This window comes from Phyllobates terribilis, unplaced genomic scaffold (genome assembly GCF_046119375.1).
Source record: "Phyllobates terribilis strain yellow unplaced genomic scaffold, ASM4611937v1 Scaffold_1__5_contigs__length_1240528914, whole genome shotgun sequence".
Lineage (NCBI taxonomy): Eukaryota > Metazoa > Chordata > Amphibia > Anura > Dendrobatidae > Phyllobates > Phyllobates terribilis.
The window spans coordinates 773,608,152-773,680,240 of record NW_027362761.1 but is presented as its reverse complement, the minus strand read 5'-3'; positions in this window follow the sequence as shown (position 1 = coordinate 773,680,240).

The window sequence follows — 72,089 nt, the reverse complement described above, 5'->3', positions numbered from 1 at the left end:
ACTCTTCTGTACTGCTCCTGTCTGGTCGTGTCCCAGTTATCAGTGGTCATATCAGCTTCAGGCTCAACAACACCAAGCTCCAGATCCATGGGCAGCTTTCCTGGCCTTGCCCGCATGAGGTATGCTGGAGTGCAATTGGTGGAACTTACTGGTATATGATTATATAGGTCTACTAAGTCAGGTAGTAGGTCTGGCCACTGGTTTCTCTCCTCAAGTGGTATGGTCTTCAGCAGGTCGATGATGATGTTGTTCATCTTCTCACAGAGACCATTGGTTTGTGGGTGGTACGGTGTAGTTCTTATCTTCTTACACCCGTATAGATGGCGGAACTTCTTGAACAACTCAGCCTCAAAGGCCGGGCCTTGGTCCATCAGCACCTGCTCAGGATAACCATGGGGTCTACAGAAATACGCTTGGAACGTCTTTGCTGCTGTCTCTGCCGTCAGGTCTTTGACGGGGGCGACCACCAGGAAACGTGAGTAGTGATCCACCATGGTCAGATCATAAGAGTACCTGACCTGCTGGGGGACAGCTTGACATGGTCCAGGGCCACGATCTCCAGAGGTCGAGTCATCTTGATGGGTTGCAGGGGTGCCTTCTAGCTGCTGTAGTCCTTCCTTCTAAGGCCACAGGGTCCACAGTCCCGGCACCACCTCTCTATGGAGCTGCGCATTCCTACCCAGAAGAATCGACACTTCAGCAGGGTCTCTAGCTTTTTCCAGCCAAAGTGTCCCGCCTGATCGTGGTAGGCCTCCAACACCATCTGGATGTCAGTCTTGGGGACCACTATCTGCCATACCATCTCATGGGTTCTTGGATTGACGTACCTCCGGCACAGCTTCTCACGGTAGATAAACAGCCGGCTTCTCTCGTTCCACAGCTGCTTTGCTTGGAGAGACGCTTCTTTTGCCAGGGAGGAACCTTCTTGGGTTATCAGTTCCTTAATGCGGCTGACAACCGGGTCACTGTCCTGGGTCTCTTTCCAGCTGTGGTGTGGCAGAGGGTTTAACGTCTTCCCACGCTGCCTCCTGGAGGCTCGTTGCTCGTGGATCATCCCATTCCAGTGAAAGGCAGGTAACTCTATCTCTTCCAGGTCATCCACTTCTTCTTCTGTGTCTGACTGGTGAGGCATCCTGGACAGGGCATCGGCATTGGCGTTCTTGCGGCCCGCCCGGTATTTAATTGTAAATTGGTAATTTGACAGCCGAGCCATCCATCGTTGTTCCAGTGCTCCTAGCTTGGCTGTTTCAAGATGGGTCAAGGGGTTATTGTCAGTGTAGGCAGTGAACTTGCTAGAAGCCAGGTAGTGCTTAAACCTTTCAGTGATGGCCCAGACTAGGGCCAGGAACTCCAACTTGAAGCTGCTATAGTTATCTGGGTTCCTCTCGGTCGGGCGGAGCTTCCTGCTTGCGTATGCGATTACCTTCTCCTGGCCATTCTGCTTCTGACTTAAGACAGCTCCCAGTCCTTCGTTGCTGGCATCTGTATACAGCAGGAACGGTTGGCTGTAGTCAGGGTAGGCTAGGATCTCATCGCCCGTCAGGATCTCCTTCATCTCCTGAAATGACTCGGCTTGCTCCTTTCCCCAGTGGTGGGTTTCTGCCTTGGGGGACTGTCCTACCAGGAGGTCTTGCAGAGGAGCTGCTTTCTTAGTATAGTCTTTTATGAACCTCCGGTAGTATCCTACTAGTCCCAGGAACTGACGCACCTCCTTGAGGTTCTTCGGCTCCGGCCACTTCTGGATGGCAGTGACCTTCTCCGGGTCTGGTGCTACCCCTTCCGGACTGACAATGTGCCCCCGGTACTGTACCTTTTTCTTGAGCAGGTGGCATTTTGAGGGCTTCAGCTTCATCCCGTACCGGGACAGTGACTCAAATACCTCTGCCAGGTGTTTCAAGTGGTCCTCGTACGTTCTGGAGTACACTATCAAGTTATCCAGGTAAAGTAACACAGTCTCGAAGTTGCGGTGTCCCAGGCAGCACTCCATCAATCTCTGGAACATTCCAGGGGCATTGCAGAGTTCAAACGGCATACTGTTGAACTCGCAGAGTCCCATCAGGGTGGTGAAGGCCGTCTTCTCCCGATCCTCCTCAGCCACAGCTACTTGACAGTACCCACTAGTGAGGTCAAGGGTGGAAAAGTAATTTGCAGACTTTAAGGCAGCTAGGGACTCCTCTATGCGTGGTAAAGGGTATGCATCTTTATGTGTAATGCGATTTACTTGTCGGTAATCTACACACATTCTCATGCTCCCGTCCTTTTTCCTAACTAGCACTAGGGGAGCTGCCCAGGGACTACAACTATCCCTTATTACCCCCGCCTTTCTCATGTCGTGCAGCATCTCCTTAGCCTTCTGGTAGTGAGCTGGTGGTATAGGCCTGTAACGTTCTTTGATTGGGGGATGGTCGTCTGTGGGGATATGATGTTGAACCCCCTTAATCCTCCCAAAGTCAAGTGGATGTTTACTGAACACCTGTGAGTATTCCTGAACCACCCGGTGTACACCCTGTTTTTGATGGGCAGGAGTGGTGTCTGTCCCAACATGGAGCTGTTGACACCAATCCTCCACCTGGGTTGCAGGGTCATTATCCTCCACTTCATCTGGTGAGGTTAAGGACTCCGCCTTGTGAATGCAGTTGTTATTTACAGCATGTAATTTGGCAACAGTGGCATAACGTGGTAATCTAACCTCATCTTCCCCAATGTTGAGAAGACGAACGGGCACTCTCCCATTGCGTACATCTACCACTCCTCTGGCGGTTAAGAGCGTGGGTCTGTGCTCAGAGCAAAGGGGTTCTACTTACCGCCTCCTAGCTCTGTCCTCTAAGATCTATAGCAGCTCTACACCAGATGAGCATTTCACTCATTGGGGGGATGACAATGGGTATGGGGTCTGTTACCCGCACATTACCGATTTCACCATCTGTTAACCTTACTTGCTGTTGATACATCAGGACTCGGATCTTCTTCTGCAGCGCCCTCCTCTGTCCTGGTCTGGCAGTGTCAGCTATCTGTTGGAGCAAGAACACAACCTCTCCCAAACAGTTACTAACAATGTTAGTGCCAAGTACCATATACAGATTGGTGTCATCAGGATTAGTCTCTACTACAATTAGCCCCTGGTCCTTCAGCTCCACTCTCCCCACCTTTACAGTCACATTCTTAACCCCGATTAGGTTAAGGGGGAGTCCATTTAAGGCATAAACAGAAAGATTTGGAGCTGGCGGACTTAGGTCGCCCATGGACCAGAACCTCTTGTAGAGGACATCAGGCATGATGGTTACCTGAGATCCTGTGTCCAGCAGAGCATGCATCGTGATCCCATCCAACACAATGGACAGGAAAGGTCTTCCTCCGACGAACCTGTTGTACCAGTCTGATGGGCCTGGGGAATTTACTCCTGGGTGTCGGCCCTCGGCCCCAGGGTTTTCTCGTTTAAAGGACAATTCTGGGCGGTATGCCCGGTCTTACGGCAGCGGTAGCAGGTAGGGTCCTTCTGTGGACGGTGCTGGTCACTGGTCCTCGCAGAGGGTGGTGTTATTCTCCTCCTCCTTCGCATCCAGGGGACATCCTCAGGGCTATCGGCTAGCAGGATTTTCCCTCCTTCCTCGGGTTCCGTCTGCAGCTGCGGGGCACTCAGCACAGTGGTCAGGGTTTTGCTCAACTGACGCACTTCAGAGCGCAAGCTGTCCAGCTCTCTAGGGGACGTTGCTGGAACTTTGGCTTCAGCGGCCACTGGGGAAAAGGTGGGTGTAGCAGGCACTGGGGTAGCCCCACCCTGGTAACATTGGATGGCATTTGTTTCCAGGGGCTGCAGTCCTTTTATAGCCATGTCCTTAAGATTGTCAAAGGTGGCATCTGGACCACCAACGCACAGTCCTGCTCTCCTCTGGAGACTTCAGTCCCTGGACAAACTGTTCCTTCAGCATTTTGTTTTCATTGTCTATGCTGGTTGGACTAACCTGTCCTCCGGCTGTTGAGAACAGTTGTAGAACCTCATCCTGAGGTCCGCCTCAGTATGATCCTCAAAAACAGTCTGTAGCTTTTGAAATATTGCGGACACTGACTCCTGCTCTGCGGCCGACCATGTTTCCACTTCCCGCTCCGCAGCAGCGGTCAGTTGTCCTAATACAACAGCAGCCCTTTGTTTGCCTGTCATAGAGTACATGTCCAGTATGCCGCATATATTCCGTTTGAATCCAGACAGGGTATCTGGTTTGCCGTTGTACTGGGGAAGCCACTTTGCTCCAGGAATATACGGTAGAGTTATGGGGATGACAGGAGTTACAGGTGCTGCTGGTGGAGCGGCCGCCTCGACCTGCTCTGCGGCGGGCGGGGATTGTACATCGGGGCCGATAACCTGCACTCCGGCGTTCTGCTGTTCCACGGACATTCTGGCGCCCCCCTAGCTAACCGTGATCTACCTTCTTTTCTTCCGGTAGGCCGCAGCTCCGCAGGTGACGGTCTTCTTCAGGACCTTGCGTCGCTTGCGTCCTACGTCAGAGCACTCACCGCTGCTCCTTCCAGGACCTGGCGCTTCCTGGTTTGACGTCGAGGCGTAGGGCGTGTCCGGGGCTTCGCACTCTTTTGGCAGGTACGCCCCTTAGTTTCCCGCGGTTATGCCCTTCTTCTCGCTCTGCGGCCCAACAATGGCGGCAATCTTCACCACAGTCAAATATACAGTTCACTTCAATAAAGGCACACAGTACCCGGTGGCAACGGGAATAACACTCCGTCGTTGCAGCGGGCACGTGATCCTGTTCGTGACGCCAGGAAAGGATGACTCGCCCAGGGTTTATGGGGACGACTCGGTACCCGGGCCTTTTTGCCTGACTTTGGGGATGTCGCGGTGGTCAGCTCCCAGGCCCGTACTCTGGGGTCAGCTTTTAAAAAGGGATTGGTTTGTTTATTAGTTTTATTAAAGTTTGTGACGCCACCTGTGGTTTATGGTGAGATTCACCAGCGCTGCGGCAGTCCACTGAGGCCGGTGATAAGGCAGCTCAATGGTATAGCTCCCCACAGGTGGAGCTAGGCCTCAGGGCAGTGTATGAAGAGGGGGATGCAGGACAGACGAGACCCAGCCGGGTCAGAGCAAGAACGGGGACAGACACAATAGTCACTTCAGTACCTTTTACTGATGGAAATTCAGGCACGTCCCGGAGCACTGTAGGGTGAAGGGTGCATATCAGGATCCTTCCCAATGAGCGGGTGTAGGGCCTCCTGTTTCTTGCCTCTGCGTAGTAAGTTTCTGACCTGCCTGGAGCTAGGCCTAACTTTGTCTCTGTCCTGCGCTGGCTGACCTTGTGGTAGGGCCTTCTCTCGGAATACACGCTCCTCAGCTTGCGGGGCCTATGTGTTTCCCGGCTCTGTTACGTATCAGCACTTTAGCGATCCTGGGACCTGTAGTTCTCCAGGGATTCCAGTTATGCCTTTGTGACACCCCAGGGGTCTGGTTGCCACAGTGATAGAGATATTATGTCTGAGAGCAGGTGGGAGGTCCTTTGGTCAGGGATCCTGTGCATGCCACACCTCCTGCCCAGTCTTGGGAGGGGAAGAACTTCCCCTGTATAAACCCGGGGCTGAGGCAGGGTGAGTCAGACAAGGAGAGTGGAGAAGAGAAGCAGCATAGGAAACAGCAGAGTTACAAGGAGTCAGGGGCTGGCAGCTACAGAGCTCGCCCTGACTAAGAAGATTCTTTACCGGACCCGGAGTCCGAGGCTGTGGGGACTAACTCCTACCCAGCAGCAGAATCCGTCGGGCAGGGGATTTCAGGTCCTCTGGCCCAGAAGCCCGAAGGCACGGTCACACGCGTGGGACCAGCACCGCCATCGTGGAGCGGAAGCCATTAGAAGGCCCCGAGTCACCGGCCATACGGGTGAGCACCACACGGTACACTCAGGGACGTGGGCTACTTACATCAGCTTCTAGCAAGGTAGCCAGAAGAGTACAGTCAGTTTGGGAGGCCTACAACTACGCCTGGCCAGGGGAGATCCCATCTGCTCAAAGACTGACCAGGCCCCGTTTGCTAGCAAGTACTCCGGGAGGGTCTGTCGTTGTTACCAGTAAAGACCCTGAACTACACCGTACCGTCTCTGAGTGGTTCCTGCTACCCCCATCATCCACGTCGGCTGCCCTGAGGCCATACCCCTCCCGTTGGGGGTTATACTATCACGCTGCACAATCCTACCACCGGCCTCAGCGGTCTGCCCTGCAGCAGCAGCTTCCTGGCTGCACTCAACGGGTGGCGTAGTCATCAACTATTTACTACTAATAGACTGCCGTCTAGTTTGACTCCCTGGGCACGGACCGGGTCACCGCCACGAGATTACAACCCTCCACGGATCCGGCTCCGGGTAAGCTCCCGCGTGCGCACCGCAGCGCGACACAGGCCCAGGGGCGCGTCAACTTTGGCGTAGTCGGCAGGATTTCGTGCCCGCAACCACCGGGTACTGCGTGCCTGAAAAGCAAAGACTGTTCAAACTTACCAGTGGTGAAGGTTTCCCGCCATCCGGCGCCATCTTCTACCTTCTTCCCGCCATCCGCGAAGTTTTCCCGCCATCCGGCGCCATCTTCGACCTTCTTCCCGCCATCCGTGGAGTTTTCCCGCCATTGGACGCCATCTTGAGGACGCCGCGCGGGAAGAAGAGGGGCGTGGACTCCGAAAGCGCGCGAGAACTGAAGCCCCGCCTCACGTCCGGACGTTGCGTAAGGTCCTGGAAGGAGCCCAGCAGACGCCGACGTCACAGGAGCGCGACGGAAGGTCCTCAACCCTGACGATCCACTGCGGAGCCGCGGCCTACGGAAGAGGATCATCGCAAGGTAGGCCACGGTCCACTAGGGGGGAGGAAGATGTCGGATACGGAGGAGAGCTTCACTGCCTCAACCCCCGCCAGCGCTACCGCTGCTGCAGTTATGCCCTTCACCATGCCCTATATCCCGGGAGCAGCTTGGCTACCCCAGTACTCAGGGGAGTCACATACCCTGCATGACTTTAGAGAAAAGCTGGATAGCCTCTTCCAGGTGTACCCCCTCACAGAAGAGCAAAAAGTGAGCATCCTGGTGGCCCAACTAACAGGGGCAGCCAAAAGGGAAGTAAAATCCTGGCCACCTGGGAGGAAGACTGTCGCAGGGATACTAACCCGGCTGAAGGACACCTTTGATACCCGCACCTCAGCCGAGATTAAGCTTAGATTCTACGGGTGCAAGCAGCGAGCGCATGAGAGTATAAGGGACTATGCACTAAACCTACAAGAGGCCCTGAGGGCCATAAAGCAGACCGACCCTGATGGGGTGGGAAACGAGGACAGGCTGTTGACTGAACAATTTATAGAGGGTTTATATTGCAATACCCACCGAACCCAGTTGCGGGCAATGGCCTTACAGGATCCCCATCTGGACTTTGCACAGTTCAAGGACAGAGCCATCCGGGTGCTCCGAGAACCGGCACCAGGTGGCGTTGTGACCCACAGACGCCCCACTACCACTTACTACCAGGAGGCGGCGCCCTTGTCAGCAGGGCCTGTGGGAGCTGATGCGCAGGCTTTGGACAATGACCCGGCTCCAGACCTACACCATCAGGTCCAAGAGCTAGCTAAGAGCGTTGCTGCGCTAACCCGAACTGTGCAGTCTTTACAGGTTTCCACCCCAGGGAAGATCCAGCTGGCATCCGGACCGGAGGACATCCCGTGGCGTCGACCAAGGAGAACCCCACCGGCCAGAGGAAGACCCAGTGACCGATACAGTGAGGACGGACGACCCATCTGCCGCCGCTGCAATCAACCCGGACATATGGCAAGGTACTGTTCTTTAAACGGGCACAACCTGGGGTAGAGGGCCAACCCCCAGGAAAAAGATCACCAGGCCCATCGAACTGGCGCGACAGATATGTGGGAGGACGTCCAGTCTTGCCTGTGGTACTGGATGGCATTCCCATGAGTGCCCTACTGGACACCGGGTCACAGGTCACCACCATCCCGTACGTGCTCTTCAAGCAGTACTGGAATGACTCGGATATTACCCGCTACCCCGACGACGACTTGAGTATCATCGCCAGCAATGGTCAGCCCGTGCCACAGATCGGATTTAAAGAGGTGACCATCAAAATTGGTAGAGTCGAACTGGCCGCACAGGGACTGATCATTGTAGATATCGATAAACATGAGAGTCACCCAAAAATAACTCTAGGAACTAATGTAATTGAAAATTGTCTTGCAGAGGTGATTTTCCTTTTACAGCAGGTTGCCAAGAATGCCAGCTCCGGCGAGCAGCGGGTGCTCCAGAAAGAGATCCGGGCACTGATGCAACGGCAACAAGTGGAACTCTCCGGCGGTGAGATTGGTAGCGTAAGAATGTGTGACCCTTTTCCTATTGCCATGCCCCCAAAAAGTGAAATGATGATTTGGTGCCGGGCAGCTATTGGTCTGAGAGGTAGAGATTACCAGGCAATGGTAGAACCAGTTTACTCAGACAGTAGGCCCACCATTTTGACAGCACGGGGGGTGGTCAATGTACGCCATGGGAGGGTGCCCATTCGCATAATAAATATCGGGGAGAGGGAAGTGTACCTGCCCCGGTATGCCACGCTAGCCAAATTATATACCACTAATCAAAGTTCTATACAATCTGTGGAACCCTTGCCTCCATCTCACCCGGAGGAAGGTAACGGCTCTAAGAAAGACATGGAGGACTGGTGTCAGCAACTACATTTGGGTACTGACTCCACTCCCTCACATCAGAAACAAGGAGTCTATCGGGTGGTTCAAGAGTATGAGAGAGTGTTTAGTAAACACCCGTTAGACTTCGGGCGAGTCAAGGGGGTAGAACACCGCATCCCCACGGGAGATCATCCTCCCATAAAAGAGAGGTATCGACCCGTACCCCCTGCACATTACCAACACGCCAAGGGGATGCTTAGAGACATGAAGGAGGCTGGGGTAATCCGGGATAGCTGTAGCCCCTGGGCAGCCCCACTAGTTTTAGTCAAAAAGAAAGACAACACCATGAGGATGTGTGTAGATTACCGGAAAATCAACCGGATCACACACAAGGATGCGTACCCCTTACCAAGGATAGAGGAGTCATTGGCTGCTTTAAGATCTGCTAACTTCTTCTCTACCTTGGATCTCACTAGCGGGTACTGGCAGGTTCCTGTAGCAGAGGCGGACCGGGAGAAGACCGCATTCACCACCCCGATGGGACTTAGCGAGTTCACCTGCATGCCGTTCGGACTCTGCAACGCACCAGGAACCTTCCAACGCCTAATGGAGTGTTGTCTGGGCCACAGAAACTTCGAGACGGTCCTGTTGTACCTGGACGATGTCATCGTATATTCCAAGACGTATGAGGACCACCTGAAACACCTGGCGGAAGTGTTCGAGGCTCTGGCGAGTTACGGCCTAAAGGTGAAACCCTCCAAGTGTCACCTCCTGAAACCAAAGGTGCAGTACCTGGGACACGTGGTGAGCGCTGACGGAGTGGCTCCCGACCCCGATAAGATCACCGCAATTAAGGGATGGCCAAGCCCCTCCAGCGTAAAAGAAGTGCGGCAGTTCCTCGGGTTGGTAGGCTACTACCGAAGGTTTATTCCCGGTTTCACCAAAAAGGCAGCACCTATGCAGGACCTCCTGATAGGCCAGTCCCGGAAGGCCAAGAACCAGAAGCCGCCCTTCAAATGGGAAGAGCTGGAAGAAGAGTCCTTCCGCCAGCTGAAGATGGCCCTCACGGGGGACGAAATCCTGGCGTACCCGGATTATAGCCAGCCCTTTATCCTCTACACCGACGCCAGTAACATCGGGCTAGGAGCCGTACTGTCCCAGATCCAGCAGGGGAAGGAACGAGTAATCGCCTACGCCAGCCGAAAACTGCGACCCACCGAAAGGAACCCCGAGAATTACAGCTCATTTAAGTTAGAGTTCCTGGCCGTAGTATGGGCAATCACTGAGCGCTTTAAGCATTACCTCGCTTCTTCCCGGTTCACCGTGTACACGGATAACAACCCGCTGACACACCTGGACACGGCAAGACTCGGTGCCCTGGAGCAGAGGTGGATGGCCCGTCTGTCCAACTACGAGTTCACAATTAAATACCGGGCAGGACGCTCCAATACCAACGCGGACGCCCTGTCCAGGATGCCCAACCTGCCGGACGGAGGAGAAGATCCGGAGGGACTGGAAGAAGTTGAACTCCCTGCGTTCCACCGTCATGGGACTATTCAGTATTCCCACCGGGTAAGGAGTAAGCAGGCTGCTACGTTGAACCCCTTACCCCACTACAACTGGGCGGAAACGCAAGACAGCGACCCTGCCGTCCGACTGGTGAAGGAGATGCTGACTCGGCCGGAGGCTCGCCTTGAACCAGACGCTCCGGAGGAAGCCAAACAACTATGGGCAGAGAAGAGTCGACTGTTCCTTTACAAAGGGAAGTTGTGCCGCAGAATGGTTAACTCCCGGACGCATGAATTACTCTGGCAAGTAGTGGTGCCACGAAGAGACGCAGCCATGGTGATGGAGGCATACCACGACGGAGCTGGACACTTTGGGTGGAAAAAGCTGGAGTTCCTGCTGCGCGAGCGGTTCCACTGGGTAGGCATGAGGGGAACCATCGAGAAGTGGTGCAGAGATTGTGGCCCGTGCAACCTGAGAAGGAAGGACCGAGCCAGCCAGAAGACTCCCCTGCAGTCCATCGTCACCCGGCAACCGTTGGAACTGGTAGCCTTGGATCATGTAAAACTGACCCCAAGCAGAAGTGGCTACGTCTACGCGTTAACCATCGTGGATCATTACTCCCGGTTCTTGGTTGTCGTCCCCGTCAAGGACTTAACGGCTCAAACAGCAGCTATAGCCTTCCAGCAGCACTTCTGCCGTCCACACGGGTACCCGGACCAAGTGCTGACGGACCAGGGACCTGCCTTTGAAGCGGAGGTCTTTCAGGAATTCTGCAATCTGTATGGCTGCCGGAAGATAAGGACGACACCCTACCATCCGCAGACTAATGGACTTTGTGAAAAAATGAACCAGGTGGTAATGGATCTTCTAAAAACGTTGCCCCTGGAAGAACGCAGTCTGTGGCCTGAAAAGTTGCCCGATCTGGTGGACCTATACAACCACATCCCGGTAGGTTCCACCAACTGTACCCCGGCTTACCTAATGAGGGCAAGACCTGGTAAGTTACCTGTTGACCTGGAAATGGGAGTCCTGACCCCCGAGGACACTTCACCAGAAACAGACTGGGACACAGAGAGGCAGCAGCAGTACCGGAGAGTACAGGAGAGTGTGGAGCGAAGTCTCTGTCAGGCTAGGGAAAGACAAGAGAAAACTTACAACCAGTATGCTCCCGCTGTTCCCCTGGTACCCGGAGAGCAGGTCTTGAAGAGGAAGAGACGGCTCCACAAGTTGGACGACCAGTGGGAGAAGGACCCGTACACCGTACTGCCCTCAAGCCACGAGAACCCGAAGGTCTGTACCATCAGTAAAGACGGAGGGGAAACCACAGCCATTGTATCCCGGGACCACCTGAAGAAGTGTCCCGAACAACTGAGGAACCCTGAAGAGGAACAAGAAGACCATCGACCCGTGGAAGAAAGGGAAGATATGGTTAGTACCGTGCTCGGGGACTTTCCTCAGTCTTGGACTCAAGTCAATGGTGCAGTTGTGGTACCCGTACTCACCTTCCTCCAACCATCATCCCAAGAACCTACGGAGCAACGGGTAGAGCTGGAAGAACAGCCGGTCCAGGAGGCAGAAGACTCCACACAAGCAGAACAGGAGAATCAACCCTCTGCTTATAGTGAGCCTGCCGTACCCCTAGTGAGACAAAGAGCCGGTAGACAGCTGCCCAGTTTACCCTTGACAGCTCCTACACCCTGTAGTTCAGGGCCAGACAGTCAGCTCCGTAGGTCCACTCGGGCCACTAGAGGCCAGTTACCCGCACGCTGGAGAATTTAAAGTGTATAAATTGTTTTATCTATGTTTTTCTGTGTCTTGTTGCTTGTGTATAATTTTGTGTTTCTAGCTATTTTTAGGAAACCTTGGTGGATTTACCGGGAATCCTTGTATATAGTTGGAGCGTAACCCAGGATGGACTAGAGACTGTTAAGGACTCGGGGTAGGACAGACCCCTACCTGGTTACGTCTCCCTGTGTTGGTGAAATGGACACCTTTGCTTTTCTTTAAAGACTGCATCCGGTTGCGGACACGCCGTAACCATCTTATGTGTTTTTCTTATAGTATTGTTATTGTTATACTTTGTTATGTTTTTCTAAATGTGTTTAGTCCCGGAGTACTAAATTTCACTAGGGGGGAATGTGACACCCCAGGGGTCTGGTTGCCACAGTGATAGAGATATTATGTCTGAGAGCAGGTGGGAGGTCCTTTGGTCAGGGATCCTGTGCATGCCACACCTCCTGCCCAGTCTTGGGAGGGGAAGAACTTCCCCTGTATAAACCCGGGGCTGAGGCAGGGTGAGTCAGACAAGGAGAGTGGAGAAGAGAAGCAGCATAGGAAACAGCAGAGTTACAAGGAGTCAGGGGCTGGCAGCTACAGAGCTCGCCCTGACTAAGAAGATTCTTTACCGGACCCGGAGTCCGAGGCTGTGGGGACTAACTCCTACCCAGCAGCAGAATCCGTCGGGCAGGGGATTTCAGGTCCTCTGGCCCAGAAGCCCGAAGGCACGGTCACACGCGTGGGACCAGCACCGCCATCGTGGAGCGGAAGCCATTAGAAGGCCCCGAGTCACCGGCCATACGGGTGAGCACCACACGGTACACTCAGGGACGTGGGCTACTTACATCAGCTTCTAGCAAGGTAGCCAGAAGAGTACAGTCAGTTTGGGAGGCCTACAACTACGCCTGGCCAGGGGAGATCCCATCTGCTCAAAGACTGACCAGGCCCCGTTTGCTAGCAAGTACTCCGGGAGGGTCTGTCGTTGTTACCAGTAAAGACCCTGAACTACACCGTACCGTCTCTGAGTGGTTCCTGCTACCCCCATCATCCACGTCGGCTGCCCTGAGGCCATACCCCTCCCGTTGGGGGTTATACTATCACGCTGCACAATCCTACCACCGGCCTCAGCGGTCTGCCCTGCAGCAGCAGCTTCCTGGCTGCACTCAACGGGTGGCGTAGTCATCAACTATTTACTACTAATAGACTGCCGTCTAGTTTGACTCCCTGGGCACGGACCGGGTCACCGCCACGAGATTACAACCCTCCACGGATCCGGCTCCGGGTAAGCTCCCGCGTGCGCACCGCAGCGCGACACAGGCCCAGGGGCGCGTCACCTTACTGGGTCATAGAGATCCCGGTAAGCTCGGACCCGGTGTCCGGTAACTGCTTCGGGGTGAGCCAGTTAAGCTCCTCTGCCCCCTATGTACTAACTTCTCCACTCGCCTTCGGCCTACTCGGGCCCTCACTAGGCTATACACACTAACGGCAGCTTGCCGCGCTTCACTGATCTTATGGCGCCGGCACACCTAAAGCTCACTATTCTGAGCTACAACTCAACTGAGCTCTACTCTGTATTCAGATGTATACTAACTGAACTCTCCAGAGGAACTGCTGAATCACTGAGCTCCACTGCAGACTGACCTCTCTTTGGCTCATCTCCTGCAGGAACTCTCTCAACAGACTCAACTGCCTGGCTCCACCTTCCCTATTTATATCCCTAACGGGCTCCCCCTGCTGGTCTGAGGTGGAAGGTGGAGATGTGTGAATGGTTCTGGGGGCCTCTTGTGGAGGAATCCATCAATGCACTCTTCTAGGATCTGTGATACCAAGCGCAGCTGGGCGTCACAAAGGTCTTTGACTGGCACTGCCACAGCAAATTTTGAATAGTGGTCGATTATAGTCAGGGCATAGGAGACTCCAGTTGCATTAGACTGTAGTTTCACATGATCCAATGCAACCAACTCCAATCGCTTATGAGTGACTATTCGGTGCAGCGATGCTTTCTGGTCAGAGCTTTCTCCACCTCTGAAGGTACAAGCAATACATTCACTGCACCATTTTTCTATGTTATTTCTCACCAAATCAATAGAATCTCTTTCGGATGTTGGCCTCAGTTCTGTGGCAACCAAAATGTCCGGATTGGTCATGATTCCAAGACAATGTTGACATCTTGCCTTGGTATGACAATCTGGATTACTTGCTCATGGGTAGTTTAATCAATGGTTCTCCAAACCGGCAGGTCTTTTTTAAAGAAAAGCCATTTCTACTGTTTCAAGAGCCTTTTCAGCTTCCTGTAGTTACAGTTCCTGTAGTTCCCCTGATTTCTATTGAGTCAGTTTTTTTGTAGTTAGATGTTCCTTTGTTTATTCAGCACTAGTGATGAGCAAGCACTAAAATGCTCAGGTACTCGTTGCTCGAGTCGAGCAAATTGGAATGCTCGAGTGCTCGGTCCGAGTAACGAGCCCAATGTTAAACAATGGGAAACTAGAACATTTTTCCGGCAGCTCCCCCGGCGGTTTGTAGAGGGCCTAAAAATTGCCCAAATCGACGGGAACAGTGCTCAGATAACATGGGAACAGCATGGAGAAGACCCCTGGAAGCATTTCTGACTCCAAGGTCACTCCTGTCAACAACATTGTCAGAGGTATTATGCCACTTTTACGGACTCACAATAAAACTTGCAAAAACTATACTAAAATGAATTTTCCTGGGAAATATATTAAAGAACATCCTTTCCAGGGTAGTGACCTGTATATAAGGCAAAATAAATAACCAAAAACAAAAGTGCCCCTCTACACCTTGGGCTATGTTCACACGTTGCGTTTTTGAAGCGTTTTTGCACTTTTGCATTGCTTTCAACCAACACAAATGCATTCACTGGGAAATGTCATTTTACCATTTTACAACCTTATCTGGTCATGTGGTGTGTGACACATCATCAGACACATGCATACAGTGCTGAAAAGACACGGGAACAGCATGGGGAAGACCTCTGGAAGCATCTCTGACTCACAAGTCACTGCCTAAGTGTGCCCATCATAAGTGATCCTTGGTGCATGAGAAGATGCCTCCCGCCATGCACCTGTCATTGCAGACTTGCAATAATCACCGTCCACGTCCTTGTCCCAGCGCAGCGTTCAGTTGTTCCTACCTCATTCTTGGGAATGCAAGCGCAAGTAAGCAGCTATCCACCCACCCACCACAGGCGGCAATACTATACTCCCAAATTTTTGACAGCTGCTTGCACTTGAAATGTGGCCTTTTAGGCTCATGGAGGCGGAAGCTGTCCACAACCTCATGGCGGTGGCGGCCGGGTGTCCATACTCGGTCCCCAGCCGCCACTATTTCTCCTGGTGTCATCTCCGTCTTCCACAAGCACGGGTCCCACAACATTACCCGTGCCCTCCCCAGTGCATTTACTGGGAAGGACTGCTTAACCACAAACACATGGACAGGCGAATGTGGCCAGGGATGGTACGGAGCCAGTCCACATTAAAAATGCAGCCATAGAGTGTCCGAGAACCTTCCCACCCACTTTTCTTAGCCAGGGCTGCTTCTCGGCAGAGTTGGATGGGCCCACCAGAGAACCGGAGACTCCTCTGGTGGGCCCTGGCTTCTCCTTCAGGAGAGTTCATAGTGCCGAGGTGAGGCTGTGATGATGATAGAATAGTGAATGTGGCCAGGGATGGTACAGAGCCAGTCCACAGCTTGTCGATGAGTTGTATTTCACCACAGCCATATTTTTTAGCTCGGTGAAAGGACTAACTTTTGGGAAACCGTATCTATTCCGGCTGTCATTTCTCCGTCACCAGGTTCTGCCCATTGTCACACACGACCATGCTTGGCTGTATGATCAGCGGTGAGAGCCACAGATCAGGCTGCTGTGTTACAGCTTTCAACAACTCTGCAGCAGTGGGCGGTTTGTCACCAGCCCTTGTTCATTAAGCATGCTATCTTCAGCACAGCCTGTTGCCGCTTGGCCAAGGCATTGCTGCAGTGCTTTCAGCTTGTGACTGATGTGGTCTTTCGGAGATGGAGGCCGAACTGGAGGAGGAGGTGCAGGAGCTGAACAATGTGATTACATTGAGGTTACATTGGTGACTCTGGTTTTTATACTAAAGAAAGATCCTACTGTGTTTTTTTTTTTTTTACGTTATCTTTTAAGACAAATGCATTCACCGGGAAATGTCATTTTACTATTTTACAACCTTATCAGGCCATGTGGTGTGTGACACATCATCAGACACATCCTGTGTCATTTATGATGGAGGGACTTTGAAAGTCACAAACCTATTTTTATAGGGCCATCAGGCGGCCCTTACTACTCTTAAAGGGCAAGCAGTCGGTCCTCGCTGTTGTTAGAGTGCCATCAGCCGGCTATGCTTTGTTGTTCCCATTATTAACGAGTGGGTCTCCTATACTGTTATTGCGTATGCAGTGACTTCAAGGGCTGCCAAAAATTTGGAGGCACTCCAATGCCCCTTGCAAGAGAAGTAGAGGTCAGAGAGCCTCCTAAAAACACTGTTCCCATTATTAGGAAGTGGGTCTCCCATAGTGTTTGCCTATGCAGTGAAGCAACGGCTGCCAAAAAATTTGAGGAACTCCAATGCCCCTTGCAAGAGACATAGAGGTCAGAGAGCCTCCTAAAAACACTGTTCCCATTATTAGGAAGTGGGTCTCCCATAGTGTTTGCCTATGTAGTGAAGCAACGGCTGCCCAAAAAATTGGAGGAACTCCATTGCCCCTTGCAGGAGACGTAGAGGTCAGAGAGCCTCCTAAAAACAATGTTCCCATTATTAGTAAGTGGGTCTCCCATAGTGTTTGCCTATGCAATGAAGTAATGGCTGCCAAAAATTTGGAGGAACTCCAATGCCCCTTGCAAGAGACGTACAGGTCAGAGAGCCTCCTAAAAACAATGTTCCCATTATTAGGAAGTGGGTCTCCCACAGTGTTTGCCTATGCAGTGAAGCAACAGTGGGCAAAAATTTGGAGGAACTCCAATGCCCCTTGCAAGAGACGTAGATATGTTGATATGGTACAAATGGTGGTGATATGGTGGTGGAGGATGAGGATGCGGAGAAGGAGGAGGACATGAGAAAATAGACAAAATCAAGAAGCGTATACCCATGTCTGGGTGTGAAGACAGAGGTGCATGGGAATAGAGTTAGACTTCCCCAAAAAAAGACACTGTATTTGAGTTTATGTTACGCTGCTATAATTCGGTGGTGTTGAGAAGTCTGGCCCAATCCAGCCCTTGTTCATTTTTATAAGAGTCAGCCTGTCAGCATTTTCAGTTGACAGGCAGATGCGCCTATGGGTTATAATTCCACCGGTGGCACTAAAAACCCGCTCTGACAAAACGCTAGTGGCAGTGCAGGCCAGGACCTCCAAGGCGTAGAGAGCAAGTTCATGCCACGTGTCTAGCTTGGATACCCAATAATTATAAGGCTCAGAGGAATCACAGAGGACCTTGGTACGGTCGACAAGGTACTCCCTCACCATCTTCCGAAACTTTGCACTTCTTGTGAGAGTACCTCAGGGCCTGTGCGAGTACCTCAAGGCCTGTGCGATGGGAGTGTCTGAGAAAACTGTCCCAGAACTTTGACAATGTTCCCTTGCCTCTGCTGGATTACATTTATGGCTCTCTTGTCTGTACTCCTTGTTTGTCTAATGAACTGTGACCTCTGCCGCCAGCGTTTTCAGATGAGAATTTTTTCACTAATTCCGCAACAAGGACCTTCTCGTACTGCCCCATTTTATTAGTCCTGTCCTGCAAAAGAATAAGAGACATAAAGTTCTCCCTGTAGCATGGGTCTAGAAGTGTCACCAACCAGTAATGACTGTCACCCAAAATTTGGACAACGTGAGGGTCACGGGAAAGGCAGTGTAACATAAACTCAGCCATTTGTGCCAGACTGCAAAGAGGCAAGACTTCCGTGTCCTCACCAAGAGGACGACTGACCATGAAATCAACAGTTTTAAATAGCTGACCTGTAGGTTACTATTTTTCACAGCGACCTCGTGTCAATAACTTCACTGACTCACTGCAACAAAATTTAAATGGAGGCCAATATTTTCCACGTTCACTACAAATCTCTGGATTTTTATTGCTGTAATATGAAAAGAGTCTGGCTGTATTCTGCTGTCGCAACAAGCAAATGGAGGAGAAAAATGGTGTTCCCTGGATTGTTTATTAACCAAATAATCAGGATTAAGATCAAAAAAATAATTATCCCAGGCCCCTGATACCTGGGGCTATTTTAGAAATATCTGTAACAGAAGCAGCAGACAGAACTGGAATAGATACTCTTGTGATGTATTATACACTGCAGTCTGCCACATACACTGCCTGCCTGCCTAGCTCTGATATATTTATATATACAATGGGTACAGAAAGTATTCAGACCCCTTTAAATTTTTCACTCTTTGTTTCATTGCACCCATTTGGTAAATTCTAAAAAGTTAATTTTTATTCTCATTAAAGTACACTCTGCACCCCATCTTGACTGAAAAAAAAAGAAATGTAGAAATTTTTGCAAATTTATTACAGAAGAAAAACTGAAATATCACATGGTCATAAATATTCAGACCCTTTGCTCAGTATTGAGTAGCAGCACCCTTTTGAGCTAGTACAGCCATGAGTCTTCTTGGGAATGATTCAACAAGTTTTTCACTGTGTATTTTAGCTGTGTGCTTAGGGTCATTGTCTTGTTGGAAGGTCAAAGTTCGGCCAAGTCTGAGGTCCAGAGCACTCTGGAAGAGGTTTTCATCCAGGATATCTCTGTACTTGGCCATATTCATGTTTCCTTCAATTGCAACCAGTCGTGCTGTCCCTGCAGCTGAAAAACACCCACATAGCATGGTGTTTCACTGTTGAGATTGTATTTGGTGATGATCAGTGCCTGGTTTTCTCCACACATACCGCTAAGAATTATCACCAAAAAGTTCTATCTTCGTTTCATCAGACCAGAGAATCTTATTTCTCATAGTCTGAGAGTCCTTCATGTGTTTTTGAGCAAACTCTATGAGGGCTTTCATATGTCTTGCACTGAGGAGAGGCTTCCGTCGGGCCACTCTGCCATAAAGGCCCAACTGGTGGAGAGCTGCAGTGATAGTTGACTTTGTGGAACTTTCTCCCGTCTCCCTACAGCATCTCTGGAGCTCAGCCACAGTGATCTTGGGGTTCTTCTTTACCTCTCTCACCAAGGCTCTTCTCCCACGATTGCTCAGTTTGGCTGGACGGCCAGGTCTAGGAAGACTTCTGGTGGTCCCAAACTTCTTCCATTTAAGGATTATGGAGGCCATTGTGTTCTTAGGAACCTTGAGTAATGCAGAAATTCTTTTGTAACCTTGGCCAGATCTGTGCCTTGCCACAATTCTGTCTCTGAGCTCCTTGGGCAGCTCCTTTGAGCTCATGATTCTCATTTAGTCTGACATGCACTGTGAGCTGTGAGGTCTTATATAGACAGGTGTGTGCCTTTCCAAATCAAGTCCTATCAGTTTAATTAAACACAGCTGGACTCCAGTGAAGGAGTAGAACCATCTCAAGGAAGATCACAAGGAAATGGACAGCATGTGACTTAAATATGAGTGTCTGAGCAAAGGGTCTGAATATTTATGACCATGTAATATTTTAGTTTTTCTTTTTTAATAAATTTGCAAAAATTTCTACATTTCTGTTTTTTTTCGAGACATATGAAAGCCCGCATAGAGTTTGCTCAAAAACACATGAAGGACTCCCAGACTTTGAGAAATTAGATTCTCGGGTCTGATGAGACGAAGATAGAGCATTTTGGTGATAATTCTAAGTGGCGTGTGTGGAGAAAACCAGGCACTGCTCATCACCTGCCCAATACCATCCCAACAGTGAAACACGGTGGTAGCAGCATCATGCTATGGGGGTGTTTTTCAGCTGCAGGGACAGGACGACTGGTTGCATTTGAAGGAAACATAAATGCGGTCAAGTACAGAGGTATCCTGGATGAAAACTTCCTCCAGAGTGCTCTTGACCTCAGACTTGGCAAAAGGTTCACCTTCCAACAAGACAATGACCCTAAGCACACAGCTAAAATAACAAAGGAGTGACTTCAGAGCAACTCTGTGACCATTTTTGACTGGCCCAGCCAGAGCCCTGACCTAAACCCAATTGAGCATCTCTGGAGAGACCTGAAAATGGCTGTCCACCAACGTTCACCATCCAACCTGACGTAACTGGTGAGGATCTGCAAGGAAGAATGGCACAGAGGATCCCCAAATCCAGGTGTGAAAAACTTGTTGCATCATTCCCAAGAAGACTCATGGTTGTACTAGCTCAAAAGGGTGCTTCTACTCAATACTGAGCAAAGGGTCTGAATACTTATGACCATGTGATATTTCAGTTTTTCTTTTTTAATAAATTTGCAAAAATTTTTACATTTCTGTTTTTTTTTTCAGTCAGGATGGGGTGCAGAGTGTACTTTAATGAGAAAAAAAAATAACTTTTTTGAATTTACCAAATGGCTGCAATGAAACAGTGAAAATTTAAAGGGGTCTGAATACTTTCTGTACTCACTGTATAGTCAGGGTATGCCAAGATAGGAGCCTCTGTCAACCTTTTCTTCAGTTGGTTGAAGAGTTCCTCAGTCAAGGTGATCAATTGACTCTTTCTAGTCTGGTGTGCAGAATGACCTTTCAACAGCTCTTGCAGGGGTGCAGCAATCTGGGTGAAATTTTTGATGAAGCGGCGGTAGTATCCTGCAAATAAAAATAAACTTCTGACTTCGCGGACAGTAGTAGAGACAGGCAACTTCTGGACAATGGCGATTTTTTCAGGATCAGGAACCACTCCTTCAGCACTCACTATGTGGCCTGTGCTCTAGATTTCAATAGGTGGCACTTAGAGGGTTTGACTTTCAGACCATAGCTTGTGAGAGTCTTGAAGACATCTGACAGGTGCTCAAGGTTTCTCATATGTTCTGGAAAGCACGATCACATTATCCAGATAAATCAGGACCGTGTCAAAGTTCCTGTGACCTAGGCAGTATTACATTAGCCTTTGGAAAGTTCCTGGGGCATTGCACAGCCCAAATGGCATAACATTGAATTAAAACAGGCCCATAGGTGTTGCGAGGAGTAATGTAGAGACTTGAAACTCAGAGGCAGCAAGGACAGTGACAATGTTGATAGTTCCATTTTAGTTGCTGTTTTGTTTTCTGTGTGGAGAGGGGCAGAGTGGAGAAGCAACAGCATGAGGAGACCACAATGTTGGTAAGGACAGCGAGGAGAGAATAAGAGTGGATGGGAGGCAATGTTCTGAGGGAACAGTATGGAGAGACAGAGTGAAGATGGTATGGCATGGGAGTGTATGTCATTGTGTATGCCATATTCATAAGTGGGACAGCGTAGAGGCCATAGTTCATAAGGTAGGATAATGTGAATATCATAGTTCATAAAGGACTTCAGTGTGGCAGTTAAAGCTCATAAAGAAAGCCAGTGTAGAGGGAAAAGGACAGTGTGGAGGCAACATATCACAACAGGGACACTGTGAGGGTCATATTTTGTGAAGGAAAGACAGCGAGGGGCAATTAAAAGAGGGACACAGCATGGGCAGATACTTTTATTTAGGATGCACCATGATGACAATTTTATTTTTAAGGGCACCATGTTAGGATGTGTTGCAGAAGGCTAAAGAGGGAAGTTTTCAGAAATGAACTGTGGATGTGAAAAGTCATGGCCTGTGGGCCAAATGTAGAAAAAAGAAAGAAAATGATTTCAATCAGAGAAAACATCACCTATAAGATACCTAGATCAAAATTTTATTTTGTGATACTGGCAACATCTATTCAGTTATTTGGCTCTTGTATGGTTTGCAGTCTGATGATGCTGGAAACAATAACTCTCAACATCTCTTACCATTGTTAAGGTTATATTGGAAGTTGTAAGTTCATGTGACATAAATTTATAAATGTACATGGTGGGGTGCTGATCTTGCATTGCAATTGATTTCTGTACTAAGCTTTGTGCTGTAGTCATGTTCTGATAATGATTTTGGTGCTATATCTTGTAGCATCGGCGTCTCTGCCTCCTGCAGGGCAGAGACGCCGTTCCCCTCAGCGCCACGGCCCTGGTCCGGCGTCTTCCGGCTCCCGTCCTGCGCGCAGCTTCTCGGGCACTGTGCTTAGGGTGCACACGCGCGCGCGCCCTCCCTCTTAAAGGCTCCTCCTCCAATATGGAGGTGCCTGTGCAAGGTTGTTGTTCTGTGTGCTAACACTTGCTTCAGCCCTCTGGTCATGCTGCCTGTCAGTCTTGCCCACCAGTCTGCCTGTCAGTCCTGCTCGCCAGTCTGCCTGCCAGTTACCTGCCGTGCTCACCAGCCTGCCTACCTGGAAGCACCTACCAGTTACCTGCCGTGCCCGCCAGCCTGCTTACCTGGAAGCACCTGCCTGTTACCTGTAGTGCATGCCAGCCTGCCTACCTGGAGTACCTGCCTGTTACCTGTCATGCTTGCCCGCCAGCCTACCTGGAGCACCTACCTGTTACCTGTCGTGCCCGCCAGCTTGCCTACCCGGAGCACCCGTCTGGCTATCTGCCGAACCAGCCTGCTTATCTATCCGGACCATCCGTCAGCCTTCCTGCCGTGCTCATCCGCTGTACCGGTCAGTTCCTGCCATCTGACCCGTGGGAGTCACCTGCTTTTGACCCGCCCCCTGGGCCTTGGGGCACTCGGATCCGGGCAGTAGGGGAACGATGGGAGTAGTAGTGGCAACCCGGTTCCGTGGCTCAGGGTGGTCAGGCCAGTGGTAGTCCGTTATGTGCTGTTGATTATGTCCGACTACACCACCCGTGGATTTGCGGTCATTAGGAACCGCCGCTGCAAGGCAGACCGCTGGGGCTGATGATGTATGCAGCTGGGATGGTGTGACTCCCCACGGGAAGAGTGCGGCCCCAGGGCAGTGTAGTGGATGGTGGGAGTGATGGTGGTGAGACTCCCAGTGCTGATAGTGCTGGAGGAGCAAGGAGCACACAGACGACAGGTTGCAGTCCAGGGTCTTTACTAGAACAGGTAAACTGACCCACAAACAGTCCCGGCTAGGAGGGGACCTGGATGTCTGAGAGCAATTGGCCCTGGTCAGGGTGAGGGTGTAGGCCTACCGTGCTTTCTGTGCTCCTTCTGGCTATCTCCTCCTTATAGGGTAACAGCCCACGTTTCCGAGCTTTCCGTGTACTCTCGCCTGTATGGCCTGCGACGTGGGTTCCTTTCTGCTCCCGGCCTGGTACGGCTGTGCTGGTCCCTTCTGTTGTGGCAGAGCCTCCAGGCTTCTTAGGCCAAGGAATATACAGTCCCCTGCGGACTGGTTATCTGCTGTAGGATGTGGAATCCTCCCAGCCTCAGACACCAAAGTCTGGTAAATTAAGTCCTTTATCTGCCAAGACAGGCTCACTTCGCCTCTTGTCTCTGGCTTGTGGCTCTCCTCCTGCCACACTTCCTCTTAGGTGCAATACAACTTTCTGTCCCTGCTCTGCTCTGGGACAAGTCTCAGTCCTGAGACAGGTCGTCCAGTTCTCCCTAGCCCTGCCCCCAGCACCAGCTTTTATAGGGGCAGCCTGCTCCCCCTACTGGCCTGAGGCAGGAGGTACTGCATGCTAATGTTCCCCTGACTAGAGAACCTCCCCCTTTCTCTCAGACACAGCTTTATTACACTTGTGGCATCCAGGCCAGGGTGACACACTTTCACACAAGGTCGGTCGCAGAGTGGCACCTGGTCCCCCTGCTCAGTCCCTCCCTGGTTCACGGAGTCGATTGAGCCACCGTGCGACCTTGGTCAGGCCGAGTAGCAGGGCCGGCGTCAGCACCCAGCGCACCCGGGCAAGTGCCGGGGCCCTGAGCAGGCGGAGGGGCCCACTCACTGTCGGAGACCCCTGCGTGCTATGGGACCCGTGAGCGGTGTGGTGCCAGCGCCCGCTCCCCCCCCATACTTTCTCAGGGCCCCGGCACAATACTACAATACTTACCTCTCCCTGTGCCTCTGCAGCAGCTCCGGTCTCTTCCGTGGCTGCTGCACTGTGACGTCACAGGTCAGAGGGTGCGGTGACGTCTTTACAAGAAGTTCTTCCTGGAGGTTGATGCATCCTCCTCCGGAGCCGGAGCGGTGCTCACCCAGAAATCCCCGTCCGGGAGAATGGTGACCTGCAGCTTCTTCTCCAAGCTCTTCTCGTCCGAGGGCAACTACTCCATAGGAGATCGTGAGCTGCTAGCCATCAAATTGGCGCTGGATGAGTGACGTTACCTGCTGGAGGGGGCTCTGCATCCGGTGGTCATCTACACTGACCACAAAAACCTTGCCTATTTACAAAACACCCAAAGACTTAATTCGCGTCAGACCAGGTGGTCTCTATTCTTTGCCCGATTCTACTTCACTCTACATTACCGCCCGGCGGACAAGAACATTAAGGCTGATGCTTTATCCCACTCGTTCCTGTCCACTGACCAAGATGAGGAGCCTCTACATATCATCGACCCCTCCAAAGTAATGACTGTGGCTCTGTTTGATCTGTCTCTTCTTCCACCCGGTAAGACCTTTGTGGCGGTTCCCAATCGTAAGAAGGTTCTACTCTGGGGCCATTCATCCAAACTAGCCAGTCATGCTGGTCAGAGGAAGACCTTTCTGCTCATCGCCCGAGATTACTGATGGCCTTCTCTGCGCAAGGATGTTGCGGACTTCGTCGCGGCTTGTTCCTCCTGTGCCTGTAACAAGGTTCCTCGGCACCTTCCATCTGGCCATCTCCTTCCTCTTCCCGTGCCTTCCGCTCCGTGGCAACACATAGCTATAGACGTCATTACAGATCTCCCTGTCTCTGGCGGTTGTACAGTCATTTGGGTGGTCGCTGACCGCTTCTCTAAAATGGCCCACTTCATTCCTCTGCCTGGTCTTCCATCTGCATCTGTGCTGGCTAAGGACTTCATCCATCACATCTTCCATCTTCACGGCCTACCCCTCCACATTGTGTCTGATCACGGGGTTCAGTTTACTTCGCGCTTCTGGAGAGCTACGTGCAAGCTGCTGGATGTCTCCTTGGATTTTTCCTCTGCTTATCACCCTCAATCCAATGGTCAAGTGGAACGTATCAACCAGGTCCTTACCAGCTTTCTCCGGCACTTCGTCAATGCCCACCATAACGATTGGGTTGAGCTGCCCTGGGCCGAGTTCTCCTATAACAACCATGAGAGCGAGTCTTCTACTAAATCCCCATTCTTTGTGGTCTATGGTCAATACCCCTGGATTCCGTTTCCCTTCTCCTCTTCAGTGGACAATCCTGCCGCGGAGTCTCTTGTCAGCGAATTTTCATCTATTTGGGAAGACACTAAATCTGCACTTCTTCAGTCCTCCGAGCGGATGAAGAGACATGCCGATAAGAGACGTCTGGATCCGCCTCAGTTCCGTCCGGGTGACAAGGTCTGGCTTTCCTCCAAATATGTCCGTCTCAAGATACCTTCCTATAAGTTGGGTCCGTGGTTCATCGGTCCGTTCGAGGTTCTGAACCAAATCAATCTCGTGGCCTACAAGCTGAAACTCCCGGTCACGTTACGGATTCCTAACTCCTTTCATGTATCCCTCCTCAAACCTGTTGTCCTTAATTCCTTCTCTGATGATCCAGGTACCTCTCCAGCTCCAGTCTCCACTGAGGACGTCTTTGAGGTAGATAACATTTTGGCCACCAAGAGGGTAAGAGGAAAGACTTTCTTTCTTGTGGATTGGAAGGGGTTTGGCCCGAAGGAGAGGTCTTGGGAACCCAGGGAGAACATTCATGCCCCTCATCTTCTTCAAAAATTTGTCTCAGGCTTAAAGAAGGGGGGGCGTAAAGGGGGGTACTGTAGCATCGGCGTCTCTGCCTCCTGCCGGAGAAAGACGCAGTTCCCCTCACCGCCATGGCCCTGGTCCGGTGTCTTCCGGTTTCCTTTCCTGCAGCTACTGTGGCGCGTAGTGCGTGCAGCTTCTCGGGCACTGTGCTTAGGGCGCACCCGTGCTCCCTCCCTCTTAAAGGGGCCGCGCCAGCCGTCCTAAAAAGTCCCTGGCCAATGGGCGGAGGACTTCCCCTATTTAAAGCACCTCCTCCAATATGGAGGTGCCTGTGCAAGGTTGTTGTTCTGTGTGCTAACACTTGCTTCAGCCCTCAGGTCCCGCTGCCTGTCAGTCCTGCCTGCCAGTCTGCCTGTCAGTCCTGCTCGCCAGTCTGCCCGCCAGTTACCTGCCGTGCTCACCAGCCTGCCTACCTGGAAGCACCTGCCAATTACCTGCCGTGCCCACCAGCCTGCTTACCTGGAAGCACCTGCCTGTTACCTGTAGTGCATGCTAGCCTGCCTACCTGGAGCTCCTGCCTGTTACCTGTCGTGCCTGCCCGCCAGCCTACCTGGAGCGCCTACCTGGAGCACCTACCTGTTACCTGTCGTGCCTGCCAGCTTGCCTACCCAGAGCACCCGTCTGGCTATCTGCCGAACCAGCCTGCTTATCTATCTGGACCACGCGTCAGCCTTCCTGCCATGCTCATCCGCTGTACCGGTCTGTTCCTGCCATCTGACCCGTGGGAGTCACCTGCTCTCACACAAGGTCAGTCCCAGAGTGGCACCTGGTCCCCCTGCTCGGTCCCTCCCTGGTTCACGGAGCCGATTGAGCCGCCGTGCAACCTTGGTCAGGCCAAGTAGGCACTTAGTCACGCCTCTCTGGTCCCCCCTTGCACCAAAGCACAGAGATTCCACCACCCGGACCCGTAACATATCTGCATACTAATGGTGATTCTGTTGATGTTTTCATGTAGTGATGATGGTTCTACTGCTGTATGCATGTACTAATGATGTCTATGGTGCAGTATTCATGTACTGATATTGGTTCTGGTATTCAATCCATGTACTAATTTTGGTTCTGGTGTTGTATTCATGTACTGATCATGGTTCTGGTGCTGTATTCATGTACTGATCGTGGTTCTGGTTCTGTATTCATGTATTAATGGTGGTTCTGGTGCTGTATTCATGTACTAATGATAGTTCTGGTGCTGTATTCTTGTACTGGTAATGGTTCTGGTGCTGTATTCATATACTGACAATGGTTCTGGAGCTATATTCATGTACTGATGGTGGTTCTGATGGATGCTGTATTGATATATTGATGGTAGTTCTGGTGCTGTATTCACGTACTGATGGTGGGTCTGAAGCTATATTCATATATTGATGGTAGTTCTGGTGTTGTAGTCATGCACTGTTAGGGGTTCTAGTCATGTACTGATGGTGATGTGTTTATGTACTGATGGTGGTTTGTGTGCTGTATTCATGTACTTATGTGGGTTCTGATGTTCTATCCATGTACTTATGGCTCTGGTGCTGTATTCTTGTACTGATAGAGGTTCTGGTGCTGTACTCATGTACTGACAATGGTTCTGGTGCTGTATTCTTGCACCTATGGTGGTTATTTTGCTGTATTCATATATTGGTGGTAGTTATAGTTTTGTATTCATGTACTGATGGTGATTCTGGTGCCATGCTTTCATGAAACACATAATGGTGTATAGTCATGAAACACATGATGGATCTGCTGCTGTATTCATGTGCTGATTAGGGTTCTAGTGATTATTCATGTATTGATGGTGGTTCTGATATTGTATCAATGTACTGATAGTTCTGGTGTTTTATCCAATCTATGTACAGATAGTGCTTCTGGTGATGTAGTTATGTACTGATGATGGTTCTGGTGCTGTATTAACTTACTGATAATGGCTCTTGCACCAAATTCAGGTACTGATGGTGGTTTTGGTACTTTATTAATGTACTGATTATGGTTCTGGTGATTTATTCATGTACTAATAGTCATTCTGGTGATGTATTTATATACTGATGATGTGATGGCTCATTCATATACTGATATCAGTTCCGGTCACATATTGATGTTCTGAGCATGGTTCTAGTGATGTATTAATTTACTGATGATTGTTCTGGAGCTGTATGCATGTACTGAAGGTGGTCCCAGTGCTGTATTCATATATTGATGGTAGTTTTGGTGTAGTATTCATGTACTGATGATGGTTCTGGTGCTGTATCATGTCCTGATGTTTGTCTAGTGATGTATTCATGTACTGATGGTGGTTCTGGTTATGCATTTATATACTGATGTTGGTTCCTGGTCTGCATTCATGTACTGATCGTGGTTTGGGTGTTGTAAACATGTAATGATGGTCCTGGTGTTGTATTAATGTACTAATGTTCCTGCTGCTGTATTCTTGTATTGATGATGGTTCTGGTGCTGTATTCATGTACAGACAATGGCTCTGATTATACATTTATATTCTGATATCAGTACCAGTGATGTATTTATGGTCTGAACATGGTTTAGTGAAGTGCTATATTCATGTACTGCTGATGGCTCTGGTGATGTATTAATGCACTGATCGTGTAAATTCACTGACTAATCCAATTGGATTAATTTTTAATAAAATATAACTTTTATTAATTTTATATATAAAAATCTTAAAAAGCTACATGAAAGTGCTACAAATGTGCTGGAAATAAATTAAAATCATCTCTCTCAGTAATATCGGGCTATTTATTTTTAAATTATTCTTATTAATTTTTATAGTGCTATTTGTTTTGAAATTATGTGGATTTTGCACTGAATGCTTTCCTATTCAACAGTAATCACTATCTCCTGTTTTGAGATGCCTTACGTGGTTTTAAATGTTATTGGTTTACTTTAAATAGCATTAATCTTTTAAGGATCACAGCATCTCTCTATATCCAGATTCAGACAGCATTCATTCTTTGGTAACATCTCCCTAAATCCAATATGTTGAATGATATATACAGGGTGGTCCAAAAGTAGGTGGCCAGAAAATAATAACATTTATTTTGATTTATATATAAAATTATATTTAATAACACAAGCATAACATTGACAATTAAATTTTATTCTGAAAAATAATACAAAAGCCCTTAAATTTTATCAACGCCGGTGCTCAAATTGTTTTCCATTACAATTTGCACAGCTTTGAAGTCCGCTTACAAACTTTTTTGCACCAGTCTCTTTGGGTATTAATTTCTTGAAATGCATCTCTTATATAATTTTTCAAATCACTGACACTTTTTGGTTTTCGACTATAAACTTTGTCCTTGAGTACTCCCCAAAAGAAAAAATCCATTGTGGTCAAGTCTGGTGAACGTGCCGGCCAATCAAGTGGGCCTGTTCGGCCAATCCATTTATTAGGAAATGTTTCATCAAGATACTCGCGGACTACTCTTAAATAATGTGGAGGGGCCCCATCTTGTTGGAAATAAAGGTCATTTGAATTAGGCTGTTGCTGTAACTGGGAAACAACTTGATTCATTGGAATTTCGAGATACTTATCTCCTTTGACTGTTCCATCAAAAAATATTGGTCCTAAAACACCAAAACTTGAAATACCACCCCAAACATTGACACCAGGCTCATTTAGTTGTTGCTCTAATGTTAAATGCATGTTCTCATTATATCAGTAAATACAATTATGTCTGTTAATATGGCCAGATAATTTGAAAAAAGCTTTATCACTCCACATATTGTTATCTAAAATTACTGGATTTTCTTCAATTTCGTTAAGCATAATCTCAATAAATTGCAGCCGCCTGTCTGGATCATCCTCCAATAAACCATGAATTAGACGTGGACGATAAGCTTTCCACCCAATAGATTTCAGGATTCGCATGATAGAAGCTCGTGAAATTCCCAATTCCAAAGAGGCTCTTCTGGTGGACTTTTTTGGACTCTGAACAAATGTTTCAGCAACAAGTTGTTTATTATCTTCTGTACAGACTGTTTTGGGTCGACCAGTTTTTGGAGCATTAAGGATTGATCCAGTGGCATTGAATTTGTCACGAATACAGTAAATGGTTTGTCTCTTTAGGGCTTGAGTACCAAATGTTTCAACACAATTTGCTCTAACGGTTTCAGCATTTTGAGATTTCCAATACTCTGTTAAAATCCATTTTCTTTGATCTGTATTTAAATTATTTGCCATTATGTGTTATCTGAATTATCTGAAAAGAAAGCAGATTTTGGGGAGATCTATCTGTGAAAACTACATAGTTTTTAAGGTTGAAGGAAGACTAAGTCCATCTAGTTCAACCCATAGCCTAACATGTTGATCCAGAGGAAGGCAAAAAAAAACCACGTGGCAAACACTAAGCTCCACATTGGGGAAAAAAATTCCTTCCCTTCCTGGGTTATCAGTTCTTTGATACGGCTGACAATCGGGTCGCTGTCCTGAGTCCCCTTCCAACTGTGATGAGGTAAAGGGTTTAATGTCTTACCACGATACCTCCTGGAGGTGCGCTGCTCGTGGACCATCCCATTTCTGTGGAAGGCAGGTAGCTCAGTCTCCTCCAGGTCATCCACTTCTTCTTCAGTGTCCGACTGGTGAGGCATTCTGGATAGGGCATTGGCGTTGGCGTTCTTGTGGCCTGCCCGGTACTTGATGGTGAACTGATAGTTTGACCGCCGGGCCATCCAACGCTGTTCCATGGCTCCCAACTTGGCTGTCTCTAGATGTGTCAAGGGGTTGTTGTCAATGTAAGCCGTGAACTTTCTGGAGGCCAAGTAGTGCTTGAATCGTTCAGTGATGGCCCAGACCAAGGCCAGGAGCTCCAACTTGAAGGAGCTATAGTTTTCTGGATTCCTCTCAGTAGGACGAAGCTTCCTGCTGGCATAGGCGATCACCTTCTCCTTGCCATACTGCTTCTGGCTTAACACAGCTCCTAGTCCCTCGTTGCTGGCATCAGTGTACAGCAGGAAAGGTTGGCTGTAGTCAGGGTAAGCCAGGATCTTTTCGCCAGTCAGGATCTCTTTCATCACTGCAAAGGACTCAGCCTGCTCTTTACCCCACTGGAAGGGGGGGGTTTGCCTCTGTGGGACTGTCCTACCAGGAGATCTTGCAAAGGCGCTGATTTCTTGGTGTAGTCCTTTACAAATCTCCGGTAATACCCGACCAGTCCCAGGAACTGACGTACCTCCTTGAGATTCTTCGGTTACGGCCATTTCTGGATGGCAGTGACCTTCTCTGGGTCTGGTGCTACTCCTTCTGGACTGACGATCTGCCCCAGGTACTGAACCTTCTGTTTGAGCAGGTGACACTTAGAAGGTTTCAATTTCATCCCATACCGGGACAACGACTAAATACCTCCGCCAGGTGCTTCAAATCGTCCTCATATGTCTTGGAGTACACTATCACGTCATCCAGGTATAGCAGCACGGTCTCGAAGTTACGGTGTCCCAAACAGCACTCCATCAATCTCTGGAACGTTCCAGGGGCGTTGCAGAGCCCGAACGGCATACTGTTGAACTCGCAGAGTCCCATCGGGGTAATGAAGGCCGTCTTCTCCCGGTCCTCCTCAGCAACTGCTACTTGCCAGTACCCACTAGTGAGGTCAAGGGTAGAGAAGTAATTTGCAGACTTTAATGCAGCCAGGGATTTCTCTATATGGGGCAAAGGGTATGCATCTTTATGTATTATGCGATTTACCTGTCTGTAATCTACGCACATCCTCATGCTTCAATCCTTTTTCCTGACCAGGACCAGGGGAGCTGCCCAGGGGCTTCAGCTACTGTATCTCTTATTACCCCTGCTTTCTTCGTGTCATGCAACATTTCCTTCGCTTTCTGGTAGTGTGCTGGTGGTATGGGCCTGTAACGTTCTTTGATGGGTGGATGGTCACCTGTGGGTATATGGTGTTGTACCCCTTTAATCCTCCCAAAATCAAGTGGGTGTTTGCTGAATACCTGTTCGTATTCCTGGACAACCCTGTATTCACCTTGTTTTTGATGGACAGGAGTGGCGTCAGTCCCAACATGGAGCTGTTGACACCAATCCTCCAGCTGAGCTTCGGAGTCATTGTCCTCCACTGTATCTGGTGCAGACAGGGATTCCACCATGTGTATGGCATCATCATTCACGGTATACAACCTGGCAACAGTGGCGTATCTTGGTAATTTAACTTCATCCTCCCCACAATTTAGGAGACGTACGGGTACCCTCCCATTGCATACATCAACCACCCCTCTAGCAGTTAAGAGTGTAGGTCTGTGCTCTGAGCTAATGGGCTCAACTACCGCCTGGTAGTTCTGTCCCTTGAGACCTATTGCTACCCTACACCAAATCAGCATCTCACTCATTGGGGGAATCACAATGGGTATCGGGTCTGTCACCCGTACATTACCAATCTCACCACCTCTTAGCTTTACCTGTTGCTGGTACAGGAGGGCTCATATCTCTCTCTGGAGCACCTTCCTCTGCCCTGATTTGGCAGTGTCAGCAATCTGTTGGAGCAAAAAGAACACTTCTCCCAAACAGTTACCAACAATATTTGTACCAAGTATCATGTACAAGTCTGTATCACCAGGGTTAGATTCCACTACAATCAGTCCTTGGTCCTTTAGTTCCGCTCTCCCCACCTTCACTGTCACGTTCTTAACCCCTACTAGGTTAAGAGGAAGGCCGTTAGAGGCATACACGGAGAGGTTCGGGGCTGGCGGCTGGAGTTCATCTACGGACCAGTACCTTTTGTAGAGGACATCAGGTATGATGGTTACCTGCGACACGGTGTCCAGTAACGCAGGTGTAGCAATGCCGTCCAGCACGATGGACAGGAAAGGCCTTCCTCCCACGAGCCGGTGATACCAGCTGGATGGGCCTGCTTGATTTACTCCTGGGTGTTGGCCCTCGGCCCCAGGGTTTGCTCGTTTAAAGGACAGTTCCGCGCTGTGTGGCCTGCCTTGTGGCAGCGGTAGCAGATGAAGTCTCCTGGAGGGCAACGTTGGTCGTTGGTCCTCCCACGGGGTGGCGTTGTCCTCTTCCAGGGTGGCGTTGTCCTCCTACGGGGTGGCGTTGTCCTCCTTCTTCTCCTCATCCAGGGGACATCCTCAGGGCTGTCGGCGAGTAGGATCCTTCCTTCCGGCTCAGGCTCCGTCTGTAGCTGCAGGGTGCTCAGGACAGTGGCCAGGGTTTTACTTAGCTGGTGCACTTCTGAGCACTGGCTGTCCAGCTCGCTAGGGGGCACTGTTTGCATCTTTCTTTCAGCCGTCAATGAAGGAGCAGTGCGTGCTGCGGGCACTGGGGTGGCCCCACCCTGGTACTGTTGGATAGCAGTATCTGTTGTTTCCCGGGGCAGCAGACCCTTTATAGCCATGTCCTTAAGGGTGTCAAAGGTGCCATCCGGAAGGTCTAAGGCCCACCACCGTACAGTCCAGCTCTCCTCCTGAGACCTCAACCCCCGGATGAACTGTTCCATCAGCATTTTATTTTCATTTTGTATGCTGGCTGGACTAACCTGTTTCAGGGCCCGCAGGGCTTCCTGTACGCGCCAGGCATAGTCCGGGATACTGTCCTCAGGTTTCTGGACACAGTGGTAGAACCTCATCCGGAGATCTGTCTCAGTGCGGTTTTCAAACACAGTTTGCAGTCTCTTAAAGATGATGGATACTGATTCCTGGTCTGCGGCTGGCCAGGTTTCAACTTCCCGCTCTGCGGCACCAGTCAATTGTCCCAGCACCACAGCAGCTCTCTGCTTACCAGTCATAGAATACATGTCTAGCACACTGCATATCTTTCTCTTGAATCCAGACAGGGTGTCTGGTCTGCCATCATACTGGGGGAGCCACTTTGCTCCAGGGATATACGGCAGGGCCATGGGTATCAACGGGGTCATGACCCCTGCTGGTGGAGCAGCAGCTCCCGCCTGTACAGGTTGGGCATCAGGAGCATTAACCGGTGCTCCGGCGGCTTGCTGGTCGTTGGCCATGGTTGCGTCCCCCTAGTAAACCGGAGCCTGCCTTCTTCGCTTCTTATCAGGTAGGCCGCAGCTCCGCGGGCGACGGTCTTCTTCCAGGACCTTACGTCGCTCGCGTCTGACGTCAGAGCGTCCTCTGGACTCCTTCCAGGACCTGACGCTTCCTGGTGCTGCGTCAGGGGCGGGGCGTGTCCTAGGCTTCGCGCGCTTCCAGCGGTTACGCCTCTCCGATTCCCGCGCTTCCGCCCCTCTTATTCCCGCGCGGCGACAGGAAAATGGCGGACAATGGCGGGAAACAGCGGCAATTGGAGGGAAAACTTCCCAACAGTGAGTATTACAGTCTTTTAAGGCGCACAGTACCCGGTGGCAACGGGCACGGAATCCTGTTCGTGACGCCAAGTTTTGACGCGCCCCCAGGGCCGTGGGGTACTCGCCAGCTGGGCCTATGGATGCCGCTATGGGGAATATCACGGTGGCTGGCCCGGTCCGTGACCCAGGGCGGTCAATAAAAGAGGGGGATTAATTATAGAGGATTTGGAAAGTTCGTGACGCCACCTGTGGAATGCGGCCAAAGGGTGCCGCCGCTGCAGAGCAGTCCTCTGGAGCTGGTGTTACGGCAGCAAGGATGGTGTGGCTCTCCACAGGTAGAGCTAGCTCCAGGGCAGTGTAGGAGTGAATGGTGGATGCTGGTGAGAGACGGCAGGACGGTCCCAGAGGAAAGACGGACACTCACACGGGGGTAAGCTTCAGTACCTTTACTGGTGATGATGCAGGCACGGTCCAGGGTATTCAGACGAAGGGCGCACTTTTGGACTCTCCCCAGTGAGCGAGTATAGGCCTCCTGATCCGCGGCTTTACTGGCTAAGCTTCTGACCTGCCTGGAGCTAGGCCTAGCTTGGTTACTGTCTCTCTCCCTTGCACCTGCTGACCTGGTTGTAGGGCCTTCTCCTGGAGATCACTCTCCCTGGTCGCTGGGGCCTCCGTGACTCCTAGCCCTGGTACTGTAGTCAGCGTTTGGTAAACCTGGGACCTGTAGTCCTTCAGGAGTTCCGGTGGTCCCTACTGGGTGTGAAGGTCCCTGTAGGCGCAGACCCGGTGTCCGGTATGTAGTTCGGGGTGAGCCTGGTATGCTCCTCTGCCCCCTCAACTCCTCTCTCCTCTCCTCTTCTCTCCTCTCGCCTTCGGCCACACTCAGGGCCCTCACTAGGCTTCAGTGCGTGCTGTAGGCCTCAACTTGCCTCACACAGCAGCCTGCGTGCTGCTCTCTCACTGAGCACACTAAACTCTAAACTAAAACTGAGCTGCCTGGCTCCACCCTCCATATATATATATATATATATATCCCTAACGGGCTCCCTCTGCTGGTCTGAGGTGGTAGGGTGGAGGTGTGTGAATGTGTGAGGGCCTCTTGTGGAGAAGTCCATCCATGCACCCTTCTGGGTTCTGTGGCACCGTGCGCAGCAGGGCGCCACACTGTAGATTCAGTGTAGCGTGTGCTGCATTCAACAACTACTGATCTACTCCTGGTTGTACCTGCTGCTATTAGGACACTGTAATATGGCAGCCAGGATCCTCTTGTTTTAGACATCTTAGTCTTGGTTCACATTATTGTTTGACATTCTGTTTTTTTGCTCTGTTATAGGAGCAAAGAAACCGAGCCACCGGGGAAAAAATGCATTTAACGCATTCTATGACATACTCAGGCCAATGGTTCTGAGTGTGGTCCTTTGGGTTTCATCATGGTATCTATCATTTTGATGGAGAAACAGCATTGCAAGCTGAGCCGTTTTCTCTGTATAATGTTGCAAAATCTGCAATGAAGTTACCAAAAGCGGATATGAGTAAATCCTATTTGGCGGGTGGAAATGTGCCTTTAATGAGGCATAGATAGACTTAGTGCCTAGTGCACCATCAGCTGTAAATAGAACCCTGATTTCAGCATGAATATTTCGTAACATTAGATTGAATATTCATGTTGAAATTCATGCTGACTGTATTTTAATTTCAATGATTGTTCCCAGTAGTACCCTGAAAATGCCACAAGGTGGAGCCAATTCTCCTGGATATAAGAGGGAAGGTTAACTGCTTTATAATACAGAAATTTCGTTAATCTGACATATTTTAGTCCAGATCTTAGGCATCAATATACAGTGCCTTGAAAAAGTATTCACACTACGTGACCTTTTCTACATTTTTCACGTTACACCCACAAACTTAAATGTATTTCATTGGAATTTTATGTGATATACTAACACAGAGTAGCAAGTAGTTGTGAAGTGTAAAGAAAATGATATATAATTTTCTATATATTTAAAAAATATAAATCTGAAAATAGTGACTTGCTTTTATATTCAGCCCCTTGTAGTCTGATACTTTGCAGGACCACCTTTCACTGCAATTACTTAACATGGATAAAACTGAATTCATCATCTTTCCACCATCTCACTCAACCCCCCTCAACTGACCTGTCCATCAAAGTCAATAGCTGCCCACCAGGGTGGGCTCCAGGTTTTCGTGGGCCCCGTGCGAAAAAGTCTCACATGTCTTACATGACTATAAGAAGTTGGTCAGAATAACTATATGATGCTAATTATAAGATAAAATTGCTGTATGTGTCTAATTAGGGGACACAAAAATGAAATAAAAATCGTTAAAATGTAAAAAAAAATTCAAATTGAAGTATGAATTTTTTTTTTTAATTAAAAATGCTATTTCATGTATCAACTAAAGTAAACAAAAAATCCAGCATAGTTTGCCAAACTTTATCTTAAGTGCTAAAGTTATACCCAAAAGTTTTGAGACGTATTTTAGTTTTCACAAAGTTTGCTGCTTTCGTTTTTTTAGTAATTTACTGTAACCCTAAATTGTTATGAAGAGTTGTCAGGTGATTTGCAAAAAAAAATCAGTCACTCTTTGCCTTGATTTCCAACTCAATTTCAGCCCTGCCACAAAATGACCTGCTTACATCATCTCAGTGATCTTGTCCTCGTTAACACTTTCTCCTGAGCTAACGACAAGGCAGCTGATATCACTCTGTCATGCTGATGCTGCAGCTGGGAAATCATTGTCTTCTATTAACCATGGTTATCTCTAAGGAAACACGAGCAGTCATCATTGCATTGCATAAAAGGGGCTTTGAAGGCAAGGACATTGCAGCTTGGAAGATTGCCCCTAAATCAATTATTTATCAGATCATCAAGAATGTCAAAGTAAGGTTCAATTGCTATGAAGACGATTTCAGTGCACCCAAGAAAGTCCAGTATGGGCCAAGACCAAGTGCTAAAAAGGATTCAGTTACACGATTGGTTCAGTAGCAATGCAGAGCTTACTTTCTCAGGAATGGAAGCAGGCAAGTGTCAGTGCATCTGCATGCACAATGAGGTGAAGGCTTTTGGAGACCGTCCTGGTGTGTAGAAGGGCAGCTAAGAGTCACTTCTCTCCAAGAAAAACATTAAAAACAAACGGACATTCAGCATGAAGTACCAGGATTGGATTTCAGAGGACTGGGGTAATTGTTTTGTCTGATGAAACCCCCTTCAGACCGTTTGAGACATCTGGAAGAATGATAGTCTGGAGAAGAAAAATTGAGCGCTACTATGAGTCCTGTGTCATGCCAACAGTAAAGCATCCTGAGACCATTCATCTATAGGGTTGGCTTTCATTCAAGGCAGTGGACTTACTCACAATTTTGCCTATAAACACGGTCATGAATAAAGAATGCTATCTAATCATCCTCCAAGAGAAACTTCTCCCAATGATCCAATTTGGTAATGAACTATGCTTTTTCCAGCAGGTTTTTGATGCCTCATCTGAGAGCAGGATGATGAAGGCAAAGAGACCCTAATTCCAACGATATATCACTTAGTTTACTGGGTGAAGCATTTGTGACACAATCAGAGTTCTTAGATGTAGGATGAACTAGACCTGGGAAAGCTAATCTCGCCCACACCAGGCTTTCTATGTACATTAGCTAAACCAACCGAGTTTCCTCAAGCACATAAGAGTGATCCCTTCTAAATACTAGATGAGCAGAAAAGGAGAGGACAATGAAGGAGCGTAAGATCAAGAGTAAGAAAAAATATTATCAAAATTTATTAATTACAAAATTCTATGTACATTGTCTATAGACAGTGAGCTGCTTATTACAGGAAGGGAACATGGTCGGACCAGGGCTCACATCCTGCTGTAGCCCGGACAGTAATAATCACCAGGTGATAAAACCTTCATTGTAAGTAAATTGAAATCTGTGTTATAACCTCTACCTTATGCTGGCCTCAGATTACATAACAAAAACCTGCTGACAGCTTAGATTTAGAGTGTAGACTTTAAGATTTAATTAAAGGGGTTGAACAAAAATATCCCGTGAAACGTTTAGGAATTCCAACCATTTTTCTACAAAGTCTCATTTCAGTGGCTCAAAAGTAATTGGACAAATCAACTTTACCTTTAACCCACTAACCCCCAGGCGATTTTCCATTTTTTTCCCCCACTTCTTCCAAGAGCCATAACTTTTTTATTTTTCCAGCCATATAGCTGTATGAGGGCTTGTTTTTCGCAGGACGTGTTGGACTTTTGAATGACACCATTCATTCTGCCATATAATGTACTGGGAAACAGTAAAAAAAAATTCTAAGTGCAGTGACATGGCAAAAAAAAGTGCAATTCAACAATGATTTGGGGTTTTTTTTATTTACCATGTTCACTATATGGTAAAACTGACCTAGCAATATGATTTCCCAGGTCAGTATGAGTATGCAGATACCAAACATGTATAGTTTTTTTTTTTATTTAAATGGTGAAAAAAAACTTCTGAAATTTGTCAAAATAAACATTTTGCTTTTGTTGCCATTTTCCAAGACCTATAAGATTCTAATTTTTGGAATCTGGTACTGTGTTAGGGCTTATTTTTTTGCAGCTGATGTTCTTACTGATACCATTTTGGGTTATGTTTTGATTGCCTTTTATTGCATTTTATTGCAATTCTGAGGCGACCAAAAATACCTAATTCTGGAGTTTTGATTTTTTTTTCATGACGCCGTTTACCAATCAGATTCATTTATTTTATATTTTGATAGATTGGACATGTATACATTTTTTTTTTACTTTTTGTTCCCTGAGAAGACTTGAAGCTGTGATCGTCTGATTGCCTGTGCTATACATGTATAGCAAAAATCGCGATCATTATGAACCTCTGCCATGTGCCAGCATTCACAGGAGGCTCGTGATGACAGGTACGGGGGTCTTCAGCAGACCCCCGGCTGTCATGACAACCCCTTGGCGATCCACATTGAACCAGCCATCAAGTGTAGGAAAAGATGTGGGCTCAGCATGTGACTGCCTGAAGACTGGAAGCCATGAACATCTCTAAAAGCTGGGTTTCCTCCTTTGTGATGCTTTGCTAGGCCTTTACTGCCGCTGACTTCAGTTGCTGCTTGTTAAATACATGCTCGATGGGGTTGAGATCTGATGATTGACTCGGCCATTGCAGAATATTCCACTTCTTTGCATTAGAAAACTCCGGGGTTGCTTTCACAGTATGTTTTGAGTCATTGTCCATCTGTACTGTAAAGTGCCATCCAATCCATTTTGCTGCATTTGGTTGAATCTGAGAAGAAAGTATAACCCTGTACACTTCAGTATTCATCCGGCTGCTTCTGTCTACAATCAGATCATCAATAAACACTAGTGATGATCGAGCGTGCTCATCACTGCTGGTAACTCCCTTGAGCATCAGTGTGCTCGAGATGCTCATTACTCGGCGAGTATTTTTTTAAAGCTCGGCAGAAGCTCAAGTCCCTGCCCCACATGTTTGGCGCTTTTTTAGACAGCCAATAAACATGCGGGGATTGCCTGCTAGTCACTATAATTCCATAGCCATGTTGGTAGTGGCATTACTGTGATTGGCTGGCCGCATAGTCTCATCTGATCTATATAAGACCCAAGACCCTATGCTCATCACAGTCTACCCTGGAAACAGGCAAAGTAGGGAGATGTGCTGCAGAACGAGGGATAGAGTTTTAGCTGCAGATAGGCAGGGATTCTACACCAATTTTATTTCTTTCATCTGTAACAATAGCCCTTATTAGGGCTCATTATAATCAATATTAATACTGCTGTTAGCAGTAGTTAGGGAGAGATTGTGCTGGAAGCAGAGTGTAGGACAGGGTAGGGTTAATTGCACATCCTTTCTGCTGATGGATCTCATATCAATAGCTCTTCTCAGGGCTACTAATATTCTTTTTGCTCTTAATCCTGCAAAGTGTTGTGAAAATAGATATTATATGACATTTAAACTGCTCAAGTTGTGAGTTAAAAGCATACAACCAGACTTAGTTGATTGGAATAGCAGCACTACATAGTGCAAGAAGTGGAAAAGTCCATCTGAGGTGTGCTAAATTTGCTGCGATACAAATACTGCAAAGTTTTCTCAGCCTCAAAATATTTTACGCCATTTAAACTGCTCAAGTTGTGCATTAAAAGCATATAGCCAGACTTGGCCAGTAACCAATAGCATCGCTATATTGCTACTGCACTGTAACAAGGCTATCTGAGGTGGACAAATTTTACTGCGATAAAAATCATGCAAATTGTTTGAAGCAGCAAAATATTATACACCATTTAAACTGCGCCAGTTGTGCGTTGAAAACATACATCCAGACTTGGCCAGTAACCAATAGCATCGCTATATTGCTACTGCAGTGTAACAAATCCATATGAGGTGGGCAAATTTTACTGTGCTAATAATCCTGCAAATATTTTGAAGCAGTGAAATATCATACATAATTTAAAATGGGCAAGGCGCATGGTAAGGGACGGGGAAGTGGACATGATGCTGATGGTGAGTGCAGAGGTCGAGGCCTTGAGTAAAGTGAAACTGTGCCTGCTGTGGGAGCACAACAAACACACACATCATGTCGACCTAGCTTCCTGTCACACTTTTTAGGGGGGGCGCGGAACACCACTCTTGAAGCCAGACCAGTGTGAAAAGGATGTTGGTTGGATAGCAGATAATGCTTCCAGTCAGTTTGCCAGCACCACCCTGTCATCCACATGGTCCAGTCTCAGTAGTCTTGATTCTGGACCACATAATCCTCACCCTGATCCTCCTTCCACCCACCATGTCAAGTGCCCGGAGATAAGTAAACCCACACTTGGACACTCCGAAGAGCTGTTCACATTTCCATTTATAGATTCTGGCCTCTCGCCCTGCCCGTTTCAAGCAGGACATGAGAAGATCGCAGGCAGCGATGCCCAAATATTTGAGCAGCCAGGGTCACCAGAAGGCGACGGTGGGAAACTGCAATTACTGTCGCAAAAGGTGGATGATGATGAGACACAATTGCCAACAAGTGATGTTGTTAAGTCAGCAAGTCAGGAGGAGGACCAGGGCGCAGAAGTGAAAGTCGAGGTGATGGACGATGAAGTCACTGACTCATCCTGGGAAGGTGAAATACAGTGCAAGGACAGCAACACAGAGGAGGAGGGATCTGTAGCACCAAAACAGGCTGAAGAGGCAGTAGGGTGGCCATAGACACAAGGAGGGCAACTGTTCCCCAGAACACCAACACGAGAGAAGTTGCCAGTCCAATGGTTAGTTTTTCCCAAGTCTAACGGTCTTATAAAGACTGTCCAGTTGACCCGAAAAAGGCCATTTGCACATGATAGCAAAGCATCTGGGCCGAAAGCCAGGATCCAGAAACCATGTCTGTTGGTGACACTACTGCCTCTTCCCCTGTTCTATGTGCATGTCAATTCCCTGTCCATGACACAGGCGAAGATGCCTCCCCCCCTGCACCTGTCGTTGCACACTTGCAACCACCGTCAGCAGCCACATCCACGTCCTTGTCCCAGTGCAGCGTTCAGTTGTCCCTACCCCAGTCCTTGGAATGCAAGAGTAAATATGCAGCCACCCACCCTCAGGCCACAATACTAAACGGCCACAATTCCAGACTGCTTGCACTGGAAATGTTACCGTTTAGGCTTGTAGATACAGAAGCTTTCCACAACCTCATGGCGGCTGTCCCTCAGTACTCGGTCCCCAGCCAAAACTATTTCTCCCAATGTACCGTTCCCTCCTTAGATAAGCACGTGTCCCATAAAATTAGCTGTGCCCTGAACAACGCTGTTACTGGGAAGGCCACTTAACCACGGACACGTGGACAAGTGCTTGTGGCCAGGGACGCTACATTTCCCTGACGGCACACTGGGTGAATATTGTTGAAGCCAGGACCCAGTCTAACCCTGGGACGGAACACGTGCTACCGAAGCTGAGGATTGCAGGCCCTGTTTCAATCAGGGTTGCCCTCATCTTCTACAGCAGTAACTGCACCTCCTCCTCCTCCTCAGCCTTCATCTCTGAAATGTCAACCTCAGTAGCAAGCTGGAACCCCTGCAGAACTGCCTTGGCCAAGCGGCAACAGGCTCTGCTGAAGCTAATCTGCTTAGGTGACAAACCACAAACTGCCGCAGAGTTGTTGAAAGGTCTAACAGACCAGAATGATCTGTGGCTCTCACCCCTGAACCTACAGCCAGGCATGGTCGTGTGTGACAATGGCCGTAACCTGGTGGCGGCCCTAAAGCTTGGAAACCTCGCATACGTACCATGCCAGGCCCACGTGCTCAACTTAGTGGTTCAGCGGTTTCTCAAAACCTACGCAGATCTGCCTGAGCTGCTAGTGAAAGTTTGCTGTGTGTGCCCATTTCCGCAAGTCAGCTACAGCTTTCGCCAACCTGGCCGTGCTGCAGCAGCATTTGCAACTTCCAGCTCACCGACTGGTGTGCGATGTCACCACGCGTTGGAACTCAACGTTAGATATGTTGGCAAGGCTTTGCTAGCAGCAGAGGGCAGTAGTACAATACCAGCTACAACATGCCCGTCGGTATTCTGGTCAGCCTATGCACATAAGAGCTGATGAGTGGGCATGAATGTCTGACATCTGTGCAGTTCTCCAAAACTTTGAGGACTCGACCAAGATGTGTGACGCCATAATCAGTGTAATCATCACACTTCGCTGTCTACTGAAACGCTCGCTGCTCACAATTAAAGAGGAAGCTTTGCAGGCAGAGCAAGTTGATATGGAGCAAGAATATATACAGGCTGATTCTACACAGCAGGGGTTTACATAGAAATCATAGGGTCTCATAGCAGAAGTTCTAATTGGGTCCCCCCTCCATACAGCATAATGCATCCTCATGATCCTCAATACAGCATAATGCACCCCCATGGTCCTCCATACAGCATAATGCACCTTCATGGTCCTCCATACAGCATAATGCACCCCTATGGTCCTCCACACAATATAATGCCCCCCCATGGTCCTCCACACAATATAATGCACCCCCATGGTCCTCCTTACAGTATAATGCACCCCCATGATCCTCCATACAGTATTATGCACCCCCATGGTCCTCCATACAGTATAATGCACCTCCATGGTCCTCCATACAGTATAATGAACTCCACTGGTCCTCCATACAGTAAAATGCACCCCCATTGTCCTCCATACAGTGTAATGCACCCCAATGGTCCTCCATACAATATAATGCACCCTCATGGTCCTTCATATTGCACAATGCACCCCCATGGTACTCCATAAAGCATAATGCACCCCAATGGTCCTCTATACAGTATGATGCACCCCAATGGTCCTCCATACTGCATAATGCACCCCCATGGTACTCCATACATCATAATGTACCCCCATGGTCCTCCATACAGTATAATGCACCCCAATGGTCCTCCATACAGCATAATGCACCCCCATGGTCCTTCATACGGTGTAATGCACCCCCATGGTCCTCCATACAGCGTAATGCACCCAAATGGTCCTCCATGCAGTATAATGCTCCTCCATACAGTATAATGCACTCCCCCCATGGTCCTCCACACAATATAATGCACCCCCCATACTGTATTATGGTCACCGATCACTGATTTAAAAAAAAAATAAACACAGTACTCACTTCTCCTGGTTCCACCCGATATTCCAGTCTCCTCAGCGTGTGGTGTGAAGCGCCAGACATCTCAGAGCAGGGGGCACCCTGTAATGATGTCATCGTGCCCGCTGCTCTGACACGTCAGACGCAGAGAGGGAATGATGGGGGTGGAAGCGTCTGCTGATGCTCCCTCCTCCATCATCATTGCACTGGGCCCCCCCTCTGGCCATCAGTGTGAGCAATGATGATGGAGGAGGGAGCATCAGCAGACGCTTCCACCCCCGTTATTCTGTGCGAGCGGCCGGGGCGGTGTGGATGCTAACAGGTGGAGTTGGGGCCCGGTGTAGGGAGGACACAGTGAGGGCCCATTGTGGTGAGGGTCCGCTGTGCTGTGGGCCCTCCCTGCTCATGGGCCCCATAGCAGTGGCGTGGCCTGCCGCCATTGGCAGTATGCCACTGCTACACGGCCCAGCCTCATCTCATCTTCTCAATGCGGATTGGGTGATAATGAGAGGAGGAACAGGAGCTGGTTGCCTGCACTACAGATGGTACTATCCACTTCACCTTCATCCCATCTGTTCAGCGTGGAAGAAGAGGAGGAGAGGGAGGACGAGGAGGAGGAGATGGACAGTCATCCTCTTGGTGGGGACAGAGAAGTCTTGTCTGTTGGCAGTCTGGCACATATTGATGAGTTTATGTTCCGCTGCCCTTCTCGTGACTCTTGCGTTGTACACATTTTGGCCAACACTAATTACTGGTTGGTCACCCTTCTAGACACACGCTACAAGGAGAAGTTTCCAATCCTCCTTCCTGTGGTGGAGTCTACAGAAATGTTGCCGTAACAGAAGGCCCTAGTTGAAGATTTATTAAAAAAATTCCCATCTGACGATGCTGGCGGATGAGGTCACAGTTCCTTGGACAAACAAGGAGTAGACACGAGTGAGACACAACTATTGGGTATCCAAGCTAGACACATGGCATGAACTGTCTCTCTATGCCTTGGAGGTCCTGGCCTTCCCAGCTGCTAGCGTTTTGTCAGAGCGTTTTTTTAGTGCCGACGGGGGTATTATAACTGATAGGTGTAGCTGCCTGTCAACTGAAAATGCTGACAGGTTGACTCTTAACAAAATGAACAAGGCCCAGACTTCTCAATACCACTGGATGACAGCAGAGGAACATAAACTCAAATCCAGTGTTTTTTTTGTTTGTTTTTTTTTGGTCTGTTCACATGCATCATTTCTCACCCAAACATGGGTATATGCTTCAGGATTTTGTCTTTTTTATGTTGTCCCTTTCCTTTTCCTCCTCCTCCACCACCATATCAACAGGGTGATCATCATGCTGTAGCAGTGTCCAAAGAACACCGCAAGGCAGGATTCAAGTATGGCACAGCAGACGAGAAGACTGAAACAAAACTCCGGCTTTATTATGTACAAAGGGATTATATGCCGGGCAGTGAGAATAACAGTATTTGCAATAACAATATCAATAACATGAATACAGGAAGAAATAGCTGAAGCAAGTCACAAAGCTATGCTCCAGCTATGGCAATGAAAGCTCAATACAACAGTACACATCAAGTTTCACATACTACTCTAGGCTAGTCCCCTATCTGGCCTTCCGTTAATCGGGCCAAGCTGCTATCTAAAGAAAACTACACTAAACCGTAGCAAAGTTCACCACCGGTAAGTCACTCATTGTTGCGCAGATCAGACACCCTGGCGGCCACCTTGTTCGTGGTGTAACCGAGCAGTATCACGTCACTTGATACCTTTCCTTTGTATATTGGATCTCTTTCTTCTGCAGGCAGGCAAACCTTGCTTCACTTTCACTGAGGTAAGATGGCTGTTACTCTGTGTTGTGTGTTACCTCAGGTCAGCAGCCTTCAGGGAAAGCGTTCTTCAAAAAAGGATGGATTTCTCTACTCTTGACCCAGTCCTGACAAAAAATCTTGATAAAGTCCACGCTCTTATCTTTCCAGAGATTTGCGGTTTCTTACTATAGTCTCTCTTTATCAGGAACAGGCAGGAGCCTCTCTGCTTCTTCAGACACACACACACCAGGTCCCTCTGCTTCCTGGTTCATCTCCCTCTCTCAGCACAGACCAAGTGTTATGATCTGGAGCATGTACTAAAGAAAGATAGGGGAAAGCTGTCCCTATCGTAAGACTAAGCTGAATCCCTACGATGTAGCGGGCTGCCTGTTCCTAGTGAACAGACCCGCCTTAGTCCTCAGCTAGTCTGTACGAAGACCTATTGAATTAAGGGAGGGGTCCCTAAAAGAACTAAGGACTGGGACAAAAATGGGACACCTCCTAAACAAAGAAGTTGTTGCAGAACACAAAAAACAAACTGACAAAAATGTACTAGAGGTCCCAGAAGGAACAAGCGAACTGACAGAGAAAGGCACCGAAGCACCAGTCTAGAGAAACAGTCAAACACTGTAGTCCAGCACAGCCACAAGGGCGGAGCTGGAATAAATAGGCAGATGGTCACGTGACCGCAAAACACAAGATGGAAAAAACAAACAGGGGGGTTCTAACAGTACCCCCTCTTTTATGAGGATCCTCCGGATCCTCCAGGCCCAGGCCTATCCGGAAACCTCCCGTGGAAAGCTTTAATAAGCCTAGGAGCAGAGACATCATCCGTCCTCACCCAGGAGTTGTCCTCGGGACCGAAACCCCTCCAGGAGACAAGACACTGCAATCTTCCTCTACGCCATCTAGAATTCAAGACACGAGAAACTCCACACTCGCCGTCCTCCACCACAGGAGGAACTGTGACAGTGGCATCCCCACCAGACACATCAGCCTTTTTCAACAAGGAAACATGAAACACAGGATTAATCTTCCAGGAAGTAGGGACATCCAACCTAACAGCAGACGGGTTAACAACCTGAAGCACTTTAAATGGACCCACAAACTTAGGACCCAGTTTTTTAGAGGGAATCCTCAACCGCAGGTTCTTCGAGGACAACCAAACCATGTCACCCACAGTAAACAAAACCTCCTTACGATTCCTGTCAAAATACTTCCTAGACTTCTTGTTAGCCTCTTGAAGGTTGCAACGTACATTAGTCAAAACTCTCTCCAAATCACCGGAAAAATTCTCCTCCTCCGGCACCGCCGACCCCAATTTGGAGAACGAACCAAAAGACGGATGTCTCCCAGTACAACAAAAAAAGGAGAAGACCCAGTAGAGGAGGATGTATGATTGTTAAGAACAAATTCTGCGAGAGGCAGAAACTCAGACCACACCTCTTGATTGTCCGCCACAAAACAACGCAAAAACTGTTCAACATCCTGGTTCTTTCTTTCAGTCTGTCCATTAGACTCAGGATGATAACCAGACGAAAATGACAAATGGACTCCCAACCTGTCACAAAAAGCACACCAAAAGCGAGCCACAAACTGAGGTCCTCTATCAGAAACAATATCCGTGGGAACGCCATGGAGCTTGACAATCTCTTAACAAACGTCTTAGCGAGTGTCTTGGCACAGGGTAACTTAATGAATGGAACCAAATGACACATCTTACTAAAACGGTCCATGACCACCCAGATGACAGTAAAACCCTCGGACACAGGAAGATCAGTAATAAAATCCATTGTGAGATGCGTCCAAGGCACACTAGGAACCTCCAGAGGGCAAAGCAACCCCGCAGCAGGAGTATGTGAAGCCTTTGACCTAGCACACACAGTACACTGACGCACCCACTTGATGACTTCCTTCTGCCATCCAGGCCACCAAAAACTGCGACTGATAAGTCTCTTAGTCTCCGAAATTCCTGGATGACCTGCCAACCGAGACTCATGACACTCCACAAAGAAATCTCTCCTAAAGGCTCTAGGCACGAACAACCTCCCATGGGGAGTGCTAGATGGAGCATCATCTTAAGCTTTCAGAATCCCATTCTCCAAAACGGAGTCCAAAGCCGCCACCACAACTCCTTTCTGTAAAATGCTCTCCTCCTCCTCGGCACCGACCGTAGGAGAGAAGCTGCGAGATAAAGCATCAGCTTTAACATTCTTAGTACCACGGATATAGGTAACAGAAAAATGAAACCGAGAAAAAAAAGTGCCCACCTAGCTTGACGGGCATTCAAGTGCTTGGCAGCATCCAGATAGATCAAATTCTTATGATCTGTGAAAACCTGAATAGGAAATCTAGCGCCTTCCAAAAAATGACGCCAATGTTCAAACGCAACTTTAATAGCCAGCAACTTCCGATTTCCAACATCATAATTCAGTTCGGTTTCCGAAATTTTTTTCGAAAAGAAGGCACAAGGATGTACTCCACCCTTGTTGTCCTGAGACAAAACTGCTCCGCCCCCCCACCGATGAAGCATCGACCTCGACCAAAAAAGGCTTGGTCTCATCAGGCTGCATAAGGATAGGGGCAGAACTGAACCTCTCTTTGAAATACTCAAATGCTTCAATGGCCTCAGTAGTCCACTGGGCCGTATTCGCACCTTTCCTGGTGAGATCGGTTAGAGGTTTAACAATTACAGAAAAATTCTTAATGAATTTCCTGTAATAATTGGCAAAACCCAAAAATCTCTGTATAGATTTCAAACCAATAGGCCTAGGCCATTCGTGCACAGCCTGAACCTTCACAGGGTCCATCTCAAAGCCCTCGCTGGAGACAATGTAGCCCAAAAAACTAATTTTCTGCACAGTGAATTCACATTTCTCCAGCTTAGCAAAGAGTGAATTATCACTCAATAACTGCGAAACTTCACGTACACTCTGCCAATGGGACTCTAGATCTGGTGAATAAATCAAAATGTCATCCAAATACGCAACCACATTCTTACCAAACAAAAGTCTCAGGATGTCATTAATAAGGTTCTGAAAAAATGCAGGTGCATTGGTAAGACCAAAAGGCATCACCAGATTCTCAAAATGACCTACCGGAGTGTTAAAAGCAGTTTTCCATTCATTACCCTCCTTCACTCGTAACAAATTGTATGCCCCCCAGAGATCAATTTTGGAGAACCACTTGGCTCCCACTAACTGTTTAAACAAGTCAGGAATTAATGGCAATGGGTAGGAATTGCGTACGGTAATCTTATTAATTTCACGAAAATCCAGACATGGACGTAAACCGCCGTCCTTTTTTTTAACAAAGAAGAATCCAACTGCCACAGGCGACTTAGAAGGTCTAATTTGACCAGCAGCCAGGCTAGTCTGTATGTACTCCTCCAAGGCCTTTCTTTCAGGGATAGTCAGATTAAACAAGCGACTTTTGGGAAGAGTAGCACCCGGAACAAACTCAATGGCGCAATCATAATCCCTATGAGGAGGTAAAACTTGCGACTCCTCCTCTGAAAAAACCCTCCAAAAATCTTGAATAGGTACCGGTAATTCCCCTTTTTCCACAGCCGCAATGCGACCATTACAACATTTATCATAGCACTTCGGACTCCAAGACTTAATCACGTTAGTAGACCAGTCCAATAAAGGATTGTGCAGCTTTAACCAAGGCAATCCTAGAATAACTGGAGAGGGTAAATTATCTAAAACAACCAAGTCCAAAATTTCTTGGTGAACTCCATTGATAGTGAGAGGAAATGCAGCAGTCTTGTGAGTAATACATTTCAAAGGAGTGTTATCAATTGCAATCACAGAAATAGGTGATGACAAAGGTTTGGATTTCAATTTAAGGTTTTCCAAAAAACCCTTTATCAATCACATTAAGTGTTGAACCACAATCCACAAATACCTGAAATTAAATCAAATCTCCCTGCAAAGTAGTACTCCCAGAAAGAAATACTCCTGCAGAGCGTAAACAAGCTATACGGGCGTAACTGACCTTTTTTTTTCTTTACTTAAACGTCGCTCACAATACTTAATCAAATGGTCAGCTTTACCACAATAAAGACACAATCCCTCGGTAAACCTCCGGTCTCTTTACTGAGAGCGGAATGACATCCCCCCAACCTCCATCGGTTCTCCGCCATCAGAGCATCATTAAGCCTGCACCTCAGTCTCCTGTCTATATGAACAGCTAACTGCATAGCACCCTGCAGAGTCTCAGGTGCAGGGAATGCAATTAGCAAATCCTTAACCCTTTCACTCAGACCAGCAAGAAATAAACATTTCAGCGCAGGATCATTCCATTTAACTTCTGAGGCCCATCTCCTGAAGTGTGTGCAATAATTTTCAACATCATCTGACCCCTGATTCAAACGCCTGAGTTCTGATTCAGCAGATGAGATTCGATCAGGATCATCATTTAATAGCCCCATAGCAGAAATAAATTCTTCAACAGATCTTAAACACGGATCATTAGGCTGGAGAGAAAAGGCCCACCCCTGTGGTTCATTGCTCAAAAGTGACATAATAAAACCAATGCGTTGTGATTCATTCCCAGAGGACCTTGGTCTCAAACTAAAATATAACAAACAAGCATTTTTAAAGGAAAAAAAATCTTGCTGTTTACCATAAAAAACATCAGGCAGTGCTACCTTGGGTTCGACAAAATGCGCTCCAGAACAGCTACTCACATGTTTCTGAAGCTCGGCCACCTCCGGAGACAATCCCTGCAGGCGTTGAGCCAATCCTGGACGGAAACCATACTGATCCCCGAATTTCTTTCCTTTTAGTTTTTTGGGCTGGACTTACTGTTATGATCTGCAACATGTACTAAGGAAAGGGGAAAGCTGTCCCTACAGTAAGACTAAGCTGAATCCCTACGATGTAGCGGGCTGCCTGTTCCTAGAGAACAGACCCGCCTTAGTCCTCGGCTAGTCTGAACGAAGACCTATAGAATTAAGGGAGGGGTCCCTAAAAGAACTAAGGACTGGGACAAAAATGGGACACCTCCTAAACAGAGAAGTTGTTGCAGAACAAAAAGACAAACTGACAAAAATGTACTAGACGTCCCAGAGGACCAAGCGAGCTGACAGAGAAAGGCACCGAAGCACCAGGCTAGAGAAACAGTTAAACACTGTAGTCCAGCACAGCCACAAGGGCGGAGCTGGAATATAAAGGCAGATGGTCACATGACCGCAAAACACAAGATGGAAAAAACAAACAGGAGGGTTCTAACACCAAGAAGCAGGGGGTCGACTAGTCCACAAGCAGAAAACCCAGAGGGGAGCATGGTTTCTTAAAGCCAAAGTATATTCAATGTCCGGTAAGGGCTGATCCCCTACACTGCAACCCGCCATTTTTTCTTAAGGGTGATTACAATGCCCGCATTAATATTTTTTAGAGGCCTACCTCTAACATTCTTTCATATATATGTATACCCTCCAGGGGTAAATGTTTTCTAGCCCATGTACTTAGTGCATGCGCATTACTTGTCTAGGATACTCACTCCTTAATAATGGGAAAAAAATGTTTTGTGAGGCCCTCCAAAGGTCTCTTCAAAGGAGTATTGGAGTGCCTCCTTCTAATTTTTGGCATACCTTAGTGCATGCACTTTACCAGTCTAGGAGACCCACTCCTTAGTATTGGGAAAAAATGCTTTTCTGAGGCTCCAGGGAAAATTTTTGGAAACCAGAAGAGCCAGTAAGTTCTATTAGTATATGATCCAGTGCCTTGTTGTGCAGTTGCTAAAACTCACAATGGCACAAAATTATTTACATATACAGCCAAACCTAGATACTAATTTTATAATTTTGCAGAAAATATTGAAAATCCTGGTCTCCTCCAAATCAGGCTGAGTAGATGCGAAACACTTCACTATATTCCTCAGCAGGGTTCATGAAATAACAGTCCTTGGTGCTGCAACTGAGAAAAAAAAAAGTCTATTCTATTCTATTCCCTATTAATACCACTGTTAGCTGCATTTAGCATAGGGATAGGTGCTAGGTATCATTTGCTGGTAATGAGTGTTCTTTGGGGTCACACACATCTCTTCCATTGTCTATAACTTCATTGCTTTTTTCAAAACACTCATTGACAGATTCATAATTTCTACTGTGATCTGTACTCAGAAATTCATCACAGCGTGCAGGGTTGCTTGCGTTTCTCCACAGACTCTTTTCAGGGCTGATTCAAATTGATTTTATTTTCTACAATATTACTATATTACCTCTCTTATCTGCAATTCGTGTAAGGTGAGCTATCGCACTAGGGATAGCGGATTACAAGCATCTAGTCAGGGATTATTGCCTTGTAGTTCTTGATGCTGCAACAGAAAAAAAAAAAAAACTTCTATTCTATTCCCTATTAAACCCTTTCTGACGTGGTGCGTACTAACACGTATCTGTGCCCTGGGCCTATTGGACCAGATACGTATTAGTACACTCCGGCAATTGTGCCCACACAGAATCCCGCACTGCTCCCAGCACATTAACCCCGAAATGCTGCAATTGAAGTCGATCGCAGCATTCCGGGAGCAAGAGGAGGTAAGCGCCGCTTACGGATTTGCTCACCAGCATCCCCCGCTGTCTGTGCCGGATCTCGGTGGTTGTCATGGTGATCCGAGTCACCAAACACCAGGAAATTACTTTGATCATGCGTTGTGCGGGATCAAAGTAAATTCTGCATGCAGGCTGAGAGCCTGTATAGCATAGAGATGCTCTATGCTATACAAGTGATCAGCCTGCAAAGTGGGACAGAGTGTAAAAGTTAATAAAGTGTCAGAAAGTGAAAAAAAAATTGTAAAAATATTTTTTAAAAAATGATCCCAAGAAAATGAAAATATACTGTACTCATGAATAAATATTATTATGAAAAAAAACAAACAATAAAAGTACATATATTTGGTATTGCTGCGTCCGGAAGGACCTGACCTATAACACTGTCCCACTAGTTAACCCCTTTAGTGAACACGGTAAAAAAAAAAAAAGAAGCAAAAAACGATGCTTATCATTATACCTCCAAAAAAAAATGGAATAAAACGCGATCAAAAAAACGAATCTAATTAAAAATTGTACCGCTGAAAACGTCATCTAGTCCCGCAAAAAACAAGCCATGATACAGCTCCATCATCAGCTCAAGAATAAAAAAGTTATTGCTCTCAGAATAAAGTGATCTAAAAAAAATAATTTTTCTTTAAAATAGTTTTTATTGTGTAAAAGCGCCAAAAAATAAAAAAACAATATAAATGTGGTACCATTGTAAACGTACTGACCCGAAGAATAAAGCGACCTTATAAATTTTACCACAAGCGGAACAGCATAAAAAAAAATTCCTGAATTGTTGTTTTTTTCTATTCTGCCTCCCAAAAATCGGAATAGAAAGTGATCAAAAAATGTCACATGCCCGAAAATGGTACCAATAAAAATGTCAACTCGACCCACAAAAAACAAGCTGTCACATGACTCTGGCGGCCGAAATATGGAAAAATTATAGTTCTCAAAATACGGCGATACAAAAACTGGCAAAAAAAGCGTCTTTTAGTGTGTGACAGCTGTCAATCATAAAAACCCGATATGAATCTGGCATCGCTGTAAACTCACCGACCCGAAGAATAAAGTAATGTAATCACTTATACCGCATGAGGAACGGCGTAAAAAATAAACTCTAGGGTTGTGCTAGGGTTAGGGTTGTCCTAGGGTTAGGGTTAGGGTACTGCTAGGGTTAGGGCTGTGCTAGAGTTAGGATTGTGCTAGGGTCAGGGCTGTACTAGGGTTAGGGTTGTGCTAGGGTTAGGGTTGTGCTAGGGTTAGGGTAGTGCTAGGGTTAGGGTTGTGCTAGGGTTAGGGTTGTGCTAGGGTTAAGGTTGTGCTAGGGTCAGGGATGTGCTAGGATTAGGGTTGTGCTAGGGTTAGGGTTAGGTTTGTGCTATGGTTAGGGTTGTGCTAGGATTAGGGTTGTGCTAGGGTTAAAGTTGTGTTAGGGTTGTATTAGGGTTGTGTTACGGGTAGGGTTGTGCTGGGGTTAGGGTTAGGGTTCTGCTACAGATAGGGTTTTGCTAGGGCTGGGGTTGTGCTAGGGTTGGGGTTAGGGTTGTGTTGGGGTTAGGATTTTTTCAAAAGTAAGGAAAAAAAATGATGACGATATGGCGACTAGTGTTGAGCGCAAGTGCTCACTACTGGAGTTTGCATCGGGTGCTCGGGTATGCACCGAGTATCGCGGGTGCTCGAGTGACATGCTCGAGTCTCCACCTCATATGTTTCGCGGCTGTTTTTCAGCCAAAAAAATCTTGCAGGGATTGCCTGCCGTGCTCGAGCGATCCCCGCATGTTTTTTTTTGGGATGTCTAATAACCATGAGACTTGCAGGGCGGGGACTCGAACATCCGCGATATATGGTGCATACCCGAGTACCCGATGCAAACTCAAGTAGCGAGCACTTGCGCTCAAGACTAATGACAACTTATTCAATATGATGACCTAATGTTATCAAATTCTGTGTCGTACCTCTGGGTTTAAAGTGGTCACTATACCCTTTGATAAAATCCTTGAGGGGTCTAGTTTCCAAAATGGGGTTACTTGTGGGGGGTTTCCACTGTTTAGGCACATCAGGGGCTCTCCAAATGCAACATGGCGTCCGCTCTCAATTCCAGCGAATTTTGAGTTCAAAAAGTCACACAGTGCTCCTTCCTTTCTGAACCCTGCCGAGTGCCCAAACAGTGCATTTTCCCCACATATGGAGTATTGGCGCACTCTGGAGAAATTGCACAACAGTTTTTGGGGTCCATTTTCTCCTCATAACCTTGTGAAAATAAAAAATTTGATACTAAAAGATAATTTTTGTGGAAAAAGTTAGATTTTATTATTTTCACGGCTGTACGTTATAAACTTGTGTGAAGCACCTGGGGGTTCAGGGTGCTCGCCACACATCTAGAGAAGGTCCTTGAGGGGTCTAGTTTCCAAAATGGTGTCAATTTTGGGGGGTTTCCACTGTTTAGGCACATCAGGGGCTCCCCAAACGCGACATGGCATCCGCTAGTTATACAAGCAAATTTTACTTTCAAAAAGTCAAATGGCGCTCCTTCCCTTCCGAACCATGCCTTGCGCCCAAACATTGGTTTTCCCCAACATATGGAGTATCGGCTTACTCAGGAGAAGTCGCACAGCAAATGGTATGGTGCAATTTCTCCTGGTAACCTTATGAAAATGCAAAATTTTAGGCTGAAAAACATTTTTGTGGGAAAAATGTGAGAATTTTATTTTTAGGGCTCAATGTTATAAACTTCTGTGAAGCACCTGGGGGTTCAAGGTGCTCATCACACACCTAGATAAGTTCCCTGAGCGGTCTAGTTTCCAAAATGGTGTCACTTGTGGTGGGGTTTCCACTGTTTAGGCGCATCAGGGGCTCCCCAAACGCAACATGGCATCCGCTAATTATTTAAGCAAATTTTACAGTCAAATGGCACTCCTTCCCTTCCGAACCCTGCCGTATGCCCAAACAGTGATTTTCCCCCACATATAGGGTATCGGCGTGCTCAGAAGGAGCTGCACAACAAATTTTGGGGTCCATTTTTTCCTGTTACCCTTGCAAAATAAAAAAATTTGGGTCTAAAGTAGTGTTGAGCGAACATGCTCGACACTGCTCGGTACTCGCCCGAGCATCACGCTACTCGGGATGTTCGGCGAGCACCGAGCATTTCCGGGTTACTCGGGCGGGAGCTCGGGTCTCCGCCCAGCATGTTTGGTGCTCTTTACAGAGCCAATGAACATGCAGGGATTGCCAGCCAGTCACTGTAATGCCGCAGCCATGTTGGTTGTGGGCATTACAGTGATTGGCTGGCCGCACAGCGTCACCTCGAGTATTTAAAATCGGGCGCCGCCATCTTGGACACAGTCGCTCCGGATCAGACAGTGTAGGGACAGCGCTGCTGATTTAGGGAGAGATATAAACTGCAAAATAGTTAGTGTAGGGTCTGTAAAGGCTGCCAGATCAAACGAACAGTCCTTCTCAGGACTAATATCCATCCCAGATATCAGGCCGGCAGGCTGTATAGGAGACGCAGTGGTTATACCAGCAAACGCTGCATTACAGTCCTGTGTGCTGCTCCTGTTGCTGAAATTGCTGGACTTAGCTCCAGGTCTCAGGGGACAGGAAAAATCCTTTTTTTTTCATCTTCACACTGTACAAATACCCGTCTTATTAACCTTTTGGTGTCCTCCCCCCCCCCCCCCCAAAAAAAAGCATGTCTCTGATTTTTCAGACACAAATATATCTGTTCAAACCTCTGTATTATCCACTTTTGGGCCATTTGTATCTAAAAAAAAACAGTTTGAGAGTGTAGCTCACTGTTCAGCCGCAATTATATCTATTTAAAAAAGTCTGGTATACCCCAGTAAACAATAACTATGGTTTTGCAATCCCACGGTAAAAAATCTCTATTATTCAGGTTTTGGTATTTTTTACGTAAAGAAAAACAGTAGTGTCTCCTGACTGTTGTGACACAAAAATATATCTGTTGAAAATAGTCTGGTGTAGGCCCAACAAATCCCAGTGTGGTTTTGCAGTTCCACGGGTCAAATCTCTATACTATCCAGTTTTGGGCCTCTGGTATCTAAAAAAACACAGTTTGAGTGTGTCGCTCACTGTTCAGCCACAATTATATCTATTTAAAAAGTCTGGTATACCCCAGTAAACAATAACTGTGGTTTTGCCATCCCACGGTAAAAAATCTCTATTATTCAGGCTTTGGTATATTTCCCGTAAAGAAAAACAGTAGTGTCTCCTGACTGTTGTGACACAAAATATATCTGTTGAAAATAGTCTGGTGTAGGCCCGACAAATCCCAGTGTGGTTTTGCAGTTCCACGGGTCAAATCTCTGTACTATCCAGTTTTGGGCCTTTGGTATCTAAAAAAACACAGTGTGAGTGTGTCGCTCACTGTTCAGCCGCAATTATATCTCTTTAAAAAAGTCTGGTATACCCCAGTAAACAATAACTGTGGTTTTGCCATCCCACGGTAAAAAATCTCTATTATTCAGGTTTTGGTATATTTTCCGTTAAGAAAAACAGTAGTGTCTCCTGACTGTTGTGACACAAAAATATATCTGTTGAAAATAGTCTGGTGTAGGCCCGACAAATCCCAGTGTGGTTTTGCAGTTCCACGGGTCAAATCTCTGTACTATCCAGTTTTGGGCCTTTGGTATCTAAAAAACACAGTTTGAGTATGTCACTCACTGTTCAGCCGCAATTATATTTATTTTAAAAAGTCTGGTATACCCCAGTAAACAATAACTGTAGTTTTGCCATCCCACAGTAAAAAATCTCTATTATTCAGGTTTTGGTATATTTTCCGTAAAGAAAAACAGTAGTGTCTCCTGACTGTTGTGACACAAAAATATATCTGTTGAAAATAGTCTGGTGTAGGCCCGACAAATCCCAGTGTGGTTTTGTAGTTCCACGGGTCAAATCTCTGTACTATCCAGTTTTGGGCCTTTGGTATCTAAAAAAACACAGTTTGAGTGTGTCGCTCACTGTTCAGCCGCAGTTATATCTATTTAAAAAAGTCTGGTATACCCCAGTAAACAATAACTGTGGTTTTGCCATCCCACGGTAAAAAATCTCTATTATTCAGGTTTTGGTATTTTTTACGTAAAGAAAAACAGTAATAGTTTCTCCCTGATTGTTCAGATTGTTTAAAAGAGTCGGGTGTAGGCCAGAGAAATAGAACTGTGGTTTTCCTCTTCCACGGTTCTAATCTCCTTTTTATTACCCTTTTTCCATTGATAGTGCAAGTGTAAGCTATTTTACTTCCTTTACAATGGGCAAGGCGCGTGGCAAGGGACGTGGAAGTGGACTTTCTCGTGATGGTTCGTGCAGAGGACGGGGCCGTGGCCAAGGTGAAAATGTGCCACAGCCAACAGCCACATCTTCTCGCTCCCATTTCTTGACCGAATTACTAGGGAAGCACAGAACAACACCAGTATTGAGAACTGATCAGTGTGAACAGGTTATTAATTGGATAGCAGATAATACTTCCAGTTACCTGGGCACCACCACCTCCAGTCTGTCTTCCACACGGTCAACTCTTAGTAGCCATGAGTCTCGACCGCATACTCCTCCTCACCCTGATGCTCCTTCCTCCCACCATGCCGAGTGTCGTCAGACAGCAATTGATCCCACACTTGGACACTCTGAAGAGCTGTTCACTGGTCCATTTCCATATTTGTGCCCCTCGTCTGATGCGCTTGAAGTGGTGGAAGAGGAGATCCCATGTAGCGATGCCCAAATATTTGAACAGCCACGGCTACAGGAAGTCGACGCTGGCAATTTGTCACAAGAGGTGGACGATGACGAGACACAATTGCCAGGAAGTGAGGAGGAGCATCGTGGTGCGCAAGTGGAAGAGGAGGAGGTGGTGGATGATCTAGTAACTGACCCAACGTGGCAGGAGGACATGCAGAGTGAGGCCAGCAGCACACAGGGGGAGGGAGGCAGAGTACCCCAACAGGCAGGAAGAAGCAGTGTGGTGGCCGCAGACAGAAGGCGGGGAACCGTTCCCCGTAACACCAACACGAGGGACGTTGCCAGTACAAGCGGTAGGTCTTCCAGAGTCTGGAATTTTTTTAAAGACTCTGCTGATAACCCCAAAAAGGCCATATGTTCCACCTGCCATGCCAGCATCAGCAGGGGTGACAAAACTACCAGCCTGACCACCACCAGCATGATCAGGCACATGGCAGCAAAGCACCCGACTTTGTGGGGCGAAACCCAGGGTCCACAACCAGTGTCAGCGGGTGTCACCACTGCTTCTTCCACTGTTGTGCATGCAATAGATGTTATGATCTGCTACAGGGACTAAGGAAAGACAGGAGAACTGTCCCTACAATAGAACTAAACTAGATCCCTACGATGTAACGGGGAACCTGATCCTGCGATCAGACCCGCTACAGTCCTCGGCTAGTCTGTACGAAGACCTATAGATGTGAGGGAGGGATCCCTACAAGAACTAGGGACTGGGATCAGTTGGACACCTCCTAGCAGAAATAGTAGCAGTCAAAGACAAACACACAACAAAAAGCATAGAGGTCAGAAGACCTAGCAAAACTAACAGAGAGCGGCAACAGAGCACCAAGCTAGCTCAAGAGTAGTAAATACAATGAAGTCCAGCAAGACCAGGAGGGCGGAGCCGGATTAAATAGGCAAAAATGGTCATGTGACCAGCAAACTAAAAAAAAACTAACAGGAGAGTTCTAACAGTACCCCCTCTTCTAAGAGGATCCTCCGGATCCCCTAGGCCCAGGCTTACCAGGAAACCTCCTGTGAAATGCTCTGACCAGTCTGGAAGCAGAAACATCATCCTCCCTCACCCATGAGTTATCCTCAGGTCCGAAACCCTTCCAAGCGACGAGATACTGCAAACTCCCTCTATACCGTCTAGAATTTAGGATGCGGGAAATTTCATATTCCCCGTCCTCCACCACCGGAGGAACAGTGGCAGAGGCGTCACCATCCGACACATCAGCTTTTTTCAACAGAGAAACATGAAACACCGGGTTAATCTTCCAGGACGCAGGAACCTCCAACCTAACAGCAGATTGGTTAACTATCTGAAGCACCTTAAAGGGCCCTACGAACTTGGGACCCAATTTTTTAGAAGGAATCCTCAATCGCAGATTCTTAGAGGACAACCAAACCAGGTCACCAACAGCAAACAAAACCTCTTGCCGTTTCCTATCAAAGTACCTCTTAGATTTTTTGTTAGCCTCCTGAAGATTACCACGCACATCCGTCCAAACTCTCTCCAAATCACCGGAAAAACTCTCCTCCTCAGGCACAGCCGAAACCAATTTGGAGAATGACCCAAAAGACGGATGTCTCCCAGAACAACAAAAAAAAGGCGAACACCCAGCAGAAGAGGATGTATGGTTGTTAAGAGCAAATTCAGCAAGTGGCAGAAACTCAGAACACCCCTCTTGATTGTCTGCCACAAAACAACGCAAGAACTGCTCAACATCCTGGTTCTTCCTTTCTGTCTGGCCATTAGACTCAGGATGATATCCAGATGAAAACGACAAATGAACTCCCAACCTGTCACAAAAGGCACGCCAAAAACGAGCCACGAACTGAGGTCCCCTATCAGAAACAATGTCAGTACGAACACCATGTAGTCTGACAATTTCCTTGACAAAGGCCTTAGCGAGTGTCTTAGCGCAAGGCAGTTTGATGAAGGGAACCAAGTGACACATCTTGCTAAAACGGTCCACGACCACCCAGATGGCCGTGAAACCTTCAGAGGGGGGAAGGTCAGTAATAAAGTCCATAGCCAGATGTGTCCAAGGTGCACTAGGAACCTCCAGAGGGCAAAGCAACCCCGCAGCAGGAGCATGCGAAGACTTGGATCTAGCACACACAGTACATTGGCGCACCCACTTAATGACTTCCTTCTGCCATCCAGGCCACCAAAAACTGCGACCCACAAGTCTCTTGGTCTCAGAAATTCCTGGATGACCTGCCAACCGAGACTCATGACACTCAACAAACAAATCTCTCCTAAATGTCCTAGGCACAAACAACCTCCCATGGGGAGTGTTAGATGGGGCATTCTCCTGAGCTTTAAGAATCTCATCCTCCAAAACGGAGTCCAAAGCAGCAATCACAACACCTTCTTGTAAAATGCTCTCCTCTTCCTCCTCAACACCGACCATGGGAGAAAAGCTGCGAGACAAAGCATCCGCTTTAACATTCTTGGTACCCGGGATGTAAGTAACGGAAAAATTAAACCGCGAGAAAAAAAGTGCCCACCTAGCCTGACGGGCATTCAAGCGCTTGGCAGCATCAAGATAGATCAGATTTTTATGATCAGTGAAAACCTGAATGGGAAATTCAGCACCTTCCAAGAGGTGACGCCAGTGTTCAAATGCGAGTTTAATAGCCAGCAATTCCCGATTACCAATATCGTAATTAAGTTCAGTCTCAGAAAATTTTTTTGAAAAAAAGGCACAGGGATGTACTCCATCCTTGTTTTCCTGAGACAACACCGCACCGACCCCCACCGAAGAAGCATCAACCTCAACCAAAAACGGCTTAGTCACATCAAGCTGCATAAGGATGGGAGCAGAGGTGAACCTCTCCTTTAGAAACACAAAAGCTTCAATGGCCTCAGAAGTCCACTGAACCGCATTAGCACCTTTCCTGGTGAGATCGGTCAGCGCTTTGACAATAATAGAAAATTTTTTTATGAATTTTCTGTAATAATTGGCGAAACCCAAAAACCTCTGTATCGATTTCAAACCAATAGGCCTAGGCCATTCCTGCACAGCTTGAACTTTAACCGGGTCCATCTCAAAACCTTCACTGGAGATAATGTAGCCCAAAAAACTAATTCTCTGTACAGCGAACTCACATTTCTCCAGCTTAGCAAAAAGCGAATTGTCCATTAATAACTGTAATACCTCACGTACGCTCCGCCAATGAGACTCCAGATCAGGCGAATAAATCAGAATGTCATCCAAATACACAACCACATTTTTGCCGATTAAAGGTCTAAGGATGTCATTAATAAGATTCTGAAAAAATGCTGGAGCATTGGTAAGACCAAAAGGCATAACCAGATTCTCAAAATGACCCACAGGAGTGTTAAAAGCAGTCTTCCATTCATCACCCTCCTTCATGCGCAACAAATTGTATGCCCCCCGGAGATCAATTTTAGAGAACCACTTGGCCCCCACTAACTGGTTAAATAAATCAGGAATCAATGGCAGTGGGTAAGGATTGCGTACAGTAATTTTATTAATCTCACGAAAGTCCAGACAAGGACGTAAACCGCCATCTTTTTTTTTTACAAAAAAAAATCCAACAGCCACAGGAGACTTGGAAGGCCTAATGTGACCGGCGGCCAAGCTTGTCTGTATGTATTCCTCCAAAGGCTTTCTCTCAGGAATAGTAAGATTAAATAAACGACTTTTAGGAAGAGTCGCTCCAGGGACAAATTCAATGGTACAATCATAGTCTCTATGGGGAGGCAAAATTTGTGACTCCTCCTCAGAAAAAACTCTCCAAAAATCCTGAATAGGTACAGGCAATTCCCCTTTATCCACAGCAGCAATACGTCCGTTACAACTCTTGTCATAACACTTAGGGCTCCAGGACTTAATTTCATTGGTAGACCAATCCAGTACAGGATTGTGCAATTTTAACCAGGGTAACCCCAATATTACTGGAGAAGGCAAATTATCCAATACCACCAAATCCAAATTTTCTTGGTGAATACCATTAATAGTGAGGGGAAATTCACAGACCTTATGAGTAACACTCTTCAAGGGAGAGCCATCAACAGAAACCACAGCAATAGGGGATGACAAAGTTTTAGGTTCTAATCTAAGTTTTTCCAAGAATCCCCCATCAATCACATTCAGAGTAGAACCACAATCCACAAATACCCGAAATTCAATTAATTCATCCTGAGCAGCAGTAGTGGCAGATAGGAATACTCCCTTAGAATGTAAACAAGCAATACGGGCATAACTGACCATTTTTTTTTCTTTCTTCATACGAAGCACACAGTTCTTAATAAAATGACCAGAATTTCCGCAATAGAAGCACAAGCCTTCAGAAAGCCTGCGGTCTTTTTCCTGAGAGCGGGGTGTCATCGCCCCAATCTCCATCGGCTCTCCATTGTCAGCACAGACCCTCTCAGGACTCGGAGCTGACATAGCAGAGGATTTGCTCTCATTAACCCTTGCACGCAGTCTCCTGTCCACCCGTATAGCTAATTGCATTGCCTCCTGCAAGTTTCCAGGTGTGGGATAAGCAATCAGTAAATCCTTAACCCTTTCACCTAGCCCTGCAAAAAACAAGCTTTTCAAAGCTGAATCGTTACCCCCCACCTGGGCAGACCACCGACGGAAGTGAGAACAATATTTTTCCACATTACCTGATCCCTGCCTCAAACGTCTCAATTCAGACTCAGCAGATGAGACACGATCAGGATCATCATACAACAAACCCAAAGCAGAAAAAAAATTATCCACTGATCTAAAGCACGGATCACTAGGTTGGAGAGAGAAGGCCCATCCCAGAGGATCTTTGCGCAAAAGTGACATTATGAACCCTATGCGCTGTGATTCATCACCAGAGGATCCGGGTCTCAAACGAAAATACAATAAACAAGCATTTTTAAAAGAAAAAAAATCTTGTTGTTCGCCAGAAAATAGATCAGGCAGACGTACCTTTGGTTCTACAAAATGCGCTCCAGAACAGCTACTCACGTGTTGTTGGAGCTCGGCCACCTCCAGAGAGAGTCCCTGCAAGCGTTGAGCCAAATCTTGAACCGAGACCATGATGGAAAACTGGAGGTCTTTCCTTAGAGAAAATTTTTTTTTTCTTTTAGGGCTGGACTTACTGTTATGATCTGCTACAGGGACTAAGGAAAGACAGGAGAACTGTCCCTACAATAGAACTAAACTAGATCCCTACGATGTAACGGGGAACCTGATCCTGCGATCAGACCCGCTAAAGTCCTCGGCTAGTCTGTACGAAGACCTATAGATGTGAGGGAGGGATCCCTACAAGAACTAGGGACTGGGATCAGTTGGACACCTCCTAGCAGAAATAGTAGCAGTCAAAGACAAACACACAACAAAAAGCATAGAGGTCAGAAGACCTAGCAAAACTAACAGAGAACGGCAACAGAGCACCAAGCTAGCTCAAGAGTAGTAAATACAATGAAGTCCAGCAAGACCAGGAGGGCGGAGCCGGATTAAATAGGCAAAAATGGTCATGTGACCAGCAAACTAAAAAAAACCTAACAGGAGAGTTCTAACAATAGAACCCCCTGTTCTGTGTGCAAGGCAATCCCCTGTCCATACTGCATGTAAAGATGCCCCCTCCTCTCAGTCTCCACTTGTTATGGCAGTTTCTCAAGAAACAGCATCAATGTCCACGTCCCACCGCAGCGTTCAATTGTCCATATCCCAGACCTTTGAACGAAAGCGGAAATTTGCAGCTAACGGCCCACATGCCACAGTCCTAAATTCGCACATTTCACGACTGCTTGCGTTGGAAATGCTGCCTTTTAGGCTGGTAGAGACGGAATCCTTCCGCAATCTTATGGCGGTGGCCGTCCCTCGGTACTCGGTCCCCAGCCGACACTATTTTGCCCGGTGTGCCATCCCCGCACTACACAAGCACGTGTCCCAAAGCATCTGCCGTGCCCTCAACAACGCAGTTACTGGGAGAGTCCACCTGACAACGGACACGTGGACAAGTGCTTGTGGCCAGGGACGGTACATCTCTCTGACGGCACACTGGGTAAACATAGTGGAAGCCGGGACCCAGTCGGACCTTGGGACGGAACACGTCCTCCCCACACCGAGGATTGCGGACCCTATGTCAGTCATAGTTGCCCCCACAGTGTATAGCTCCTGCGCATCATCCTCCTCCTCCTCCTCATGTTCAGCCTCCATCTCAGATATCACCACATCAGTTACAAGCTGGAAGCACTGCAGTACTGCCTCTGCCAAGCGGCAACAGGCTGTGCTGAAACTCATAAGCTTAGGTGATAAACCTCACACTGCTTGTGAGTTGTGGACAGCTGTGAAAGAGCAGGCAGATCTGTGGCTGAGACCGCTGAACCTACATCCCGGCATGGTCGTGTGTGACAATGGCCGTAACCTGGTGGCGGCTCTGAGGCGAGGTGAGATCACACACGTACCATGCCTGGCTCATGTGCTTAACCTCGTGGTTCAGCGGTTTCTTAAATCGTACCCCGAGTTGCCAGATCTGCTCGTGAAAGTACGCTGCCTGTCAGCTCATTTTCGCAAGTTGGCTACAGCTTCCGCCGCCCTTGCTGTGTTGCAGCAGCGTTTGCAGCTTCCGGCACACGTTGGAACTCTACCCTCCACATGTTGCAAAGGATTTGTGAGCAGAAGAGAGCAGTTGTCGAGTACCAGATGCAACAAGGCCGTCGATATTCAGGTCAGACTCCACACATAAGACCTCAGGAGTGGACCTGGATGTCTAACATATGTACCATCCTGACAAACTTTGAGGAGGCCACCAAGATGGTGAGTGGCGATGACGCCATCATTAGTGTCAGCATCCCACTTGTCTGTCTTTTGCAACGCTCTCTGCAGAGAATTAAAGAGGAGGCATTGCAGCCAGAGTATAATGAGATGGATCAAGAAGCCGTAGTGGGCCCAGCCTCATCTCATCCCAACGTGCATTGGGGGACAATGAGGGAGAGGAGGAGGAGGAGGAGGAAGAACAGGAGCTGGTATCATGCGCTGTAGACGGTAGTACCTGTACAAGTGTCATACCGTCGGTTCAGCGTGGGTGGCCTGAGGACAGGGGGGAGGAGGAGGAGGAGGAGAGCATGGTCAGTCGTCATCTTGGTGAGGACACGGAAATCTTGCCCGTTGCCAGTCTGGCACGCATGGCTGACTTTATGTTACGCTGCCTTAACCGTGACCCTCGCGTTGTCAAAATGTTGGGTGACAGTCATTACTGGTTGGTGACACTTTTAGACCCACGCTACAAGGAGAACTTTCACTCTCTTATTCCTGAGGTGGAGAGGTCTACAAAAATGGGGCAGTACAAGAAGGCCCTTGCTGCAGAACTCTTAAAAAAATTCCCATCTGAACACGCTAGCGGCAGAGGTCACAGTTCGTTGCCCAACCAAGGCGTACAGGCGAGAGAGATGCAACTCCAATCCAGCAGAGGCAGGAGAACACTGTCAATGTTCTGGGACAGATTTCTGACAACCGCCCAGCTTACAGGCCCTGAGGCGCGGGGTACTCTCACAAGGAGTGGAAAGTTTCAAAAGATGGTGAGGGAGTACATTGCCGACCGTACCAGCGTCCTCCGTGATTCCTCTGTGCCTTTTAATTATTGGGTATCCAAGCTGGACACTTGGAATGAACTTGCTCTGTATGCCTTGGAGGTCCTGGCCTGCCCTGCCGCTAGCGTGTTATTGGAGCGTGTTTTTAGTGCCGCTGGGGGAATTATAACTGATAAGCGCACTCGCCTGTCAACTGACAATGCTGACAAGCTGACCCTTATCAAAATGAACAAGGGCTGGATTGGGCCAGACTTCTCATCACCACCAAATGACAGCAGAGTAACATAAAGTCAAATCCACTGTGTTATTTCGGGAGGTGTATTCACATGCACCGCTTCACACCCACACATGGGTATACGCTTCCACATTTCAGCTGTTTTATGTTCTTCTCCTTATCCTCAGCCTCCACCACCACTATACCACCAGGGTGCCAGCATTGCAAGTTCCTCCGTCCTTATTTTTGTCAGCATTTGCTTGGAAGGCATAAGCAAATCCTATGGGAGACCCACTCCCCAATAATGGGACTTATGTTTGTAATATGCTGTACTGCATGGCTTTTGTAAGGGGCATTGCAAGTTACTCCGTCCTAAATTTTGGAAGCTTTTGCTTGGAAGGCATAAGCAAATCCTATGGGAGACCCACTCCCCAATAATGGGACTTATGTTTGTAATATGCTGTACTGCATGGTTCTTGTAAGGGGCATTGCAAGTTGCTCCGTCCTAATTTTTGGAAGCTTTTGCTTGGAAGGCATAAGCAAATCCTATGGGAGACCCACTCCCCAATAATGGGACTTATGTTTGTAATATGCTGTACTGCATGGCTCTTGTAAGGGGCATTGCAAGTTGCTCTGTCCTAATTTTTGGAAGCTTTTGCTTGGACGGCATAAGCAAATCCTATGGGAGACCCACTCCCCAATAATGGGACTTATGTTTGTAATATGCTGTACTGCATGGCTCTTGTAAGGGGCATTGCAAGTTGCTCCGTCCTAATTTTTGGAAGCTTTTGCTTGGAAGGCATAGGCAAATCCTATGGGAGACCCACTCCCGAATAATGGGACTTATGTTTGTAATATGCTGTATTGCATGGTTCTTGTAAGGGGCATTGCAAGTTGCTCCGTCCTAATTTTTGGAAGCTTTGCTTGGAAGGCATAAGCAAATACTATGGGAGACCCACTCCCCAATAATGGGACTTATGTTTGTAATATGCTGTACTGCATGGCTCTTGTAAGGGGCATTGCAAGTTGCTCCGTCCTAATTTTTGGAAGCTTTTGCTTGGAAGGCATAAGCAAATCCTATGGGAGACCCACTCCCCAATAATGGGACTTATGTTTGTAATATGCTGTACTGCATGGCTCTTGTAAGGGGCATTGCAGTTCCTCATAATTTTTGGAAAGCCTTCCATTCACTGCTTAGGCCAACAGTGCACAGGAGACCCAGTTGCTATAAATGGAAAAAAAGGTTTAGTTAAGGCCCTCTGACCTCCATGTCATTTCCAAGGGGCATTGGAGTGCCTCGAAATTTTTGGTAGGCATTGCACTCACTGTATGCCCTATAACTGTGTAGCCGAACCGCTCCTTTTGTTACAGAAACATACTCTACAAGACATATCTGGTTGACTGGCCTGATATTGATGTGAATGGTCCCTGTTCCTCCTGCTCTTTCTCCTTTGCCACTACCTCATCCATCATTTATCACCTGAAGCTTTGTTTTAACGGGAGTCATAGAACTTGGATAGTAGCAGGAAAACATCCAGCAATACTCAGAGGAGGTAGGATATGCGCCAAAACGCTGACCACCTCAGGCCTAGCCGCTACTACATACATGCGCTTGCATTCCAACAAAACAAAGCAGATGCTAACTTCTATCATCCTCATCATGCTCCTCACCTTGGCACTCTCAACTCCCCTGATGGAGAAGCCAGGGCCCACTGGAGGAGTCTGGTTGTCTTGTGGGCTCGGCCAATGCTGCCCTAAAGCAGGCCAGGCTAAGAAAAGTGTGGGAAAGGGTACCGGGACAAATAGGGGTGGCTGGGGACCGAGTATGGACACCCGGCCGCCCCCTGGAGGCTGGGGAGCAAGCGGGGACATCCGGCCACCGGGCGGCTGGGGACTGAGTATGGATACCAGGCCGCCGATGCAGCCATGGCGTGGTGGCCAGATTCCGCCTCCACATGCCTAAAAGGCCCAATTTAAAGTGCAAGCAAGCAAGCAGTATGGTATTGCAGCCTGGGGGTGGGTGGGTGGCAGGCTGCATACTTGTGCTTGCATTGCAATGGGAGAGGTACAATTGAACACTGACCTGGGACAAGGACTTGAACGGGGATAGTTGCAAGTCTGCAACGACAGGTGCAGGGTGGGAGGCATCTTCGCATGTACCATGAACAGGGGTTTGGCATGCACACACTACAGCGGAATAGGCTCTCCTTCCCACTAAATGCACTGGGGAGGGCACAGGTAATGTTTTGGTATATGCGCTTAATCTTATGTATAAGGCACACCAGGACAAATAGGGGCGGCTGGGGACTGAGTATGGATACCTCGCTGCCGAAGCAGCCATGAGGTAGTGGCCAGATTCGGCCTCCTCCAAACTAAAAGGCCCCATTTTAAGTGCAAGCTAGCAGTATGGCATTGCAGTCTGGGGGTGGGTGGGTGGCAGGCTGCACACTTACACTTGCATTAAAAGAAAACAAAGCAGATGCTAACTTCTGTCATCATCATCATGCTCCTCACCTTGGCACTCTCAACTCCCCTGATGGAGAAGCCAGGGCCCACCGGAGGAGTCTGGTTCTCTGGTGGGCTCGTCCAATGCTGCCCTAAAGCAGGCCGGGCTAAGAAAAGTGTGTGGGGGGATGTTCCAAGGAGAAATAGGGGCGGCTGGGGACCATCTATGGACACCCGGCTGCCCCCAGGCGGCTGGGAACCGTGTGTGGACACCCGGCCGCGGGGCGGCTTGGGACCGAGCATGGACACCCGGCCACCGGGCGACTGGGGACTGAGTATGGATTCTAGGCCGCCAACGCAGCCATGACGTGGTGGCCAGATTCCGCCTCCACATGCCTAAAAGGCCCAATTTCAAGTGCAAGCAAGCAATATAGTATTGCAGCCTGGGGGTGGGTGGGTGGGTGGCAGGCTGCATACTTGCGCTTGCATTGCAAGGAATGGGGGAGGTACATTTGAACACTGCCCTGGGACTAGAACTTGCACGGGGATAGTTGCAAGTCTGCATCTTCTGATGTGGTAAGGATCACTTATGATGGGCACACTTTTAGACAGTGACCTGGGTGTCAGAGATGCTTCCAGGGGTCTTCCTCATGCTGTTCCCATGTCTTTTCAGCACTTTATGCATGTGTCACACAGCACATGGCCAGATAAGGTTGTAAGATGTTAAAATGACATTTGCCGGTGAATGCATTTGTCACAGTTGAAAGCAATACAAAAGTGCAAAAACGCATAAAAAATGCTACTTGTGAACATAGCCCAAGGTCTGGAGGAGTATTTTTGGTTTTGGTTATTTATTTTACCTTATACACAAGTCTTTACCCTGGAAAAGAAATTCCTTCACATATTTCACAGGAAAAAAGTTTCAGTTTCGTTTTTGAACGTTTTATTGTGAGCCCATAAAAGTGGCTTAATACCTCTGACCACGTTGTTGACATGCCGTCTCCATGTCATTTGAGCACTGTCACTATCGTTTCGGGCACTTGTTAGGCTTTTAAAAGACTGCCGGGGGTGCCACCGCAAAAATGCTCGGGTCTCCCATAGACTAACATTGGGCTCGTTGCTCGGGTCGAGCACCCGAGTATTACGGCGAGCTCGGCCCGAGCTTCGAGCACCCGAGCATTTTAGTGCTCGATCAACACTAGTCTAAAGTAAAATTTTTGTGAAAAAATGTTAAATGTTCATTTTTTTCTTACACATTCCAAAAATTTCTGTGAAGCACCTGGAGGGTTAATAAACTTCTTGAATGTGGTTTTGAGCACCTTGAGGGATGCAGTTTTTAGAATGGTGTCACTTTTGGGTATTTTCTGTCATAAAGGCCTCTGAAAGTCACTTTAAATGTGATGTGGTCCCTAAAAAAATGGTTTTGTAAATTTTGTTGGAAAAATCTTTTAACCCTTATAACTTACTAACAAAAAAAAAATTTGGTTCCAAAATTGTGCTGATGTAAAGTAGACATGTGGGAAATGTTATTTATTAACTTATTTATTAACTATTTTGTGTGACATATGTGTCTGATTTAAGGGCATGAAAATTGTGAAATTTTCAAAATTTTCTCTCAATTTCCATTTTTTTCACAAATAAACGCAAGTCATATCGAAGAAATTTTACCACTATCGTGAAGTACAATGTGTCACGAAAAACAGTCTCAGAATCAGTGGGATCCGTTGAAGCGTTCCAGAGTTATTACCTCAGAAAGTGACAGTTGTTAGAACCCTCCTGTTAGTTTTTTTCTATTTTGTGGTCACGTGACCTGCTGCCTATTTATTCCAGCTCCGCCCTCCTGGCTGTGCTGGACTTCAGTGTTACTTTGACTCTTAATCTAGCCAGGTGCTTTGTACCTATCTCTTTAGTTTGCTTGGTCCTTGGACCTCTAAGTACTTTTTGTCTGTTTGTCTTTTTGCTCCGCTACAACTTCTGCTAGGAGGTGTCCAATTTTGTCCCAGTCCTTAGTACTTTTAGGGACCCCTCCCTTATATCTATAGGTCTGCGTTCAGACTAGCTGAGGACGAAGGCGGGTCTGTTCACAAGGAACAGGTTGCCCGCTGCATCGTAGGAAATCAGCTTAGTCCTATTGTAGGGACAGTTTTCCTTTCTTTCCTTAGTTCTTGTAGCAGAGCATAACAACAGTGGTCAAAATTGTAAAAATTGGCCTGGTCATTAACGTGCAAACCACCCTCGGGGGTAAAGGGTTTAATACCGCTGTTAGCTGTATTTAGTATAGGGATAAGTGCTAGGTATCATCTGCAGGAAATGAGTGTTCATTCTGGTCACAATCATCTCTTCCTCTGTCCATAACTTGATTGCTTTTTTCAAAAAACTCATTGACAGATTTGTGGTTTTTACGGTAATCTGTACTCAGGAATTCATCAAAACTGGAAGGGTTGCTTGGGTTCCTCCACAGTTTGGTGCTGCCATGTACAGAAAAAATATTTTCAGGGCCGATTCAAATCTCTTATCTGCAATTCCTGTACGGTGAGCTGTCGCATAAGGGATAGCATATTGCAGGCATCTAGTCAGGGATTGTTGCTTTATAGTCCGTGCTGCTGCAACCCAAAATAAAACAACTTATATTCCTTTCCCTATTAATACCCCTGTTAGCTGCATTTAGTATAGGGATAGGTTCTAGGTATCATTTGCTGGAAAAGAGTGCTTCCCTTTGACTTCCATTATACTCGTTACTCGAGTCAAGCACCCGAGCATTAAGATTTGCTTGACTCGAGTAACGAGCACCTGGGAATTTTAGTGCTCGCTCATCACTAATAAACACTAGTAACCCAGTGCCATTGGAAGCCATGCATGCCCATGCCATCACACTGCCTCTGTAATGTTTTACAGAGGATGAGGTGTGCTTTGGATTATGAACGGTTCCAAGCTTATTCCACACTTTCTTCTTCCCATCATTCTGGTACAGGTTAATCTTAGTTTCATATGTTTCAAAAAATGCTTTTCCAGAACTGGTCTGGCTTGTTTAGATGTTTTATTTGGCAAAGTCTAATCTGGCATTTCTATATTTAAGGCTGATTAGATGTTTGCACCTTGTGGCGAACCCTCTATATTTGCTCTGATGAAGTCTTCTCTTTTTGGTAGACTTTGGAATGGAAACACTTCCTGGAGAGTGTTCTTCACTTGGGTGGATGTTGTGAAGGGGTTTTTCTGCACTATGGAAAGGATTCTGTGATCATCCACTATTGTTGTCTTCCATCGACTTCCAGGCCTTTTAAGCTCCCAAGCTCATCAGTTTGCTCTTACTTTTGCAGAAAGTATCAAACTGTTGATTTGGCCACTCCTAACACTTCTGCTATCTCTCTGATAGATTTCTTATTTTTTTTCAGCCATTTGATGGTCTGTTTCTCTTCTATTGAGAGCTCCTTTGACTGCATGTTATGGGTTCAAAGCAACAGCTTCCAAATGCAAATGCCACACATGGAATCATCTCCAGACCTTTTACCTGCTTAATTGATGATGTATTCATGAGGTCCATGGAGCCCATTAAAGAGCTTTTGAGATAATTGTCCAATTACTTTTGGTCCCTTTAAAAAGAGGCAGCTACATATTAAAGAGCTGTAATTCCTAAAACCTTACTCAAATTAGGATGTGAATACCCTCAAATTAAAGCTGAGAGTCTGCACTTTAAGTCCAAATTGACTATGTAACTATATCTTAAATATAGTTTGGTAAACTGCTAAAATGCCAAAACTTAGGTCCAGAAATATTTGGACAGTGACACTGTACAAGCGTCTCTAATAGTGATTCCTTTTTAGTTTAATTTATGAATAGTGGTGCTAAGATCTCTGCATTTTCCTTAATTTGGAAAATAAACAAGCTAATGGGTATTAACTATCTCCTAGTGTACATAGAATGTCTCTTGCATTTATAATATGAGATTAGCGCTTTAGGAAATCTATGAGCATGGGAGTTTGAGCAGCAGCGAGATACTGCAGCATTCTTTATATGCAAGATTGATGCGGTTCCATGATATACCTTCTTTGTCATTGATTTTTTTTATTTTTAATCACTCAAGGCAGGACCATTTGAAGTATACCTGTTATAAAAGAAGACTATTGGAATGACA